The 72,089-nt window shown below is 38.2% G+C and overlaps 3 long non-coding RNA genes across 3 annotated transcripts; all 3 read left to right on the top strand.

The window, feature by feature from the left end:
- Positions 1-7,805: 7,805 nt before the first annotated feature.
- Positions 7,806-20,152, top strand: LOC120877815. Its single transcript, XR_005724403.1, has 3 exons — positions 7,806-7,815; positions 17,307-17,313; positions 20,066-20,152. It is a non-coding gene; the product is annotated as an uncharacterized LOC120877815 (long non-coding RNA).
- Positions 20,153-36,287: 16,135 nt separating this feature from the next.
- Positions 36,288-43,498, top strand: LOC120877817. The gene is made up of 3 exons (XR_005724405.1): positions 36,288-36,297; positions 38,816-38,828; positions 43,413-43,498. It is a non-coding gene; the product is annotated as an uncharacterized LOC120877817 (long non-coding RNA).
- LOC120877816 lies at positions 42,327-42,489 on the top strand. Its single transcript, XR_005724404.1, has 2 exons — positions 42,327-42,356; positions 42,390-42,489. It is a non-coding gene; the product is annotated as an uncharacterized LOC120877816 (long non-coding RNA).
- Positions 43,499-72,089: the final 28,591 nt, after the last annotated feature.

The raw sequence follows: 72,089 nt of genomic DNA on the forward strand, positions 1-72,089 counted from the left end.
CAGTGATCTATAACAAAGAGAAAATTCATTAACTCAAAAGTCTAGTATTGCTAACATCAAAACTACTATATTTCTTTTTCTACATTCCAATTACATCGATTAACATATTCCCAGGTGCCTAAGGATATGGAGGCCTGGCGGCAATCATTAACTCAGCAATGAAACCCTTTGCCAACATGATTTTTATCTTTAGAAAAAACCCTATGCTAAGTAAGACTTTCAAAATACTCCAAACTCTCTGTGCTATTTATGGTTGAGAGGTTGTAAACAATCATGTAGGTAGTACCAAGAGTATGGATAATCCTGTCACACAAGCTAGTCTGCCAGCACACAGGTTTTTGGATTGAAACACCCTTGTCATGTCCAGGAGATTTATTAACTGGAGTCCTAAGTTAACTCCTTTTCAGAGAGAGGTGGTGGGGGATAGCCCCCCGTATAATGTCAGAAGAGTAGGTGAAAAGCACAATGCAGTAAGGCAGGAAGACTCTGGTTTTGGGGCAGATGCACGAGCAGATCCAGTGAGGCTTCCTTAAGGCCCGACTCGCCTTTGCCTGTCCTGCCCCTTAACTTATGACCTTTGCCACTGGCGGGACTCCTTGTGCTGGCTTCCGGTTCCCAGGCAGCACTTGTAAGTCCATATTCTTTGTCACAGGGCTTTAACTCAGCCTGCACAGTGGCAAACTTACTAATGGCAAGATGAAACAATCATTTCACACCCAGAATGGACACTCTATCAAAAGATCCTTCTCCTGTCACTGAAGAGAGTTCTTTCCACCGATCATAGATAAGGTTCCAGGAGGTGTTTTGTGAGTGTTGTATTGGTTGGATGGGTGGGTGGCATAGGCTATATTCAGCTAGATATTAACTTATTGTCTCAAGTCCAGATTCACTCTTCATTTTCCAATCTAAGGGAGATGGGCCTCTTAATAGTTTTCCTTTGCCAGGTGATTTGATGATGTCAGTAGAAGGCCCTGGAGAGACACTGCAGAAAAAGGTGGATCCCTTCCTGTTCTCATGGCTAGGTCCTGGGAGATAAGTGTTGTCTTTACTGCTCAGCAGTGTGATTCCTCCAGGATTAGGTTTCTGCTTTGTGCTGCTCTCTCCAGACTTTTGCTGCTGCTTGCTTTCTGCAACTCTTGATGTGAGCAGCCCTGAGCAGCGAGGAACTGCAGATGGCACAGGATAGGCCCACCCAGGTTTTTGTACCTTGTGATCTCTCCTTTGTCCGAAATATAGGTGCACTGGGCTGGCTTCCTACATGACCTCTGTCCCTTGGAGGTCAGAGGAAACAGGTGTTGCCAACGCCCACGTTGTGCACAGAAGTGTTCTGGAATCTGAGAAAACAGGCCTTTGCAGTGCATCCATGTGGCATTCAACTCTCCCTCCCTACTGTCTGTCAGGTTCAGCTTGCCTGTGTCTTGGGGCTTGGTTTGTTGTGGCCCTCCTGACAGGGACCCTGTGGGCTTTGGGCCTCACACCTGAATGTACATACCCAAACTCTGTCTGCCCCTTCACTGGGCTCAATTTGTCTGTGCCCCCAAGATAAGTTCCCATTCCAGGGGCTATGGACCAACTCTGACCTGGTAAGCCTGGTACAATTCTCCATCACCCCGTTGGTCTTGTCCCACTTTCTTCATTGAGGTCTGAGGCCCTTTCCTCTGTATCTGTCCTTGACTCCTCTCTCACAGCTCCAGGGTGCCCTTGAGAGTTCTTTTTACATCTCAACAATCACTCTTTTGTCTTATTTCTTAAGAATAGCTTAGTGTTTTTTTTTTTTTTACATGAAGTTTTCTTATTTAAATTATATGGTTTGCATATCCTGTTTGGGCCAAGACCAATATATCTGTGCCTGTGTGTGTGTGTGTGTGTGTGTGTGTGTGTATAAGTATACATATATATGTATATGTGTGCATATATATGTATAATACATATATATGTATATATGTATGCACATAAATACATGTGTATGGGCTTCCTAGGTGACATAAGTGGTAAAGAACCTGCCTGACAATGCAGGAGACTTAAGAGCCACAGGTCAGGAAAATCCCCTGGAGAAGGTATGGCAACCCACTCCGGTATTCTTGTCTGGAGAATCCCATAGATAGACGAGCCTGGTGGGCTAGAGTTCATCGGGTCACAAGAGTTGGACACACTGAAGTGACTGAGCATGCATGCACACACACATATAAAACATAACATCTTTTGATATAAATTTCAGATGATTTAGGCAAATGTATGCTTTAATTCAGATTTTTTGATAATTTCAAAAATGCATATGTTTTGATTTTGAGTAAATGATTTGGATGCAGCAGAGATCATTGCATTGTATTTGGCTCAAGGGAGCAGCTGAAGCGTGAAGCATTCACTGGTGCTAAGCATCCGGTGTCCTTAAGAGGTTGTCAGGACCAGGTCTGTCCCCTCTCACAGCCCTGTGCTCCCAGACACAGAGAGCTATGAGGCCTCTTCTCCAACTTTGAAGATACCCCAAACTTTATCCCTGTGTTGCTCACCACACCCCTTTTCTCACCTAACAGCCACTCACCCATTCCCTTGAGCTCTACCACAGGCCCTTGGACTCTGTCTCTGTGGTCAGCATAACCATCATCCTCATAACTCTTGCCTGCATCCCATTCTCATGAGGTGGGTGCTAAACACCTAACATGGATTATCTCAGTAAGTGTCATATGTTTTCTTCATGATAAATTCTATTTTACCTTATTTTATGATATGAGGAAATTGATACTCTGAGAGGGTGACTTGCAAACCAGGTAAACAGTGGAGCCTGGGTGTACTCCAGATAAGCACTGTCCAATTCTGCAGCCTTTAGTCATGTGTTATTTTAACATATTTTAAAGAGTAAGATGGGATATTGAGGCCCTCATTTACAAGAGCCATATCCACAGTGCTCAGTGTTAGCTGTGGGGCTGGTGCAGGAAGACAGCATTTCCATTGTTGCAGAAAGTTTTGCTGGATGACACTGCTCCAAACAAGTACTTTGTCAAACTGTCTGTGGTGAAGAACTTGTTATCATTTTCCCTTTCAATTTTATTTTCATTCCATGTCATATGGACCCTTTTGTAAGATACAATAAAAATAAATCATGGAGGAAGAGATATGAATAGTAGTGGTTAAGGTGACAGAACAAGATGGCAGCCCTGGAGCTGCTGACAGGCTGCACCCCCACAGCAGCCTCCCAATTACAGACTCAGAAGAAACAGCAGATTAAAATCCTGATTCATCAAGAAAGTGACTCAAGAAAATATGTTCTTGCTAGGATGTCCTTAGGATCATCCACAGAACGCAGGTGCTGAGGGGACAAATCTGACCCTTCACTCATTTGTCCTGTGGGTGAGCATCCCATATGGTTAGAAGGTTCAAAGTTTTTTGTCACCACTGAAGCATCATCTGCCATCCCCCTGCCCCATGTCTTTCAGCGTGTTGGGTATTTCATCCTTCCAGGGGCTATGAACAATGTAATGGACCCAGCCTGGTGCCACTGAAGGGAAACCTTTGGCTCCAAAGTTCCTGACACACTGTGGAGCTCTCAACTACATCGATTTTTATGCCTTCCTCATACTGCTCCTGGGAAATGGTGAAATCCCTTCTCTCCATTTTCCAAGATATGCCTTAGAATTTTCTGCTTCTTAGAGGCCCTACTCCAAATCAGGCCAAAGATTCAACTATTGAGGTAATTCTTAATGGTATAGGGTTTACATACATCTTAAGAGAAAAAGAGATTGATAGCATTGTTCAAGGATGTCTAATGTAAACATTAGACAGCCTTAACTGTAATAAGACAATACCTTCCTCAGAGAGGAGCATCTCTCCTTGGATAAATTCCTGAGCAATAAACATAATGACTCTCTCTAGAAAGGAGGGGGACCAGGTGTGCTAGCAGCCCATATCCTTGCAAGACCAGGACCTTATAGCCTTGGAGCTCCTTAAGTGTGACACACATCTGTTGTGGCATTCACCTGGTCTCCATATCCCATTCCTGGGACTTTTTGGGAAAGGAGAATCAAGGCAAATGTGAGGCTCATGCTGCCTTCTGTTTTGAGACAGTAATTTGTAAAACTCCAACTGGGCTCTTGTCTCCTTCTGGACTGAACATTGGAAATGTGTGTCTTTCCCACCTGGCAACTGTAGGAGGCCTCCAGCCCAGGAGCTGCTCGGTTAACTGATGGTCTCTCTGGACTCTCCTGACTTTTTTGCTGTCATCGCATCTTGCTATCTTTCCCTTTCTTTCTCATTTCTAGTCCCTATGAATTTACCCTTGATGGTCATTCAGCCCTGATTCATCCAGCAAATGTTACTGAAGGTCCACCATGGTCAGTCACCATTTCAGATGCTACAGCTACTTTGGTGATCAACACAGTCATTATTCCTACCCTCCCAGAGCTACTTCTTATTGGAATCGTGTGGGGATGGAGCTCTTTGGAGATGACAATTAACCAGGTAGAAGTGTAAAAATATCAGATTGCGTAAGTGCTACATTGTTGTTGTTGTTTACTTGTTAAGTCATGTCCAACTCTGTGACTCCAGGGAATGCAGCACGACAGGGCCCATTGTTCTCCGGTGTCTCCTGAAGTTTACTTAGATATGCCCATTGAGTCAGTGATGCTATCTGACCATCTCATCCTCTGCCACTCTCTTTTCTTTTTGCCCTCAATCTTTCTTAGCATCAGGGTCCTTCCCAATGAGTCAGCTCTTCACATCAGGTGGCCAAAGTATTGGAGTTTCAGCCTCAGGATCAACCTTTCCAATGATTATTCAGGGTTGATTTCTTATAGGATCAACTTGTTTGATCTCCTTGCAGTACAAGAGACTCTCAAGAGTATTCTCTAGCACCACAGTTCAAAAGCATCAATTCTTCAGTGCTCAGCCTTCTTTATGGCCCAACTCTTTATGGTCCATGACTACAGGAAAAACTATAGCTTTGACTATAAAGACCTTTACCAGCAAAGTGACATCTCTACTTTTTAATATATTATCTAGGTTTGTCATAGTTTTCCTTCCAAGGAGAAAGTGTCTTTTAATTTCACGGCTGCAGTCACCATCCACAGTGATTTTGGAGCCCAAGAATAGAAAATCTTTCACTGTTTCCACTTTTTCCCCTTGTATTTGCCATGAAGTGATAGAACTCAATGCCATAATCTTAGCTTTTTGAATGTTGAGTTTTAAGCAAACGTTTTCACTCTCCTCTTTTACCCTCATTAAAAGTGTCTTTATTTTTTATTCACTTTATGCCAATAGAGTGATATGTATATCTAAGGTTATTGATATTTCTCCCAGCAATCTTGATTCCAGCTTGTGATTCATCCAGCCTGGCATTTCACATAATATATTCTGCATATAAGTTAAATAAGTAAGGTGACAATATACAGCCTTTCTCAATTTTGAATCAGTCAGTTATTCCATGAACAGTTCTAACTGTTTCTTATTGACCTGCATATAGGTATTGCAGGAGACAGGTAAGGTACTCTGGTATTCCCTAGTCTTTAAGAATTTCCCACAGTTTTCTGTGATCCACAGAGTCAAAGGCTTTAATATAGTCAATGGAGCAGAAGTAGATGTTTTTTCTGGAATTCCCTTACTCTTTCTATGATCCAATAAATGTTGGCAATTTGATTTCTGGTTCCTCTGCCTTTTCTAAGTGCTATATTGAGCACTGAAGGGTTCTGGCAGGCAAATGGGAACTTTTCTTGGATGGCCATGGAAGGTCACTGGGGAGGTGATGTTGAAATCCGAATAAAACAAGAAAGAATCAGTCTTGATGTTATTGAAAGGAGTGTTTGTTGGGAAGTCTGACTGTTTGCTGCTCAAAAAGCCAATAAGCAGGCCAGGTTTGTGGAAAGGAAAATTTGCTTTACTTCAGATGCTGACAGCAGTGGAGGGAGGGTGGCAGACATCTGTCCAAAGTCTGACTCTCTTCCACTGACAAGCAAGGGTTGAAAGCATTAATAGACAGGGTCGGGGATGGGGGCGCTACATGCAGAAACAGTGTAGTCATCTTGAACGGTCATCTTCAAACTGGTCATCGGTGGTCTGACCAGAATCATCTTGAATGTTTTAGGTACAGTTAATCTTCAGTTTCAGGGTCCATTTGTTTCCATTTCTTTGTGGTCAGTTCTCGGGATTGTGGAAGCTCATGTCCTAGGTACAGTCTGGTCATCTTGTAGTTAACGTGTCCACCTGGGGTTTTAGTATCCATAAAGACAGCTTACAGGATATGACTCAGAATATTACCTACAGCCCCTGAGAAAGAACTAAAGGTCCTTGATGATGTGTAATGACTGCATTATTATTACTTAGTCTCCTTAGACTGTTTTCCTTTGTTTCAGCACTTCTCACTTCTCTGATTAAAATTATTCTTTGATTAAAGTTTTCCACAGGCAAAAAAAAAAAAAAAAAAAAAAAAAGAACATGGTGGGGAGGCAAGGACTATATGGTCCTGCTCCATTTCAATGAGAATACTTGAGGAAAAAGTTCAGGCAGAGGAAATAACTAGAACAAATGCTGTAAAGGAGGGCCAGTTTGACAAATTCCAAAGAGGCTTTCAGGAAGGAGATAATCATTCCTGGTGGTGGAAGGAATCAAAGCCAGGGCAAGGGGTTTAGTCTCCACCCTCTGTGGTCCAGGAAATCACTGTAAAGTTTGAAGCAGGAAGAGATGATCTAATTCATATTTTTGAAAGATTATTCTGAATTTATTCTGGAGTCTCTGGAGTCTTAGGGTGAGACAGGATGTGCTCCTGTAGAGTTGACAGGACTTGCTGATTAGGTTATAGATGTATGTTGGAAGTAAAAGAAGGGAAATGCCAAAATATCTTCCAGATTTGTGCCTTTAACACCTGGGAGACATAGCTAGGATGCTGTTACTAAGAGGGAAAGAAAGGTACATGGAGATTTGTTGAAATGAGAGGCTAAGAATGCCCGTCAGACATCCATTTGGGCCTGTGAAGTGGGTAGTTAGGTGAGTGGGACTGGAAAGCGAAGAATAACTTCTAAAATATATGGAACTGAGAGTCATTGGGAGAGATGATGCTTACAGCCCCGGTGGTGAATGAGCTTCCTTAGAGACTGTGTGTAGAGAGGGGAGGAGACCCATGGCAAATTTCTGTGGTTTTCACCACCTAGAAGTCAAACAGAAGGACTTAAGCCAGCTGAAGACACTGAAAGGGGTTGAGCAGTGTGGTCAAAGGCAGTCCAGACAGTACAAAGTCATAGAGACTGAGACAAAAGATTGTTTCTAAATAAAAATTTCCATGAAATTCTTTTGGTAGTTGGGAAATTCTATAGCTCTTTGCAAGATGGCTCAGTGGGAGAAAAGAAGGGACAGAATCCTGACTGAAGAGAGGTGACCTAGACTAACAGATGAGAAGGATGAGCCTACGGAGCATGGACTAACCTTTACAAAGCTCTGCCATAAGTGGGACTTGAGAAACGATGTGATGGCGAGAAAGTGATGGGATGTGGTCATTGGGATGGTTTTCATTTTAGTAGAAGAAAAAAACGTAATATTAGCCTGCTGACAGAGATGATCAGCAGAAGTAGAATTTATGATATGGGGGAAAGAAAGGCATCAAACATCATTTCTTACTGGGCTCAGACTTTGGGAAACAAAGAGAAAGAGAAACAGATATTTCTGATTTCTCTGAGAAGATGAACCCAGAGAGGATTACACACTTAAAATTGGCAGGATGGTGGGGCGGGGGAGGAGGGGGAGAAATAATAACTGATATTGTAAAAACATTACACAGACACAAATATTAAATCCATCCATTTCCTTCCTTTTCAACATCACCACCCTCTTTCTGTCACCGTCACCTCATGCTGGGACTGCACTGGGCTCCCTCATGTCTGCTCGATCTTGATCCCAGCCCCATACCCCTGCACACACAGTGCAGCTTCCATCCAACTGTCAGAGGGGCTGTTTTAATTCTTAAATTCAATTTTAGCTGTTATCTATCTCATGTACTGCAAGGAGATCCAACCAGTCCATACTAAAGGAGATCAGCCCTGGTGTTCTTTGGAAGGAATGATGCTAAAGCTGAAATTCCATACTTTGGCCACCTCATGCGAAGAGTTGACTCATTGGAAAAGACTCTGATACTGGGAGGGATTGAGGGCAGGAGGAAAAGGGGACAAAAGAGGATGAGATGACTGGATTGCATCACCGACTCAATGGACATGAGTTTGAGTGAACTCCAGGAGTTGGTGATAGACAGGGAGGCCTGGCATGCTGCAATTCATCGAGTCACAAACAGTCGGACATGACTGAGTGACTGAACTGAACTGAACTGAACTGATTGCTTGTTAAATAAACCAATTACAAAGGTTTCCAGGCCCCCTTTGATTATGATGGGCAGCTGACCAGCTCCCCTCACATGTCAGATCTCCTGAGCTGTGACACTCTAGCCCAGCTGGCCTTGTTCCACTTCCTCTAACAAGCCATGATCTCATTCAATGTAATTGCACATCTGAAACCTGCCTGGGGAGATTTCCTCATCTACCTGGTTAGACTAGACAAGATTCTCCCATCTACCATTCCAGCTCTCTATCATGGCTCTCTCTGCATTTTATTCATAAAAAATCTTTTGAAATTATTTGTTAGCTTATTTTCTTGTTTTTAACTCACTCCCTGAATAGAAGGCAAAACGTTGTTTGTATTTGGTTCATCCTAGTATATTCAGCATTTGACTGCTTCTGGCACATCACAATGATTGTTTCTTAGAGTGATGTTAGTTTAATTTTATATTCATAGTATTATCATGAAAAGTATTTTAGACAAAGTCAATATTTTAATGAATTATTATGAAGATGATTGTCATCATGGATATTTACTTTTATATTTTTAGAGTATTTTGGATTTTTTACTCAGGACTTTAGTCAAACTTATCACAATCATTAAACATATGATATTTCCATGACTTATTCTGGCATTTAGTAATTGATAGTGACTGCTAACTGCTGTGTTAATTAGGATTTACATAGACAAATGGTGATTTAAAGTTAGCGTTAGCACTATTAGCTTTTAGTTGTTCTCAAGCTTGATACAGACTTCCTGGACATGGAACAACAGACTGGTTCCAAATAGGAAAAGGAGTACGTCAAAGCTGTATACTGTCACCTTGCTTATTTAACTTCTATGCAGAGTACATCCTGAGAAACTCTGGGCTGGAAGAAGCACAAGCTGGAATCAAGATTGCTGGGAGAAACATCAATAACCTCATATATGCAGATGACACCAAATTTATGGCAGAAAGTGAAGAGGACCTAAAAAGCCTCTTGATGAGAGTGAAAGAGGAGAGTGAAAAAGTTGGCTTAAAACTCAACATTCAGAAAACGAAGATCATGGCATCTGGTCTCATCACTTAATGGGAAATCGATGGGGAAACAGTGGAAACAGTGTCAGACTTTATTTTGGGGGGCTCCAAAATCACTGCAGGTTGTGACTGAAGCCATGAAATTAAAAGATGCTTACTCCTTGGAAGGAAAGTTATGACCAACCTAGATAGCATATTGAAAAGCAGAGACATTACTTTGCCAACAAAGGTCTGTGTAGTCAAGGCTATGGTTTTTCCAGTGGTCATGTATGGATGTGAGAGTTGGAATGTGAAGAAAGCTGAGTGCAAAAGAATTTATGTTTTTCAACTGTGGTGTTGGAGAGGACTCTTGAGAGTCCCTTGAACTGCGAGGAGATCCAACCAGTCTATTCTAAAGGAGATCAGCCCTGGATGTTCTTTGGAAGGAATGATGCTAAAGCTGAAACTCCAGTACTTTGGCCATCTCATGCAAAGTTTGATTCACTGGAAAAGGCTTTGATCCTGTGAGGGATTGAGGGCAGGAGGAGAAGGGGACGACAGAGGATGAGATGGCTGGATGGCATCACCCACTCGACGGACGTGAGTTTGAGTGAACTCCAGGAGATGGTGATGGACAGGGAGGCCTGGTGTGCTGCGATTCATAGGGTCACAAAGAGTCGGACACGACTGAGTGACTGAACTGAACTGAACTGAAGCTTGATACAATTGTATATTTGATGCAGAAACTGAGTGTGTGGTGATAGCATAAATAGTCTCATTGGAAGCTACTACTTCCTATAAAGTTTGTGTAAGTATAAAAGGCTATGATATCATCCTCTATTTCTTATTTCTCATTGTGTAGTACTCATCCTTCAGTGTTGAAAAAGCATGATACTTTCATTAAAAATCAACCCAGCTACCTACATTACCAGGAAGTTCCTGAATGGTTCATGAACTGAGGCTCAGGATGACAACCACAAAAAGAAAAACATAACTCCCAGCAGTTTCATTTAACACGGGGGATCACATCAAGTTTGTGGCTGTAAATAAGTCCCCTTTTAAGAATGAGTTCAATTTTATGAGAAGTTGGTCTTTCCCCAGGCTTGATGGGATGTCGTGTTTAAGATGTCAGAGAGCATCTGCCCTCTGGAAGTAGGTGGCAACAGCAGGCCAGCCTTTTGGGAAGGACTTACCATTTTCCAGCAAAATACCTGACAGACTGGATCTTGCAGGTTAAAACCTCCCTGAAGATAGAAGAAGGCAAATATGATGTTGTTGTGTTCTTATTTACTGTATATTGCTGTAATAATGACGATAAAATCTCAGTTCAGTTTCCTCACTCATGCAGATATTTTATGATATGAAAATGAAAAAAAAAAGTATAGAATGGTGTGTGATAGTGTTGACAGCATGAACAATGAACCTGGAAAGATGGACATATTCCAAAATGTTATAATGAATTGAGGTAGGAGTGGTAGAACAGGCATAGCTAGAGTTTGATCTCTTAACAATGCATTTTAGTAATGTTTTGTCAACTCTACCAGGAACAACAATATGCTGGAAGGTTAAAAATATCTCAATATAATAATAATTTATGCTTCTGAAATAATTATATATATATATATATTTTAAGAAATTTTTAAAAATAAGGTGATAGATATTTGAACATATAAATTTATTTTATTGGTTTTTTCTTTCAGTACTAACTGTCTGATTAATTTTTAAGTTGTTTTCAGGACATTTGTATCCATGTGGTGGTAATGTGATATTTTGGAACAAGGTCACAGATAGATGCTGACAGATAAAACCCAGAAATAAATTATTCCTAATGGCACAATATGAAAAAAGAATAATTTTTTAAAAACATTAACATCTAAGAAAGCTTAGAACAATTTTCTTGTCTCAAAATGCATTTAGAAAAAATTACACTGTGCAGTTGAATATTGACATTTTATTATTTAATAATGTCCCATTTTAGGTGATGTGCAGAGAGGACACATTACCATGTACATTTTCTCAATATTAAAAGCATTAAAGTCATCAAATATAGAATTGAGAGGTACCTTAAGAATCATTTGTCAAATACTCTGATTGTACAGAAGAGGGAATGAAGACACAGAGAGTGCAAAGTCCAAACAGTGCCATGGACCTAGGACAGACAAGTTCTTTCCCACCCCATCTATCCTTCTTTAAAAAAATCAGCCTCATCTTGTTGCTGAACTTACATCTGGATGTTCATTGCTCAAGAATTCAATACTCAGGGATAAGTATTGGGTAAAAGGAAAGATAGCTTTATTGAGGAAGCCAGGGTAAAGGGTGGACTCATGTCCTAAATAACCAAATCCCTACTCCTCATGTTTTGCTGAGAGGTGACATAGAGAACATAAGAAAGCGCTGTGTGCTGAGGAGGGAGTTGCAGAGCATGATCAGCTCATGGACATTTTTCTGATTGGTTAGTTGTGAGGTAACTGGCAGTCAGTACCATCAAGCTTCTGGTTCTAACTAGGCTGGGGTCTACTAACATATGGCTAATTTCTTCCACCTGGTGGGGATTTTAATATTTTCAAAACAACTCAAAGGATGTGGACCAGAATATTATCTATAGCTCTTAAGAGGAACTAAGTGTCCTTGACTTTTTTAATGAGTCAACTCATATTATTACTTTGTCCTATCTGAATGTATATTTTTGTTTCTGTACTTTTTGCTCACTCTCTGATTAAAGTTATTCTTTGGCTAAAGTTTTTCTACAGATAAAAGGCAGGCAGAGGGCATGGGGGAAGAACTACAGGATCCTACTCCCTTACAATACCTTTCCATATAACTAGTTAGTGAAAAGAGTCACACACCTCAGATCACAGAAGACACGTGAATTTCCACACCCTACATTCTCTACCTAAAGCTTCCCTCCACTCTTTCTTACATTGCTTCCAATTGCTCCTGTCCCCTGTACAAGCATAGGATGGGCATAGACCTCTGGCCCTAACTACAGAAATATTAAGGCAGAGAAGACAACAGAGAAAAATCTAGTCTATGGTTGTTTAATTTTTATCAAAGTGACACCAAAATTTATCTGACTCTTTTTTCTGTTAATGGTTATTTTGTTATATGCTAATAATAAATGATATGAAAAATAGGATATGGGCACCTAGGAATAAGATTTCATTTCTTTATCTCTAGAATGTGTTGAAAGTACTTATGAAAATTCTTAGTAAAGAATGACCTGCCTTAACACTGAACTCCAAAAGGTAGTTTTAGGAGGCACTGAACACCCATTTCTGAATTCTAATAGATAAAGAAGGAGCTGGACTATCCAGATAGATCTTTGCATTATAAATATTTAAAATTTTATGTATATTATGATGCTTGGTATCTTGAAAGCCCTTTCTGGCTGCGGAGAAAGTATCTCCTGGGATAGCCAATTTAGAGATGGCAAAGGTCCAGCGGGGAGATTGCCTTTGATTTGCAAAATTTCTGGAGCCAGATCCCCATCATCTGACCTGTTCACCCCTCAGGTCATACTCCTTTCCCTGTCTTTATCTTCTCAGGGCCAGGTACCAGGCAACTAGGGTCCACCCAGACAGCTTTGAGCCCATCAAAATTGTGCAACTAATCACTCCTAGACTGTTGTTCATTCTGCCTTGCCTTTCTTGCAAAAAGCCCAAGGCCATGGCCTAAATTCTCCCCTCACTCTGTTTTCGGCCTACTGGCCACTCAGATGTCTTTCCTGAGTGTTCCTGCAAGGCTGTGCTCCTCTCTTTAGGACCTGTGTGTAACATAAACTTTGTCATTCCTTTAGCATTTCTTATGACCACACCTGACTAACCATCTCATGCTGCTGCAACTGCTAAGTCACTTCAGTCATGTCCAACTCTGTGTGACCCCGTAGATGGCAGCCCACCAGGCTCCGCTGTCCCTGGGATTCTCCAGGCAAGAATGCTGGAGTGGGTTGCCATTTGTTTCTCCAATGCATGAAAGAGAAAAGTGAAAGTGAAGTCGCTTCAGTCATGTCCAACTCTGTGTGACCCCATAGATGGCAGCCTACCAGGCTCCTCCATCCATGGGATTTTCCAGGCAAGAGTACTGGAGTGGGTTGCTATTGCCTTCTTTGAACCATCTCATAAAAGAATGTAAAGCATTTTATGTAGCATTGTATTATATATTATATAGTTGCTCAGTTATGTCTGACTCTTTGTGATCCCATGGACTGTAGCCTGCCAGGCTCCTCTGTCCAAGGAATTCACCAGGAAAGAACTGGAATGGGTAGCCAGTCACTCCTCCAGTACAGTTCAGTTGCTCAGTCATGTGCGACCCTTTTCAACCCCATGAACTACAGCATGCCAGGCCTCACTGTCCATCACCATCTACCGGAGTCTACCCAAACCCATGTCCATTGAGTCGGTGATGCCATCCAACCATTTCATCCTGTTGCCCCTTCTCCTCCTGCCCTGAATCTTTCCCAGCATCAGAGTCTTTTCAAATGAGTCAGCTCTTTGCATCAGGTGGCCAAAGTATTGGAGTTTCAGCTTCAACATCAGTCCTTCCAATGAACACCCAGGACTGATCTCCTTTAGGATGGACTGGTTGGATCTCCTTGCAGTCTAAGGGATTCTCTAGCGCCTTCTCCAACACAACAGTTCAAAAGCATCAATTCTTCAGCAGTCAGCTTTCTTCACAGTCCAACTCTCACATCCATACATGAATACTGGAAAAACCACAGCCTTGACTAGATGGACCTTTGTTGGCAAAGTAGTCACTGCTTTTGAATATGCTGTCTAGATGGGTCATAACTTTCCTTCCAAGGAGTAAGCGTCTTTTATTTCATGGCTGCAATCACCATCCGCAGTGATTTTGGAGCCCAGAAAAATAAAGTTTGACACTTTTCCCACTGTTTCCCCATCTATTTGCCATGAAGTGATGGGACCAGATGCCATGATCTTCGTTTTCTGAATGTTGAGTTTTAAGCCAACTTTTTCACTCTCCTCTTTCACTTTCATCAAGAGGCTCTTTAGTTCTTCACTTTCTGCCATAAGGGTGGTGTCATCTGCATATCTGAGGTTATTGATATTTCTCCTGACAATCTTGATTCCAGCTTGTGCTTCCTTCAGCCCAGCATTTCTCATGATGTACTCTGCAAAGCAGTTAAATAAACACTTCTCCAGGGAACCTTCCTAATCCAGAGATTGAACTCAGGTTTCACATATTTCATGCAAACTATTTATTATCTAAGGCACCAGGGAAGCCCATATTATATAGTTATTATTATATATTGTATATAATTTTGTTATGTATTTTATATTAATATAAAACGATTGTAGTTGTTTACCTTAGCACTCTGTGAAAATGGTAGTTGAAAATATTTTTACTCAGATCCTAGAATATTAACTTTTTTTTTTTACTGTATTTGGTTGAATACAATAAATATAGATAATGAACAGTAACAGTCCATATAATCTCCCAGTTCTTTTGCACTCAACGAATTCCAGCAGGTGTCGTTAGTCCCTGTGATGAACAAACTTGAATTGCTTTCTGTAAATTCCTCCTGTGATCTGTATTCTGGCTCACTAAAATGGTAGCTTTTTGTGTTATATTCCTTATTCTAATCTAGAATGCAGAGAATGTCAGGCTTTATCTAATGCCTCTTGAAGGGACTTTTGAGTATAGCAGCCCTCAGGCTTTCTTTCTGAGGGCTGTCTTCCATCAGGATTCTTCAGCTTTGGATGGTGCCTTCTTTTTGTGTTTTATTTACTATGAGAGGAGTTTTTCAACATCTTTTGTGGAAAACATCATTTTAATATTTGAAATCTTGACTTTAAAAAATGTACACCTGTGGTGGATTCATGTCAATGTATGCCAAAACCAATACAGAATTGTAAAGTAAAAATTAAATAAATAAATACATTTTTTAAAAAAAAAGAAAGAAAAAAAAAAGTGAATGTTTCCCTTCTTTAAAACTGGCACCACTCATGACACTCCTGCAAAACTTTGAAGTGACTCGAAACTTTGAAGTAACCTAGGGTCTTCCCTGTTGGCTCAGACGGCAAAGACTCCACCTGCAATACAGGAGACCTGGGTTCGATCCCTGAGTCAGGAAGAACCCCTGGAGAAGGAAGTGGCAACCTATTCCAGTATTCTTGCCTGAAGAATTCTATGGACAAAGGAGCTTGGTGGGCTACAGTCCATGAATTGGCAAGAGTCAGACACAGCTGAGCGACTGACACTAACACACTTAGGTCAAAGGATTATAAGGTTTCACTGCTTCTAGAGTTGTGCTTGAACCATTAAATCTGGTGTTGCATCACCTGGGAGAATCTTAGAAACACAGAATCTCAGGTCCTGTCCAAATCTTCAGAATCAGAATTATTAACATGATCTCCAGTTGATTTGCTTCCATTCAAAGAGAGAGAGAGAGAGACACCACTCTAGGAGATCACTACCAAGTTTCTTTAAGCCTTTTATAAGTCATGAACTGTGAGGATTAATTATGTGTGGATTAAAATTAATTAAATTACCAAAAAAGTTAATTAGAAACATGCATAATAATGAACAAAAATTATCTCACAGCATAGTAGCTAGACACATGATAAAATAAAGTAAGTATTAATGTATAGTCATAGTATGTGTTTGTCTCCTACAATCCTGAACATTCATTGAAAGGACTGATGCTGTACCTGAAGCTCCAGTGCTTTGGCCACCTGATGGGAAGAGCTGACTCATTAGATAAGACCCTGTTTGTGGTAAAGATTAAAGGCGGGAAGAGACGCGGATGACAGAGGATGAGTTGGTTGGATGGCTTCACCAACTCAATGGATATGAGTTTGAGCGAGCTCCAGGAGATAGTGAAGGACAGGTAAGCACGTCATGCATGAGGTCGCAAAGAGTCAGATTTGACTGAGAGACTGAACAACAATAATATGTATAAAGACAATATGTATTTCTCTCCCTACTTGTCTTTATAACTTTGGAATCCTCATTTGCCTCAAATAGCTATTCTGTATTGGATGTCTTTTAGTCATTGCCAGAAAGCTCTTTACCCACACAAGTGCTAAAAATAAGTCTTTAATAAGTAAATTGCAAGAATGGATTTTTCTCTTGCTCATGACCATTCCTTATGCTTAGTAGATACTCAATAAACAGTTTTTGTTTTCATTGACAAAAAAGTGGACTCCTCACTCGCCAACAGTGGGAATTCTTTATTCAGATTTTCCTTGGCTTTCCCCCAAATTTAGATTTATGTCATATTAGGCTCCTATTGCTTCTTGGCCCAGGCATCCAAGAGTAGATGCCTTTGAAATTATCAGATCTTTATCTTTATCCAATCTTTATCAGTCTGTATCAGATCTGTAGCTTTGATGGACATACTACATGTGATTTAAGTTATGGTAGAATAATAAAGATGTGAAGCAAAAAATGTGAGATGATTCCACCATGATGTAGAGCAGAATTTTGCAACTAGGATTAGTTTTGTTTTCAAGAGAAAAATGGAGATATATGGGGACTTAAAAAAAAATTTTTTTTCGTGTCACATCTCAGCTGGGAGAGAGATTGTAGGTGCAGTGGCATCTAGTGGATGGAGGCTATAGGATGCCTTTAAACATCCTTCAATGCACAGGACAGCCACACAGCAAAGACCCACAGCAAAGGCCATCTGGCTCAAAATGTAAAAGTACTGAAGTTGTGAAATGTTGGTGCAGAAGCAAACCAAACCCCAGTTAGGTTGGTGATATAGCAAAGGGAAAAGGGTTCAGGTAAAGTAACTTTCCAGGTGGCACTAGTGTTAAAAAACCTTCCTGCCAATGGAGGAGATGTAAGAGGTGCAGTTTCCATCCCTGGGTCTAGAAGATCCCCTGGAGAAGGGATAGGCAACCCAGGCCAATATTCTTGCCTGGAGAATCCCATGGACAGAGGAGTATGCCTGGCTATGGTCTATGCTGTCGCAAAGAGTCGGACAGGAATGAATTGGCTTAACATACAAGCAAGCACAAAATAGCTTCTGTGGTCATAGTTTTTGTGTCTGCAGCGGCAGAAAGGGGAGAAAAGAAAGAATGTCCCAGAAGATGATCAAAACAGTCTCCTGATATCTTTTTGCGTCTTCTCACACCAATCCTGGCTCCAGTGGTACCAAAAACGGGGATAGTTCAGGGATATTATATGCAAGGCAGTGGAAGCTTAGTCTCAATCCCACTAAGCATGTTTCTTCTGAAGTTCCAATAATACATAAATTGTCTAATTTCTGTAACTCTATAATCCTGAACACATGACTTCGAGATTCAGACACTTAAAGATGTTAACAGATTTAAGTCTAATGAGTGAGGAAGACTTCAGATTCTTAGATTATTCTTTAGATGTTGCTACAAATGTAGAAAGGGTTTCCCTGGTGGTTCAGACAGAAAAGAATATGCCTGCAATGCAGGAGATCTGGGTCGATACCTGGGTAGGGAAGATCCCCTGGAGTAGGGCATAGTAACCCACTCTAGTATTCTTGCCTGGAGAATCCCCATGGACAGAGGAGCCTGGAGGACTACAGTTGATAGGGTCATGAAGAGTCAGACACAACTGAGAGACTAGGCACACAGATGTAGAAGAAAACATAAGGTGGTCTCAAGAAGAGTTGGGGTGCATCAGAATCTTCCAGTAGATAAAGAGAAGTGATGCATAAAGAAAACAAAACAAATCTTCTTGCATTTCCTTAATGCCATTACACATAAAAGCAATTTAAAGGCTTTCTGTAAATTGATAAAAATCATTGTAATATTCCTTAACAAAATGTCAGCTTTCTCTTACCTGCTGACTACTGAAATCAAGCCAGTCAAGGTTGCAGGCTGTTCCTGCTGATTGATTCAATAGTCTGTCTGCATCCTCAACTAGGGAAGAGGGGATTTAATGACTGTCAAATTATGGGCTTAATTACATTAATCATGGTTGCATAGTGCTTTCAACAACATTCAGGTAGGTGGAGCAATAGCTTGATAGAAATCAAGAAGAAATAGGCCTTAAGCAAATTGCAGAATTTGTCACATAGGTAACGAAATGAAGCCTAAGAAAGATTAGAACATGGAACGCATGTACACCCGTGGTGGTTTCATGTCAATGTATGGCAAAACCAATACAGAATTGTAAAGTAAAACAAAAAATAAATTAAAAAAAAAAAAAGAAAAAAAAAAACTAAATCACATCTAAAAAAATAAAAATAAAAAATAAAGGAAATTGAGGGGATTTATAGGAAGGGAAAGTTTGATTTAATGGGAAATATCATATTTAAAGGGATGCAGAAGAGCATTATTTAAGTGAGATCCAGAAATGTTCTTGGAAATAAAATGGTCATCTCCATGTGCTTTTCTGTATGTTTTTTTCAAACATATTATTCCAAACTTGGTTTCAACTGGGAAAAGGGCAGCATATTTAAATATTAATTATTCTGAACAATCAACTCTTGATCAAAATCCTGGCAACTGTTAATAGAAGAGATAATGAGCCACTCTTTATGAAATCTGTGAGCAGACTGATTAATATGTTTTTTGTGTTTATTGAGACAAATGAAAGGGGAGAAGATAGATTGATGATGAAACTGTACTGCTAAAGAATCAGTGATTACTTCTATTTTATTTCATTGTTGGTTTTTCCCCCTTGTGTCGTTAATACCCAAATAAACAAAATACAAACGTGGGATGTAATTGTGAAAAAATATGCAAATTGCACAAAAGGTTTCCTTTTTATTTTTATACCTTTTTCTGAAGGTTTTTCTGTTTTGTAAAGAACCGGTTCTTGGGTTTATTGACCTATTTTAGTGCTATATCGTCTATAACAGAGTCTATAGTCCATTTCATATTTTGTGCTTAGATATTTACTATCTACTTCTCTCCAAACACCTAAAGCTTTTGTTTGATCTGAAAATTTTTGTGTTGAATAGCTTATTTTATGACTTTTCTAGCTTGACTAATGTTTATTTAAGATTATATATTCACTTTGAGTAACTCAGAGAGTTTAATTGGGTGTGTCCTTAAAACAGAATCATGAATGAAGACCCCATGTATCCCTTGCATTATTGCAATAATTCTCAGTGTTTCCCAGTCTTCTTTCATGTTTTCCAATTATTTTTCCTTGCAAGGTATGATGTAATTTTAATCACAAATACTCCAGTTTTATGATTATTTTAATTGATCCCTTAACACAGTGTTATTTATTAACTTTTCTCTTATTCTAGTAAATTTTAATATGCTTACTAAAGTGTTTAAAATTTTAATGTAGACACTGAACATTTCATTTGATTTGGTCTTATCTATTGTCTCAGTCATTGGTAATGATTTCTAACTGGTGATTGCTAGCTCATAGAAATGTTATTCACCTTTTCTCTTTGCATAATTTATGGTTTTTAAAATATTGCTTATATTTTATGGAGTTTATTGAGAGACTATAAAGAGGCTAAATTTTTTAAATGGCAGACAGTAATAGCTAATACTTCATGATATATTTTCCAGCTATTTTATATAAATAAATAAATAAATATATTTACATAAAATATTTATTTATTTATTTTGAAGTATAATTGAGTTATAATAGTTTTGGGAGTATAGCAAAGTAATTCATTTATACACACATATATAAGTATATATTTTTTCAGATTCTTTTCCCTTACAGGATGTTATAAAACATTGAGTATATTCCCCTGTGCTACAGGGTAGGTCCTTGATGGCTATGTATTATATATATATATTGTGTTTGTGTCAATCCTAAACTTCTAATTTATTCCCCTTTCCCTCACAGTAACTATAAATTTGTCTTCTATATCTGTGGGTCTATCTCTGCTCTGTATTACAAGTTCATATGTATCATTTTTTTTTAGATTCCATATATAAGCAACATCACACGATATTTGTCTCTGTCTGGCTTACTTCACTTAGTATGATAACCACTAGGTCCATTCATGCTGTTTCAAATGGCATCATTTCACTTCACTTTTATGGCTGAGTAGCATTGTATACTATACCACATATTTATCCATTCATCTGTTGATGGACATTATGTTGCTTCGTGTCTTGGCTAAATAGGTAAATAGGCACTGCTGTGAAAAATAGGATGTATATATCTTTTTGAATTATAGTTTTTTTTCTGGATATGTGTTCAGTAGTGGAATTGCTGGATCATTTCATAGCTCTATTTTTTGGTTATTTAAGGAACTTCCATACTGGCTCCTTCATATTTCCATACTGGCCCCATAGTGGCTGTAGCAATTTACATTCCCACCAACATTGTAGGAGGGTTCCATTTTCTCCATATCCTGCCCAGCATTTATTGCCTGTAGAGTGTTTGATTGTCATTCTGACTGGTATGAGGTGGTACCTCATTGTAGTTTTGATTTGCAATTCTCTGATAATTAGCAACTTTGAACATCTTTTCATGTGTTTTTTGGCCATCTGTATGTCTTCTTTAGAGAAATGTCTATTTAGATCTTTTGCCCATTTTTGATTGTGTTTTTTTTATTTATACTGAGCTGCAGGAACTGTTTGTACATTGGGAAGATTAATTATTTGTTGGTTGTATCATTGGCAAATATCCATTTTTTGGGTCTTTTCATTTTTCTTATGGCTTCCTTTGCTGCTCAAGAGCTTTTAAGTTTTATTAGTTCACATTTTTTTAAATTTTTTGGTTTTATTTTCATTACTCTAGGAGTTATGAAAAAAGATACTGCTGATTAAAAAAGATACTGCAGTGATTTATGTCAAAGAATGTTCTGCCTCAAACAATGGTTTCTCTGAGTTTTATAGTATCTGATCTTATATATATATATAAGTCCATTTTGAATTTATTTTGTGTATGATGTTAGAAAATGTTCTAATTTCATTCTTTTACATATAGCTGCACAGTTTTCCCAGCACCGCTTACTGAAGAAACTGTCTTTTCTCCATTATGTATGTTTGCCTCTTTTGTCATAGATTAATTGAACATAGGTGCATGGGTTTATTTCTGGACTTTCTATCTTGTTCCATTGACCTATATCTCTGTTTTTGTGCCTTTAATATACTGTTTTGATGACTGCTTTGTAGTATAGTCTGAAGTCAAGGATTCTTTCAGCTCTGGTATTCTTTCTCAAGATTGCCATGGATATATGGGGTCTTTTCTGTTTTCACACATACTTTAAATTTGCTTGTTCTACTTTTTTGAAAAATCCTGTTGGTAATTTGACAGACATTGCACTGAATCAGTAGATTGCCTTGGTAGTATAGTCATTTTTTTTTCATTTATTTGTTTTTTAATGAAGGATAATTGCTTTACAGAATTTTGCTGCTTTCTGTCAAACCTCAACGTGAATCAGCCGTAGGTATACATATATCCTCTCCCATTTGAATCTCCCTCCCCGTCCCACTCCTCTAGGTTGATACAGAGCCCTTGTTAGAGTTCTCTGAGCCATACAGCAAATTCCCATTGGCTATCTATTTTACATATGGTAATGTAAGTTTCCATGTTACTCTTTCCATACATCTCACCCTCTCCTCCCCTCTCCCCATGTCCATAAGTTTATTTTCTGTGTCTGTTTCTCCATTATTGCCCTGTAAATAAATTCTTCAGTACCATTTTTCTAGATTCCATGTATATGTGTTAGAATATGGTATTTATCTTTCTCTTTCTGACTCACTTCACTCTGTATAAAATGTTTTAGGCTCATCTACTTCATTAGAACTGACTCAAATATGTTGCTTTTTATGGCTGAGTAATATTCCATTGTGTATATGTACCACATATTCTTTATCCATCAATCTGTCAATGGATATGTAGGTTGCTTCTATGTTCTAATCTATTGTAAACAGTGCTTCAGCGAACAATGGGATACATGTGTCTCTTTCAATTTTGTTTTCCTCAGGGTAAAAGCCTAGGAGTGGGAATCCTGGGTCATATGGTGGTATTATTCCTTGTTTTTTAAGGAATCTCCATATCAGCTGTGTCAATTTACGTTTCCACCAACAGTGCAAGAGTGTTCCCTTTTCTCCACTCTCTTCAGCATTTATTGTTTGTAGACTTTTTAATGAGGGCCATTCTGATCAATGTGATCATTGTAGTTTTGATTTGCTTTTTTCTAATAATGAGTGATGTTGAGCATCTTTTAATGTGTTCGTTCGCCATCTGTATAGTCATTTTGACAATACGGATTCCTCCATTCCAGGAATATGGTATAGCTGTGCATCTGTGTGTGTCATCTTTGATTTCTTTCATCACAGTTCTATAGATTTTGGAGTATAGGTTTTTTGACTCCTTAGATAGGTTTATTCTTAGATATCTTATTCTTTGTGTCTTGATGGTAAGTGGGATTATTTCCTTAACTTGTATTTCCTTATTTTGTTGTTCAGAGCGTGGGCAGCTGTGACAATGCACAGAGCACGGGCGAGAGGAGCTACCCCACATCCGAAGTCAGGGGCAGAAGTCGGGAGGACCCCACACCTGAGGGGCAGTGGCCGAGAAGAGCTACCTCACATCCAAGGTCAGGGGCAGCAGCCTAGAGGTGCTATGCCACGTCTAAGGCCAGGGGCAGTGGCCGGGAGGAGCTACCTCAAATCCAAGGAGCGGTGGCTTCACGGGCGCTGGAGGGCCTAGAGGAGCTATTTCATGTTCAAGGTCAGGAGGGGTGGCAGTGAGGAGATACCCCTAGTCCAAGGTAAGGAGCAGCTGCACTTTGCTGGAGCAGCCCTGAAGAGATACTACACATCCAAGGCAAGAGAAACCCAAGTAAGATGGTATGTGTTGCAAGAGGGCAGACACACCAAAACCATAATCACAGAAAACTAGTCAATCTAATCACAGTAAGACCACAGCCTTGTCTAACTCAATGAAACTGAGCCATGCCCTGTGGGGCCATCCAAGACAGGCGGGCATGGTGGAGAGGTCTGACACAATGTGGTCCACTGGAGAAGGGAATAGCAAACCATTTCAGTATTTTTACCTTGAGAACCCCATGAACAGTATGAAAAAGCAAAATGATAGGATACTGAAAGAGGAACTCCCCAGGTCAGTAGGTGCCGAACATGCTACTGGAGATCAGTGGAGAAATAACTCCAGAAAGAATGAAGGGATGCACCCAAAGCAAAAACAATACCCAGTTGTGGATGTGACTGGTGATAGAAGCAAGGTCCGATGCTGTAAAGAACAATCTTGCATAGGAACCTGGAATGTCAGGTCCATGAATCAAGGCAAATTGGAAGTGGTCAAACAGGAGATGGCAAGAGTGAACGTCTACATTCTAGGAATCAGTGAACTAAAATGGACTGGAATGGGTGAGTTTAACTCAGATGACCATTATATCTACAACTGTGGGCAGGAATTCCTTAGAAGAAATCGAGTAGCCATCATGGTCAACAAAAGAGTCTGAAATGCAGTACTTGGATGCAATCTCAAAAACGACAGAATGATCTTTGTTCGTTTCCAAGGCAAACCATTCAATATCATGGCAATCCAAGTCTATGCCCCAACCAGTAACGCTGAAGAAGTTTAAGTTGAATGATTCTATGAAGACTTACAAGACCTTTTAGAAATAACACTCAAAAAACATGTCCTTTTCATTATAGGGGACTGGAATGCAAAAGTAGGAAGTCAAGAAACACTTGGAGTAACAGGCAAATTTGGCCTTGGAATACGGAATGAAGCAGGGCAAAGGCTAATAGAATTTTGCCAAGAAAATGCACTGGTCATAGTAAACACCCTCTTCCAACAACACAAGAGAAGACTCTATACGTGGACATCACCAGATGGTCAACACTGAAATCAGATTGATTATATTCTTTGCAGCCAAAGATGGAGAAGCTCTATACAGTCAACAGAAACAAGACCAGGAGCTGACTGTGGCTCAGATCATGAACTCCTTATTGCCAAATTCAGACTTAAATTGAAAAAAGTAGGGAAAAACACTAGACCATTCAGATATGACCTAAATCAAATCCCTTATAATTATACAATGGAAGTGAGAAATATATTTAAGAGACTAGATCTGATAGAGTGCCTGATGAACTATGGAATCAAGTTCGTGACACTGTACAGGAGACAAGGATCAAAACCATCCCCATGGAAAAGAAATGCCAAAAAAGCAAAATGGCTGTCTGAGAAGGCCTTACAAATAGCTGTGAAAAGAAGAGAAGCGAAAAGCAAAGGAGAAAAGGAAAGATACAAGCATCTAAATGCAGAATTCCAAAGAATAATAAGAAGAGATAAGAAAGCCTTCCTTGGAGATCAATGCAAAGAAATAGAGGAAAACAACAGAATAGGAGAGACTAGAGATCTCTTCAAGAAAATTAGAGATACCAAGGGAACATTTCATGCAAAGATGGGCTTGGTATAAGAAGAGAAATGGAATGGACCTAACAGAAGCAAAAGATATTAAGAGGTGGCAAGAATAAACAGAAGAACTATACAAAAATGTTCTTCATGACCAAGATAATCACGATGGTGTGATCACTCACCTAGAGCCAGACATCATGGAATGTGAATTCCAGTGGGCCTTAGAAAGCATCACTACGAACAAAGCTAGTGGAGGTGATGGAATTCCAGTTGAGCTATTTCAAATCTTGAAAGATGATGCTGTGAAAGTGCTGCACTCAATATGCCAGCAAATTTGGAAGACTCAGCAGTGGCCACAGGACTGGAAAAGGTCAGTTTTCATTCCAATCTCAAAGAAAAATAATGTCAAAGAATGCTCAAACTACGACACAATTGCACTCATCTCACATGCTAGTAAAGTAATGCTCAAAATTCTCCAAGCCAGGCTTCAGCAATACGTGGACCGTGAATTTCCAGTTGTTCAAGCTGGTTGCAGAAAAGGCAGAGGAACCAGAGATCAAATTGCCAACATCTGCTGGATCATGGAGAAAGTAAGAGAGTTCCAGAAAAACACCTATTTCTGCTTTATTGACTATGCCAAAGCCTTTGACTGTGTGGATCACAATAAACCGTGGAAAATTCTGAAAAAGATGGGAATACCAGACAACCTGACCTGCCTCTTGAGAAACCTATATGCAGGTAAGGAAGAAGCAGTTAGAACTGGACATGGAACAACAGACTGGTTCCAAATAGGAAAAGGACTACATCAAGGCTGTATATTGTCACCCTGCTTATTTAACTTCTGTGCAGAGTACATCATGAGAAACACTGGGTTGGAAGAAGCACAAACTGGAATCAAGATTGCTGGGAGAAATATCTGTTATCTCAGATATGCAGATGACACCACCCTTATGGCAGAAAGTGAAGAGGAACTAAAAAACCTGTTGACGAAAGTGAAATTGGAGAGTGAAAAAGTTGGCTTAAAGCTCAACATTCAGAAAACGAAGATTGTGGCATCTGTTCCCATCACTTCATGGCAAATAGACCGGGAAACAGTGAAAACAGTGTCAGACTTTATTTGGGGGGCTCCAAAATCACTGCAGATGGTGACTGAAGCCATGAAATTAAAAGGTGCTTATTCCTTAGAAGGAAAGTTATGACGAACCTAGATAGCATATTGAAAAGCAGAGACATTACTTTGCCAATAAAGGTCCGTCTAGTCAAGGCTATGGTTTTTCCAGTGTCCATGTATGGATGTGAGAGTTGGACTGTGAAGAAAGCTGAGCGCCAAAGAATTGATGCTTTTGAACCATGGTGTTGGAGAAGACTCTTGAGAGTCCCTTGGACTGCAAGGAGATCCAACCAGTCCATTCTGAAGTAGATCAGCCCTGGGATTTTTTTGGAAGGAATGATGCTAAAGCTGAAACTCCAGTACTTTGGCCACCTCATGGGAAGAGTTGACTCATTGGAAAAGACTCTGATGCTGTGAGGGATTGAGGGCAGGAGGAGAAGGGGATGACAGAAGATGAGATGGCTGGATGTCATCACTGACTCGATGGATGTGAGTCTGAGTGAACTCCACGAGTTGGTAATGGACAGGGAGGCCTGGCATGCTGCAGTTCATCGGGTGTCAAAGAGTTGGACACGACTAAGCAACTGAACTGAACTGCACTGACTGATTTTGTTGTTAGTGGATAGAAATGCAGGCAGGGGTTCTGTGTGTGGTAGACCTGGGTATGGCAGAAGCCCTCTTGGAGGAGGTCCCCATTAACCCCACCATAGAGCCCCCAGAACTTCCCAGAGTCTGGGAAACAGAATCTTGGAGGGCACAAACAAAACCTTGTGTGCACCAGGACCCAGGAGAAATTAGCAGCGACTCCACAAGAGACTGACTGGAACTTGTCCATGAGTGTGAAGGAGTCCCTGGTGGAGGCGTGGATTGGCCATGTCCTGCTTCAGGAATGGGGGCATTGTGTGCAGCAATGTAAGCATGTGACCTTATGAAGGAGTTTGACATTATCTTCATTGCCTCCACCACAGATTGGCCTCAGATCAAATAACAGGGAGGGAACACAGCCCCCCACATTAAGAGAAAATTGGATTAAAGATTTATTGATTATGATCTTGCCCATCAGAAAAAGACCCAATTTCCCTCTCAGTCTCTCATATCAAGAAGGTTACATAAACCTCTTATCCTTCTCCATCATAGGGCAGACATAATGAAAACCACAATCACAGAAAACTAACCAATCTGATCACATGCACCACAGCCTTGCCTAACTCAAAGAAACTATGAGCCATGCCATGTAGGGCCACCCAAGACGGCAGGTCAGAGTGGAGAATTCTAACAAAACATGATTCACTGGAGAAGGAGATGGCAAACCAATTCAATATTCTTGCCATGAGAGCCCCATGAATAGGAAAAGGCAAAATGATGAGACACTGAAAGATGAACTTACTAGGTCGGTATGTGCCAAATATGCTACTGGAGATCAGTGGAGAAGTAATGAAGAGATGCACCCAAAGCAGAAACCACACACAGTCATGGATGAGACTGGTGATGGAAGTAAAGTCCAATGCTGTAAAGAGCAATATTTGCATAGGAACCTGGAATGTTAGGTCCATGAATCAAGGGAAATTGGAAGTGGTCAAACAGGAGATGGCAAGAGTGAACATCGACATTTTAGGAATCAGCTAAGTAAAATGGACTGGAATGGGTGAATTTAACTCAGATAACCATTATATCTACTACTGCGGGAATTAATCCCTTAGAAGAAGTGGAGTAGACATCATAGTCAACAAAAGAGTCCAAAATGCAGTACCTGGATGCAGTCTGAAAAACAACAGAATGATCTCTATTCGTTTCCAAGGAAAACCATTTAATATCACAGTAACCCAAGTCAATGCCCCGACCAGAAATGCTGAAGAAACTGAAATTGATTAGTTCTATGAAGACCTACAAGACTTTCTAGAACTAGCACCCAAAAAAGATGTCCTTATCATTACAGGGAACTGGAATGCAAAAGTAGGAAGTCAAGAAATACCTGGAATAACAGGCAAATTTGGCCTTGGAGATGAAGCAGGGCAAAGGCTAATAGAGTTTTGCCAAGAGAACTCACTGGTCATAGCAAACACCCTCTTCCAACAACACAAGAGAAGACTACACATGGCCATCACCAGGTGGTCAATAGTGAAATCAGACTGACTATATTCTTTTCATCCAACGATGGAGGAGCTATATGCAGTCAGCAAAAACAAGACCAGGAGCTGACTGTGGATCAGAAAATGAACTCCTTATTGCCAAATTCAGACTAAAATTGAAGAAATTAGGGAGAACCCCTAGACCATTCAGGTATGACCTAAATCAAATCGCTATGATTATACAGTGGAAATGACAAATAGATTCAAGGGATTGGATCTGACAGACAGAGTGCCTGAAGAATTACAGATGGAGCTTCATGATTTTCTACAGGAGACAAGGATCAAGACCATCCCCAAGAAAAAGAAATGCACAAAGGCAAAATGGTTGTCTGAGGAGGCCTTAAAAATACCTGTGAAAAGAAGAGAAATGAAATGCAAAGGAGAAAAGGAAACATATACCCATTTGAATACAGAGTTCCAAAGAATACTCAGAAAAGATAAGAAAGCCTTCCTCAGTGATCATTGCAAAAAAAAATCAATGAAAACAATAGAATGGGAAAGACTAGAGATCTCTTCAAGAGCATTAGAGATACCAAGGAAACATTTAATGCAAAATGGGCACAATAAAGGACAGAAATGGTATGGACCTAACAGAAGCAGATGATATTAAGAGGTGGCAAGGATACACAGAAGAACTATACAAAAAAAAAAAAAAAAAAGATTTTCACAACCCAGATAACCACGATCACTCACCTAGAGCCAGAAATCCTGGCATGCGAAGTCAAGTGGGCCTTAGGAAGCATCACTACAAACAAAGCTAGTGGAGGTGATGGAATTCCAGTTGAGGTATTTCAGATTCTAAAAGATGATGCTGTGAAAGTGCTACACTCAATATGCCAGCAAATTTGGAAAACTAAGCAGTGACACAGTACTGGAAAATGTGTTTTCATGCCAATCCCAAAGAAAGCCATTGACAAAGAATGTTCAGCCAACCACACAATTGCAGTCAACTCAGTTCAGTTCAGTTCAGTCGCTCACTCGTGTCCAACTCTTTGTGACCCCATGAATCGTAACAAGCCAGGCCTCCCTGTCCATCATCAACTCCTGGAGTTCACTCAGACTCACGTCCATTGAGTCTGTGATGCAATCCAGCCATCTCATCCTCTGTCATCCCTTTCTCCTCCTGCCCCCAATCCCTCCCAGCATCGGAGCCTTTTCCAATGAGTCAACTCTTCACATGAGGTGGCCAAAGTACTGGAGTTTCAGCTTTACTATCATTCCCTCCAAAGAAATCCCAGGGCTGACCTCCTTCAGAATGGACTGGTTTGATCTCCTTGCAGTCCAAGGGACTCTCAAGAGTCTTCTCTGAGGGAGAGGGAGAGGGTGGGATGATTTGGGAGAATGGCATTGAAACATGTATACTATCATGTAATAAACAAATTCCCAGTCTATGTTCGCTGCAGGATACAGGATGCTTGGGGCTGGTGCATGGGGATGATCCAGAGAGATGATATGGGGTGGGAGGCGGGAGGGGGATTCAGGATTGGGAGCTCGTATACACCCATGGTGGATTAATGTCAATGTATGGCAAAACCAATACAGTATTGTAAAGTAAAATAAAGTAAAAATAAAATTAAAAAAAAAAAAAGAGTCTTCTCCAACACCACAGCTCAAAAGCATCAATTTTTTGGCACCCTGCCTTCTTCACAGTCCAACTCTCACATCCATACATGACCACAGGAAAAACCATAGCTTTGACTAGATGGACCTTCATCAGCAAAGTAATATCTCTGCTTTTGAATATACTATCTAGGTTGGTCATAATTTTTCTTCCAAGGAGTAAGTGTCTTTTAATTTCATGGCTGCAATCACCATCTGCAGTGATTTCAGAGGCCAAAAAAATAGTCTGACACTGTTTCCACTGTTTCCCCATCTATTTCCCATGAAGTGATGGAACTGGATGCCATGATCTTCTTTTTCTGAATGTTGAGCTTTAAGCCAACTTTTCCACTCTCCTCTTTCACTCTCATCAAGAGGCTCTTTAGTTCTTCTTCACTTTCTGCCATAAGGGTGGTGTCATTTGCATATCTGAGGTTATTGATATTTTTCCTGTCAATCTTGATTCCAGCTTGTGTTTCTTCCAGCCCAGCATTGCTCATGATGTACTCTGCATATAAGTTAAATAAGCAAGGTGACAATATACAGCCTTGACATACTCCTTTTCCTATTTGGAACCAGTCTGTTGTTCCATGTCCAGTTCTAACTGTTGCTTCCTGACCTGCATACAGATTTCTCAAGAGTCATCTCACATGCTAGCAAAGTAATGCTCAAAATTCTCCAAGCCAGGCTTTAACAGTACATGAACCATGAACTTCCAAATGTTTGATCTGGATATAGAAAAGGGAGGGGAAGCAAAGATCAAATTGCCAGCATCCGTTGGATCATTGAAAAAGTGAGAGAGTTCCAGAAAATCATATTTTCTGCTTTACTGACTATGCCATAGCCGTTGACTGTGTGGATAACAACAAACTGAGGAAAATTCTGAAAGAGACAGGAATACCATACCATCTGACCTGCTTCATGAGAAGTCTATATGCAGGTCAGGAAGAAACAGTTAGAACTGGACATGGAACAACAGACTGCTTCCATCGGGAATGGAGTACATCACAGCTATATATTGTCACCCTGCTTATTTAACTAATATGCAGCATACATCATGGGAAACTCTGGGGTCGATGAAGCACAAGCTGGAATCAAGATTGTTGGGAGTAATATCAATAGCTTCAGATATGTAGATGACATAACACTTATGGCAGAAACTGAAGAACTAAAGAGCCTCTAGATGAAAGTGAAAGACGAGAGTGAAAAAGTTGGCTTAAAACTCAATATTCAAAAAAATAAGAGCATAATATCTGGCCCCATAACTTCATGGTAAATAGATGGAGAAACAGTTGAAACAGTGGCAGACTTTATTTTTTGGGGGTCCAAAATCACTGAACATGGTGACTGCAACCATAAAATTAAAAGATTTTTACTCCTTGGAAGAAAAATTATGACCAACCTAGACAGCTTATTAAAAAGACATTACTTTTCCAAGAAAGGTCCATCTATTCAAGGCTATGGTTTTTCTGGTAGTCATGTATGGATGTGAGAGTTGGACTATAAAGAAAGCTGAACACCAAATAATTGATGCTTTTGAATTGGTGTTGGAGAAGGCAATGGCACCCCACTCCAGTACTCTTGCCTGGAAAATCCCATGGACTGAGGAGCATGGTAGGCTGCAGTACATGGGGTCGTGAAGAGTCGGACACGACTGAGCGACTTCACTTTCACATTTCACTTTCATGCATTCGAGAAGGAAATGGCAACCCACTCCAGTGTTCTTCCCTCGAGAATCCCAGGGATGGCAGAGCCTGGTGGGCTGCCGTCTATGGGGTCGCACAGAGTCGGACACGACTGAAGCGACTTAGCAGCAGCAGCAGCAGTTGGAGAAGACTCTTCAGAGTCCCTTGGACTGCAAGGAGATTCAACCAGTCCTTTCTAAAGGAGATCAGTAGTGAATGTTCATTGGAAAGACTGCTGTTGAAGCTGAAACTCCAATACTTTGGCCACCTGGTGCAAAGAACTGACTCATTTTAAATGACCCTGATGCTGGGAAAGATTGAAGGCAGAAGGAGAAGGAAAGGACAGAGGATGAGATGGCTGGATGGCATCACTGACTCAATGGACATGAGTTTGAGTAAACCTTGGTGATGGACGGGGAAGCCTGGCATGCTGCAGTTCCTGGGGTCGCAGAGTCGACCATGATTGAGTAGTTGAACTGAACTGAACTAATGTATATTATTATGTAAACAGTGATAGGTCTACTTTTTCATTTACAATTTGGGTTTCTTTTATACCTTTTTCTTTTGTGGTTGTTGTAGCTAGGACTTCCAAAATTAAGCTGAATAAATTGTTAAGAGTGGACTTCCTTGTCTTATTCTTGATCTTAAAGGAAACGCCTTCAGCTTGTTAGCATTGAGTGTGATGTTAGCAGTTGGTTTGTCATATACAGTTCTTATTAAGTTGAGGTATATTCCATCTATGTACACCTTGTGGAGAATTTTTATCATAATGGATGTTGAACTTTATCAGAAACTTTTTCAATGTCTACTGAGATGATCACATGGTTTTTATTCTTCAGTTTCTTATTGTTGCATTTTACACTAATTTGTGGATACTGAAGAATTCTTGCATCCATGGGATAAATCCCACTGATCATGGGGTTTGATCCTTTTAATATATGTTGGATTTAGTATGCTAAAATTTTGTTGAGTATTTTTGCCTCTACATTCATTAGTGATATTGACCTGTAATTTATTTTTTTTTCCTTTGGTATCTTTGGTTTTGGCATCAGGATAATGGTGGCCTCATAGAATGAGTTTGAGAGTGTGACTTTGCAATATTTTTAAATAGCTTCAGAAGGGTAAATGTTAAACCTTCTCTAAATGTTTAATAGAATTCACCAGTGAAGCCATTTGGTCCTGGGCTTTTGTTTTTTGGGAGTTTTTAAAATCATCATTACAATCACATTACTTGTGATTAATCTATTCATATTTTGTTTCTTCATGGTTTAGTCTTAGGAAATTGTACCTTTTTAAGAATTGATTTATTTATTTTTTTTAGATTATCTATTTTGTTGGCATAGTACTCTCTTATAGTCTTCTATTTTTCTGTGGTATCATTTGTAACTTCTTTTCATTTCTAATTTTATTGACTTTGGCCTTCTCCCATTTTTTTCTTGATGAGTCTTTGTAAAGATCTATCAATTTTGTTTTTCTTTTGGAAGAACCAACATTTCATTGTCCTTTCTTATTGTTTTCTTCATCTCCATTTCATTTATTTCTACTTTGATCTTGTGATTTCTTTCTTTTTACTAATTTCAGGTTTGTTTATTCTTTTTTTCTCTAGTTGCTTTATGGGGTAGGAAATGGTAACCTACTCCAGTATTCTTGCCTGGAAAATTCCATGGACAGATGATTCCATAGTTCATGGGATTGTGAAGAATTGGACACAACTGAGTGACTGAGCACCTAGTTGTTTTAGGTGTAAGATTTGGTTTATTTGAGATTTTTCTTGTTTTCTGTGGTAAGATTTTATTGCTATCAATTTAAACCTTAGAACTGCTTCTGCTGTGTCTTGTAGGTTTTAGATCATCATGTTTTCATGATATTCATGATGCTTCAGCATGTTTTCGTTTCCCTCTAGGCATTTTTTAATTATCTCCTCGATTTCTTCACTGGTCTATTGGTTGATTAGCAGCATATTATTTAGCCTCCATGTGTTTGTGTTTTTGCAGTTTTCTTTTTTCTTGTGGTTGACTTGTAATTTCAAGTATTGTGACTGGGAAAGTTGCTTGATATTATTTCAGTTTTCTTAAATTTACTCAGGCTTGTTTTGTGGTTCAGCATGTAACCTATCCTGGAGGATGTTCCATATGCATTTGAAATAAATGTGCATTCTACTGTCTTTGGATGGAATGCTCTATAATGTGATAATTAAATCCATCTGGTCTAATGTGTCATTAAGGCCTGTGTTTCTTTATTGAATTTTGTCTTGATGCTCTGTCCATTGTTTTAAGTGGGATATTATGTCCCCCACTATTATTGTAGCACTGCCAATTTCTTTTATGTTTATTAACATTTGCCTTGTGTATTTAAGTGCTCCTATGTTGGCTGCATAAATATTTACAGTTGTTATATCTTATTGGATTGACCCCTTGATCATTATGTAATGTCCTTGCTTGTCCCTTGTAACAGTCTTTAAAGTCTGCTTTGTCTGATATGAGCATTGCTACTCCAGCTGTTTTCTTTTCATTTCTTTTTGTATTAAATACATTTTCTGTCCCTTCACTTTCAGTCTGTATATGTCCCTAGATCTGAAGTGGATCTCTTATAGACAGTTATTTTATGGCTCTTATTTTTGTATCTATTCAGCCAGTGTATGCATTTTGGTTGGAACGTTTAATTTAATTACATTTAATGTAAATATATGTTAACTGGGCTTCCCAAGTGACACTAGTAGTAAAGAACCTGCCTGCCAATACAGGAGATGTAGAGATGAAGGTTCGATTCCCTGGGTCAGGAAGATTCCCTGGAGAAAGGCATGGCAACCCACTCCAGTATTCTTGCCTGGAGGATTCCATGGATAGAGAAACATGGCAGGCTACTGTTCATAGGGTTGCAAAGAGTTGAACATGATTGAAATGACTTAACACAGCACAGCACACATTTGTTAATTGTTTTGGATTTATCTTTGTAGATTTTTCCCCCCTTATTTTGTTTTCTTTTCTTGTGGTTTGATGACTATATCTAAAGTTGCAATTGCATTACTTTTTTTTGTGTGTGTGAGTATATCTATTATAGATTTTTGATTTGCACCTACCATGAGGATTTGTTATAAGAGTCTGTGTGTGTGTGTATATGTATAATGGTTTTAAGTTGCTGATCACTCAATTTTAAATGCATTTCAAATATCTAGCTTCTGTACTCTCATTCTACCACAATAACTAGCTTAGATATCATATTTGCTTGTGGCTCATTCTCTACATCTATTGTATGTCTACCTTTACCAGTGAGCTTTCCCATTTTATAAATTTGTTTCTAGTTTTGGCCAAGATAATTTCCTTTAGTATCTGTTGTAAAGCTAGTTTTATGGCCCTAGATTCTTTTAGCTTGCTTATCTATGAAGTTTTTGATTTCTCCCTCAAATCTTAATCAGAACCTTGATGGGTAGAGTATTCTTGGTTGTAGGTTTTTCTCTTTCATCACATTACATAGGTTGTGCCCCTTCCTTCTGGCCTGGAGTTTCTGATGACAAATCAGCTAATAATCTTATGATAATTTCCCTGTAAATTATTGTATTTTATTTGTGAACAACAGCAATCACCCTTGTTGCTTTTAATGTTTTCTTTTTGTTTTTTAATTTTTGTTACTTTTATTACTGTTTTCTCAGTGTGTTCTTCCTTTGATTAATCCTATATGGAACTCTCTGTACTTCCTGGACTTGGGTGCATGCTTTCTTTCCCATGTTGGGGAATTTTTCACCTATTACCTCTTCAAATATTTTCTCAGGTCTTTTTTATTTCTCTTTTCCTTCTGGGACCCCTATAGGTATGTATGGTAATGGGTATGTTGGTGTGTATGACTTTGTCCCAGATGTCTCTTAAACTGCTCTAGTTTATTTTCATTCCTTTTTCTTTATTCTATTCTGTGGCAGTGATTTCCTCCACTCTATTTTCCAGCTAACTTACCACCACTCTGTCTTCCAGCTCACTTCTGCCTTGTTTATTCTGGTATTTATTTCTTCTAGTGTGTTTCTCATTTTAGCTATTGGATTCTTCAACTCTGGTTATTCTTTATATTTTCTAGCTCTTTGTTAAAGACATCTTCCAATTTCTTCCTCTATGTGTCCATTCTTTTTCCAAGGTTTAGGCTATCTTTATAATCATTACTCTGAACTCTTTCTCAGTGTCTATTTACACATCATTTGGCTCTTTTCTGGGTTTAATCTTATTCCTTCATCTGAAACATACTCCTCTGCCATCTCATTTGATCTAGATTGATATTTGTATTTTTATATATGTGGAGGGTTATTTATTTTTCTCAACCTTGGACAAATGGCCCACTCTAGGAGATGTCCTATGTGTCCCATCAATACATTCCCCTCTCATCATGGAAGGGCCAAGGGCCAGGAGATCCCACAAGGTGCCAGATCATTGATTTCTTGCTTCTGCTGTCTTCCCTCTATTGGATGAGGCTGTTTAAGATATTTGTGCAGGCTTCCTAGTGGGAAGGACTATTTCCTGTCCACTAGTGAGTGGAGTTGTGTCTTGTCCCTCTAATGGGCCATGCCAAGGTGTTTGTTTAGTGGGTAGGTATGTGCTCAAGAAGACTTTAGGTCTCCTGATGGGTTGGACTGTGTTCCTGCCCTATTGGTTGTTTGATTTGAGGCATCTCAGCACTGGGAGTGGGCTGAATCAGGTCTTCCTCCCCAAAATGGTGGCTGCCATGATAGCTGATGCCAATGAATATTTTCCAGTACCTCTGCCACCAGTGTCCTTGTTCTCAAAATGAGCCACGGCTGTCCCACACCAGACAAGAAGCTAGGTCTGATCTAGGTTTCTATGAGGTCACTACTTTTGCCCTGGGTCCTGGTAAGCACAAGACCTTGTGTGCATATTCCAAGAGTGGAATCTCTGTTTCCTCCAGTCCTGTGGAGCACCTGTGCTCAAGCCCCCTCAGAGTGTTCCTCTGGATGTCAGACTGTCAACCTGAGGAGCCTGTTGTAGGGCTCAGAGCTCTCCCTCCTATAGAAGAACTTCTGTGATATCACCAGTTTGCAGGTCACTCACCCTTGGGGATATGGGACTTGATTATATTATGAATTCACACCTCCTACCATCTGATTGGGCTTAATCTTCATGTTTTTGGTGGTAAATTATCTTTATTTAGGTTCCAGTGTTTTTCAATAATTGTAAGCAGTTAGTTCTGGTTTTGGGGTGCTCATGAGAAGAGGTGAGCTCAAGTTATTTTTACTCTGCCATCTTATGAGAACTCTGCCCATACATTTTTTTCTGGCTGCTTGGAATCACAGTCTGTCTGCACCATTGCATTCAGGTTGAATTTTAACTTACAGTACATGGCAATCATAACATCTCATTGAAATTCTACACACTAAGGTCATCAGTGATGTCTCTATTCTGAATTTTTTTTTTTTGTATTTTCAGGCTCCTTTTATTCAGATTCTTTGATGCATGTGTTTTCATCAATTGCTCAAGTTTGGGTCTCTCTGGCTTCCATGCATGTAGATAGCTTAGGGGACTTACGGGACCTCAAGTGGACAGACATTTGCATTACAGAGCTCTGAGAGGAATACAAGAGAGAAAAGGGCAAAAAATTATTTAAAGAACTTATGGCTGAAAAATTCCTTAAACTGGAGAAGGAAACAGATGTCCGTCTCCAGGAAGCAGAGAGAGTTTCAAATGAGATGGCTCACACCATTACTCTTTATAATTACATTGTCAAAAGTTAAAGACAAGAAGAGAAATTTTTAAAATGACAGTTGTTATATCTTGGAGAACCTTCATAAGACTGCCTGAAATTTTTTCAACAGAAAATTTGTAGGCCAAAAGGAAGTGGCATGATATATTTAAGGTGCTGAAAAAAAAAAAAAAAGCCAGTTAAGAACATCCTACTCATAAAAAGTACACTTCAGAAATGAAAGAAAGATACTGAGGTTTTCAGACAAGCAAAACCTGAAGAGTTCATCACCATAAATTAGCCTTAAAGGCCTGTTAAATATACTTCTTCATGCCAAAATAAAATGACTAATTTGTAACAAGAAAACATGTGAAAGTATAAATCTCACTGGCAAAGGTAAGTTTATAGTTAAACTTAGAGTACTCTAATGTAATGGTAGTAGTAAATCACTTATAAATCTGGTATTAAAGTTAAAAGCAAAGGTAGTAAAAATAACTATAGCTATAATAGTTTGCTAATTAATACACAAGGTAAGAAGATGTAATTTATATCATAAAACATTGCAGGAGAGTAAAATATAGAGCTTTCCTATGTGTTTGAACTGAAAGTTGTTATCAGTTTAAATAGACTCTTTCAAGGCTTATGTTATGAGGCTTATGTTACTCACAAAGCAAAAACCTATAATAGATACACAAAAGATACAGAAGAAGGAATCTAATCATACCACTACAGAAAATTGTCAAATCACAAAGAAAGAGGCAAAACAAAGAAGAAAGGAACAAGGGGATTACAAACCAGCCAGAAAATAATTTTAAAATTGCTGGTAATAAGTTCATACCTCTCAATAATTACTTTAAATGCAAGTGGAATAAGTTCTCTGAGCAAAAGACTCAAAATGTTTGGATGTATTAAAAACAAACAAATAAACACAAGACCAATGATATGCTGCTCACAAGAGACTTACTTCAGATTAAAAGGCACACATACAGACAAAGTGAAGGGACAGGAAAAAAGTGGAATCCAAAAGAAACCAAGGATATCTATACCTAATTCAGGCATAAGTTTTTTTTAGCCAACATCTGTAAAATAGACAAAGAAAGACGTTATATAATTTTGAAAGGGTGAGTTTATCAAGAGTATATAATATTCATAAGTATGTTCTCAATATAAGAGCACTGAAATATACAAAGCAATTATTAATACCCAAGTAGAAAAATAGATACAATACAACAGTATTACAGGACTTCAATATCCCATTTTCAAAATGGATAGATCATCCACACATAAAATCAACATGGGAACAGTGAACTTAAATTACATGATTATCTGGATGAACTTAACAGACATTTACAGAACATTCCATCCAGCAGCACCAGATATTGTGTTGAGAAGCTGCAGCTGGTGTGCTGAATTAATAATATGCATTTTATGACCTGCATAATGAGGGAGAATAAGCCAGTTACACAGATTCAGCAGGCATATCCCTCAGTATCTGAGCTTCTATATTTGCAAAGTGAAACCCACAGGGTCATTTTTATTGAAGGCACAACTTCAATACATTTACATAAAAGAAATAGAGTCACAAGATTTGTTTCTTCCAGACCTCAGAAGTAGGGGAAGATGGCATACAAGGAGCTGAAAAAATAGCAATCCTCAAACCCATGTCACCAGTGAGAGCAGGAGATACAGAGCAGGGTAGCAAACATCTATTATTTAAAAGGTGCTTGGAGGCAGAGTTACTATCTTTTCATGGAACTCTCTCTAAGTAGTTATGTTAAAAGGTTCTCTGGGAAAAACAAAGTGGGAACCTACAGTGGAAATACTAACTCCTTATCTAAATGCCCAGCTTTTGGTTTGAGCAGGGTTATGCCTAGACAGCAACTTAGGAAAACAAAAGGCATTTTTCTCATCACAAATACAAATTCTTCTTTAGAGCACATGAAATATTCTCCAGAATAAATCATATGTTAGGTCACAAAACAAGTCTTAAAACAGTTAAGAAAATTGAAATAATATCAAACATCTTTTCTGACCACAATGGTAAGAAAGCTAGAAATCAATTACAAGTAAAAAAAAAAAACTGAAAAATTTACAAATACATTGAGATTAGAAAAAAAAAAATATGATCTTGAGAGAACAAGCTGGCAGAGGAGTAAGTGGATGTGGAGTACATCTCTCTACACAGATTCATCAGAAATACAACTTCAGACACAGAAGTGCATGTAGAACACCAGGTGAGAATGAACAGGAGTACCTGACCAACAGAAAATAATGTATAGAATCATGCAAAACTCCATAGGATGAAGAAACTGGGGTGGGGGAAACAGGAGTGTTAGTAGGACTGGACCTGCCCTCAGCAGGTGAGAGAACCGAAGCAGGGGTCCAATCCCCATATCACAGCAACTGTCTGAGTCAGAAGAAACATTTAAGGCTGAGAGTGAAACAGATGATCTTTGGCAGCCTAAATGGAATGAGAATCAGACAGTTCTTGCTGCAGCCATACATACCCCAAACAGGGACACAGGTCCCCTGGAAGATGCAGCAGGTGGGAGCTGGAGTTCAGGCATTGTGGAAAAACCCAGGGTGAGGGCTGCTGTTGACTGTGGTGAGATACATTGGGAGGATGTGAGGGAGAAGATTGTGGTGGGAAATGCAATGGAGGAAAGCCAGGCAGCCCTGGAAGCAAAGTGATACTGCTGAGTCACACGTAGCAGGTGAAGCCATTACGATAGCCTCTCTCTCCCCATCTGCCAGCATCGGCAGCTGAACAATAGAGAGGCCTGCCCATAAAACACCTGAGACGCTGAACTACAGAGTAGAACCCCACCCAGGGTGCTACTTTAAGTAACTGATGTGCCAATCTACAGAGTAGGACCCCACCAGGGTGCCTCTTTGAGTGCCTGATGTGCCAATCTACAGAGTAGGACCCCAACGGTGGTGGGGTGGGGGGTGGGGGGGGGCGTGCCTGATGCACTGAACAACAGAGAGGGATCATAGGCAAGGGAACCCTCTAAGTGCCTGAACGGGCATAGCTACAGAGAAAGACTGGCCAAAGAAGCCTTCTGATTGCCAACTAGATGAGGCTCCAAAAGAAGACACTGATAGGGTGCTAACTCCTAAAGTGGAGGCAATCGGTGTCCCTGCATGTTTTGTGTCACCAGGGTCCCTGTAAGCCAAGCAGCTATGCCACCTTCATGCTCAGCTCTCAAAGTCGTGCATCTATGCACCCAGGGTTCCTTCAGTTGTGTCCAACTCTTTGCAACCCTGAAGACCATGGCCTGCCAGGCTTTTCTGGCAGGGGGTTTCTCCAGGCAAGAATACTGGAGTGTATTGGCCAACACTGGTTGCCATACCCTTCTGGAGCACTATATTTCCTGCTGCCCTAGCCACCAACTCCTCTGAGTACCAGGTACTGCCAGAACCCCTGTGACTCAAGCAGCTGCACCACCTCCACACCTGGCCCTCATAGGGCAAACCCAAGTACTCCAGAAGCAAACCCCAGTGAACAACCCACATGCAGAGGTGGAAATAAAACCACAGTTGAAACCCAGGGGCAGTGTGGTTAAGGAAAAAGACCCAAAACCTTCCCACAAGCTGTACAATCTGCAGATTAAATCTACACGATCAACTAGGCAGATTCAGTGTCTATGGAATATATAAAAGGACACTGAGAGCTCCCTCAAAAGAAAACACACTAGTTCTGATAGCTGTGGACATTGGAGGCAAGAGCACACAGGAGTAGGACCAGATTAGAATCTGAGCTGCCTCCACAGCAGGTCCAGAGATCAGCACAGCATTGGAGGGCATCCTAGAGAGGTGAGGTGTACTGAGACTCCCAGCGAGGGAAAGGACTCTGACAGCAGTGACTCAAGAAAACCATTTATTTATTTATTTTTTACTTGTTCTGCAGATTCTTTTGGATTTTTTTCTCATTTTTCCCCTCTTCTCCATCTGTTGTAGTAGTTGATTTTATTGGCACTATTAAATCTAATTAAGCTTTCGAGTATTTTTTTTTAAGTCACATTTTCTATTGTTGTTATGAAACTGCCTCTACATTGGGCTTTTACAGTTCTGTGGAGTTTCCTTTTTTTTTTTTTTTCTTCTTCTTCCTTTATTTGCCTTTTCTCTTTTTTATAATTAAAAAAATTTTAAGCCTATTATGTTATTGTACATTTATTCTTTTGTTTCCTTTTCCTACTATTCTTTTCCCCTTGCAGCTAATCTTTAATGTATATAAATCTTCTTCTACTTCTATTTAATTTTGCATATCTATTATTTCCTTATTTTCTTTCTTTCCTTTCTTCTAAACATTTGTTAGTTTTGTTTTCATTGCTTTATTCCAACTTGGCACCTTGCTTTAGATTTGTTTTCCAGTTTGTGCTTTAGTTAGTTTTGTTCTTAGCTGGTAAATATATATTTTTTAAATTTCCTTTGTTCACTGGGTCAATCTATTGTACTTTATTTTTGTTAGACTGTTTTTTCAATTTTCATACGGGTATATATATCTGTCTTGGATTCCTTTTTTTTAAATCTCACTTAATGCCATAACAAACCACTTGTGGAATCTTTGTTCCTGACCAGAGATCAAGCCCCAAGCCTTTGGAGTGGTAGCACTGACTCCAAGAACCTAGACTACCAGAGAACTAACCCTAGGGAGTATCAAATAGTGAGAACTCACATAAAGGAAGCCACTTGAATGCAGGACCCAGCATCACCAAACCATCAGTAGAACCTTGTTCAGGACGCCTCATCTAAACAACAAACAAAACAAACATACAAACCCAGCCATCAACAGATGGGATTATCACCTCACTCAGCCTTGCCCATCAGAGGAAAATCAAACAAAAAACTCAGCACAAATGTTAACCTATACAAAGTTTATGTAAACCACTGGACCAACCTTAGGAGGGAGGAAACCAAAAGGAAAGACAAATTCAACCTTGAAGGCTGGGGAAAGGAGACTTCAAACAGAATACATTAAAAAGAATAATGAAAAGGCAGAGAAATACTACACAAATGATGGAACAAACCAGAAACACAGAAGTCCAAATAAATGAAGAATAGGCAAACTATCTGAAAAAGAATTCAGAGTAATGATAGTAAAGATGACCAAAAACCTTGAAAACAAAGGGGAGAAAATGCAAGAATCAATTAACAAAGACCTAGAACAATTAAAGAATAAACATACAGAGACAAACAACACAATTACTGAAATTAAAAATACCCTAGAAGGAATCCATAATAGAATATCTGAAGCAGAATGAATCAGTGAACTGGAAATAACATGGTGGAAATAACTTCCAAATAGCAAGATGAAGTAAAAAGAATAAAAAGAGCTTAGGATAGTCTCAGAGACCTCTGGTACAATATCAAATGCACCAACATTCGAATTACAGGGGTCCCAGAAGAAGAAGAGAGAAAGAAAGCGTATGAGAAAATTTTTGAAGAGATTATATTTGAAAATTTCCTCAACATGGAAAAGGAAATAGTCAATCAAGTCCAAGAGGCACAAAGAGTCCCATACAGGATAAACTCACAGAGAAACACATCAAGACACACACTAATCAAACTAACAAAGACTAAACACAAAGAAAGTATATTAAAAGCAGTAAGGGAAAAGCAACAAGTACATACAAGGGGAAACCCCATACGCATAACAGCTGATGTTTCAGCAGCAACTCTGCAGGCCAGAAGGAAATGGCAGGATATGTTTAAAGTACTGAAAGGGGAAAATCTACAACCAGATTACTGTACCCAGCAAGAATCTTATTCAAAACTAATGGAGAACTAAAAAGCTTTACAGACAAGAAAATTTAAGAGAATTCAATACCACCAAACCAGCTTTACAAAAATGTTAAAGAGACTTATATAGTCAAGAGATACAAGAGAAGAAAAAAAAAAAAAGATCTACAAAATCAACCCAAAACAATTAAGAAAATGGCAATAGGAACATATATATCAATAATTAGTTTAAATGTAAATGGATTAAATGTTCCAACCAAAAGACAGACTGACTGAATGGATAGAAAAACAAGACTCATATATATGCTGCCTATAAGAAACCTACTTCAGACCTAAGATACATAAAGACTGAAAGTGAGAGGCTGTATATTCCATGTATATATTCCGTATTCCACACCAATATATTCCATGCAAATGCGAAGCAAAAGAAAGCTGGAGTAGCAATCTTCATATCAGACAAAATAGACCTTAAAATAAAGAATATTACAAAAGATAAGTAAGGACACTACATAATGATCAAAGAATCAATCCAAGAGGAAGACATAACAATTGTAAATATATATGCACCCAACATAGGGGCACTTCAATACAGACAAACACTAACAAACATAAAAGGAGAAACTAACAGGAACACAATAACAGGAAGAGACTTTAACACCCCACTCACACCAATGGGCAGATAATTAAAACAGAAAATTAATAAGGAAACAAAGTCTTAAATGATACATTAGATGAGATGGATCTCATTGATATTTGCAGGATACTCCATCCAAATGCAGAAGAATATACCTTCTTCTTAAGTGCACATGGAACATTCTTCAGGATAGACCACATCCTGGGTCACAAATCAAACCTCAGTAAATTTAAGAAAATTGAAATCATATCAAGTATCTTCTCTCACTGCAAAGCTAAAACTGTAAGAAACATAGACACATAGAGATTAAACAACGTTTCTAAATATCTAACGGGTTACTGAAGAAATCAAAAGGGAAATCAAAAAATTTCCAGAAAGAAATTACAATGAAAACATGACAACTCAAAATCTATTGGATGCAACAAAAGCAGTTCTAAGAGGCAAGTTTATAGAAATACAATCCTACCTGAAGAACCAAGAAAAATTTCCAATAGACAACCTAACTTTACACCTAAAACAACTGGAAAAAGAACAAAAAGCCCTCAAAATTAATAGAGGAGAGAAATCACAAAGATCTGAGCAGCAGTCAATAAAAAAGAATGAAAGAAACAATAGCAAAGATTAATAAAAGTAAAAGATGTTTCCTTGAGAAGATAAACAAATTAGACAAACTTTTAGCCAGACTCATCAAGAAAAATATAGAGAAGAATTAAATAAACAAAATTAGAATTGAAAAAGGAAACATTACAACAAACAATGCAGAAATACAAAGGATTATAAAAGACTATCATGAACAATGATATGACAATAAAATGGATAACTTGGGAGAAATGGACAGATTCTTGAAAAGTTCAATCTTTCAAGACTGAACCAGTAAGAAATAGAAATTATGAACAACCCAATTATAAGCACTGAAATTGAAGCTATGATCAAAAATCTCCCATAAAACAAAAGCCTAGGACCAGGTGGCTTCACAGAAGAATTTTATCAAAAATTTAGAGAGGAGCTAATGTCTATCCTTTGAAAACTCTTTCAGAAAAAATTGCAGAGGCAGAAACACTTCCAAACTCATACTATGAGCCCACCATCACCCTGATACCAAAACCAGACAAAGACAATACAGAAAGAGAAAACTACAGGCCAATATCACTAGTGAACATAGATGCAAAAATCCTGAACACAATTTTAGCAATCAGAATTCAGCAACACATCAAAAACTCATACACCATGATCAGTTTGGATTTGTTCCAGGGATTCAAGGATTCTTCAATAGACAAATCGATGTGTTACACCATATTAACAAATGGGAAGATAAACACCAAATGATCATCTCAATAGTTGCAGGAAAAGCTTTTTACAAAATTCAGCACATATTTATGATTAAAACTCTTCAAAAAATGGGCATAGAAGGAACCTACCTGAACATAATAAAGGCTATATATAAAATATGATAACCCTACAGCAAATGTTATTCTCAATGGTGGAAAACTGAAAGAATTCCCTGTAAGGTCAGGAACAAGACAAGGGTATCCACTTGCATTATTATTATTCAGCATAGTTTTGGAAGTCCTAGCTAAAGCAGTCAGAGAAGAAAAAGAAATAAAATGAATCCAGATCAGGAAAGAAGTAAAATTCTCACTGTTTGCAGATGATGTGATACTGTACCTAGAAAACCCTAAAGATAGTATCAGAAAATTACTAGAGCTAATCAGTGAATTTAGCAAAGTTGCAGGATACAAAAGCAATATACAGAAATCACTTGCATTTCTATATACTAACAATGAAAAATAAGAAAGAGAATTTAAAGAATCAATCCCATTCACCATTGCAACAGAAATAATTAAATGTCTAAGAGTAAACTTACCTACAAAGACAAAAGAACTTGTACACAGAAAATTATAAGACACTAATAAATTAGATCAAAGAGGACATAAACAGAAGGGGAGATATACTGTGTTCCTGGGTAGGAAGAATCAATATTGTGAAAATGACTATCAAATGCAATCTACAGATTCAATGCAATCCCTATCAAATTCCCAATGACATTTTTCACAGAACTAGGACAAAAATTTTTACAATAAATATGGAAACTCAAAAGACCCCGAATAGCCAGAGCAGTCTTAAGAAAGAAGAATAGAGCTGAAGCAATCCACGTTCCTGACTTCACATTACACTACAAAGCTATTCTCATCAAGACAATGTGTTACTGGTACAAAAACAGAAATGTAGACCAGTGGAACAAGTTATAAAGCCCAGAAATAAACCCATGCTCCTATGGGTACCTTATTTTTGACAAAGGAGGCAAGAATATACAGTGGGGCAAAGATAGCTTCTTCAATAAAAAGTGCTGGGAAAACTGGACAGCTACATGTAAAACAATGAAATTAGAATGCTTCCTAACACCATGCAGAAAGATGAACTTAAAATGGACTAAAGACCTAAATGCAAGACCAGAAACTTTAGAAGTCTTAGAGGAAAACAGGCAGAACACTTGATGACATAAATCAAAGCAAGAGCCTCTGTGGCCCAACCCCTAGAGTAACGGATATAAAAGCAAAAGTAGACAAGTGGGACCAGATTAAACTTAAAAGCTTTTTCACAGTAAAGGAAACTCTAAGCAAGGTGAAAAGACAACCCTCAGAATGGCAGAAAATAATAGCAACTGAATCAACAGAAAAAGGATTAATTTCCAAAATATACAAGCAGCTCATACAACTTAATTCCAGAAAAACAAACAACCATTCAAAAAGTGGGAAAAAGAAAAACCTAAACAGACATTTCTCCAAAGAAGACATGACTAACAAACATATGAAAAGATGCTCAACATTGGTCATTATTCAGTTCATTTCAGATCAGTCGCTCAGTTGTGTCCAACTCTTTGCAACCCCATGAATCTCAGAACTCCAGGCCTCCCTGTCCATCACTAACTCCTGGAGTTCACTCAGATTCACGTCCATCGAGTCAGTGATGCCATCCAGCCATCTCATCCTCTGTCGTCCCCTTCCCCTGCCCCCAGTCCATCCCAACATCAAAGTTTTTTCCAATGAGTCAACTCTTCATATGAGGTGGCCAAAGTACAGGAGTTTCAGCTTTAGCATCATTAATTCCAAAGAAATCCCAGGGCTGATCTCCTTCAGAATGGACTGGTTGGATCTCCTCTCAGTCCAAAGAACTCTCAAGAGTCTTCTCCAACACCACAGTTCAAAAGCATCAATTCTTCAGCACTCAGCCTTCTTCACAGTCCAACCCTCACATTCATACATTACTACTGGAAAAAGAGAAATGCAAATCAAAACTGCAATGAGATATTACCTCACACTGGTCAGAATGGCCCTCATCAAAATGCTGGGGAGGGTGTGGAGAAAAGGGAAGACTCTTGCACTGTTGGTGGGAATGTAAATTGACACAGCCACTATGGAAGGTGGTATGGAGATTACTTAATAAAAAAAAAAAAAACCTAAGAATAAAACCACTGTATGACTTGGCAATCCCACTCCTAGGCATATACCCTGTGGAAACCAAAATTGAAAGAGACACATGTATCCCATTTTTCATTGAAGCACTGTTTACAATAGATAGAACATGGAAGCAACATAGATGCCTACAAAAGATGAATGGATAAAAATTTGTGGTATATATACACAATGGAATATTACTCAGCCATAAAAAGGAACACATTTGAGTCAGTTCTATTGAGGTGGATGAGTCTAGAACTTTTAATACAGAATGAAGTGAGTCAGCAAGAGAAAGCAAATACCATACTCTAATGCATATACACGGAATCTAGAAAAACGGTACTGAAGATTTTATTTATAGAGTAGCAAGGGAGAAACAGACATGGAGAACAGACTTATGGACATGGGGAGACATGAGGAGAGGGTGAGAGCATGGAAAGAGTAACATGGAAACTTACATTATCATATGTAAAATAGATAGCCAATGGAAATTTGCTGTATGGCTCAAGAAATTCAAACAGGTGCTCTGTATCACCTAGAGGGGTGGAATGGGGAGAGAAATGGGAGGGAGGTTCAAAAGGGAATGGATATGGCTGATTCATATTGAGGTTTGACAGAAAGCATTAAAATTATGTAAAGAAATTATCCTTCAATAAAAAAATTAAAATATGCTTTTGAACAACAAATAGGTAAAGAAAAATTAAAAGGGAGTAAAAAATGTCTTGGGACAAATAAAAATAAAAACACTCCATTCTAAAACTTTTGGGATGCAGCAAAAGTAGCTATGAGTAATGTTCTTAGTGATAAACACCTATATTAAGAAAAAAAGGAGCTCAAATAAACAATCTAACTTCACACTCAAAGAACTATAAATAGAAGAACAAACTATCCCAAAACTAGGAGAAAAAGGACATAACAAGGATAAAAAATAGACATAAACCTGATAGACATTAAAAAGATAATAGAAAAGATCATTAAAACTAAAAGCTGATTTTTTAAAGAAAAGATAAGCGTAATATGCAAATAGAGCAGTAATGGCATGAAAACAAACAAAAGATCAGTGAAACAAAATCAAGATCCAATAATTAACCCTCCCATATATAGTAAATTAGTTTGACAAAAGAACCAAGAACATACAATGGGGAAATAATAGTCTCTTCAGTAAATGGTGTTGGGAAAACTGGATAAACACATGTAAAAGAACGAAGGTAGATTATTAATAAATTCAACTCAAAATAGATTAAAGAGTTAGTATAAAACCTGATGCTATAAAAACCCTGGAAGAAAACAAGGTAAGCTTCCTTGAGGTTAATGCTGGTAATAAATTATTGGATTTGGCAAGAAAAACAGTCAGTAAAAGCAAAAAATAAATAATTGGGACCATATCAAACTGAAAAACTTTTGTTCAGCAAAGGAAATATCAACATAATAAAAAGGCAACCTAAAGAATGTAAGAAAATATTTGCAAGTCATTTATCTGATGTGAAGTTAACATCCAAAATACATCAAAAACTTACAGAAGTCATGGGCAAAGAACCAAACAATCTGATCAGAAAATGTGTAAAAACATTGAGTAGTTATTTTTTAGAAGAAGATATACAAATGGCCAGTAGGTTCATGTAAAGATCATAAACATCACTAATTATCAGGAAAATGGAACTAAAAACCAGGTTGATATCTCACCTCTTAGAATGACTATTATCAAAAGTATGTGAGATGCATCGGCAATCATGTGGAGGAAAGGAAAATTTTGTGCACTATTAGTGAGAATGTGGATTTCCCTGGTGGCTCAGATGGTAAAGCATCTGTCTACAAAGTGGGAGACCTGGGTTTGATCCCTGAGTCAGGAAGGTTCCATGGAGAAGGAAATGGCAACCCACTCCAGTACTCTTGCCTAAAAATTCCATGGATGGAGGAGCCTGGTGTCCATGGGGTCACAGAGCCGGACACAATTTAGCGACTTCACTTCACTAGTGAGAATGTAAATTGGTACATGGAACAACAGACTGGTTCCAAATAGGAAAGGGAGTACATCAAGGCTGTATATTGTCACCCTGTTTATTTAACTTATATGCAGAGTACATCATGAGAAATGTTGGACTGGATGAAACACAAGGTGGAATCAAGATTGCCGGGAGAAATATCAATAACTTCAGATATGCAGATGACACCACCTTATGGAAGAAAGGGAAGAAGAACTTAAGAGCCTCTTGATGAAAGTGAAAGAGGAGAGTGAAAAATTTGGATTCAAACTCAACATTCAGAAAACTAAGATCATGGCATCTGGTCCGATCACTTCATGGCAAATAGATGGGGAAACAGTGTAAATAATGAAAGACTTTATCTTTTGGGGATACAAAATCACTGCAAATGGTGACTGCAGCCGTGCAATTAAAAGATGCTTGCTCCTTGGAAGAAAATTTATGACCAAGCTAGACAGCATATTAAAAAGCAGACATTACTTTTCCAACAAAAGTCCATCTAGTCAAGGCTATGGTTCTTCCAGTAGTCATGTATGGATGTGAGAGTTGGACTATAAAGAAAGCTGAGCACTGATGCTTTTGAACTGTGGTGTTGGAGAAGACTCTTGAGAGTCCCTTGGACTGCAAGGGTATCTAACCAGTCCATTCTAAAGGAAATTAGTCCTGAATATTCACTGGAAGGACTTATGTTGTAGCTGAAACTCCAATACTTTGGCCACCTGATATGAAGAACTGACTCATTTGAAAAGACTGTGATACTGGGAAAGATTGAAGGCAGGAGGAGAAGGTGATGACAGAGGATGAGATGGTTGGATGACATCACCAACTCAATGGACATGAATTTGAATAAGTCCCGGGAGTTGGTGATAGACAGGGAGGCCTGGCATGCTGCAGTCCGTGGTGTCACAAAGAGTCAGACATGACTGAGCGAATGAAATGAACTGAACTGAATGAAATTGGTACAGTCAAAATGGAAAACAGTATGGCAGTCCCTAAAAAACTGAAAATAAACTGCCATAAAATTTCACTTTTGGGTATATCCATAGAGAAAGACAACAGGACATTAAAAGGATATGTGCACTCTGATTCTCATTGCAGCATCATTCACATTAGCTAAGATACAGAAACAAAATGCTGTCCAATTAAAGAATGGATAAAGAGAATGTGAATGGAATATTATATAGCTGTGAGAAAGAAATACTGCCAGTTGAGACTGCATGGATAGATCTTAAGGATGTTATGCTAAGTGAAATAATTCAGAGAGAAAAATGTAAATAATGCATGGTATTTTTATATGTGGAATGTTGCAAAAGTGAAACTCATAGAAACTGAGAAGAGAAAGTTGGTTGCTAGGGACTGGGAACAAGAAGAGATTCATAAAAGGGTACAAACTGTTCATTGCAGCACTGTTTATAATAGCCAGGACATGGAAGCAACCTAGATGTCCATCAGCAGATGAATGGATAAGAAAGCTGTGGTACATATACACAATGGAGTGTTACTCAGCCATTAAAAAGAATACATTTGAATCAGTTCTAATGAGGTGGATGAAACTGGAGCCTATTATACAGAGTGAAGTAAGCCAGAAAGTAAAACACCAGTACAGTATACTAACACATATATATGGAATTTAGAAAGATGGTAACGATAACCCTGTATGCTAGACAGCAAAAGAAACACAGATGTATAGAACAGTCTTTTGGACTCTGTGGGAGAGGGTGAGGGTGGGATGATGTGGGAGAATGTCACCGAAACATGTATAATATCATATATGAAATGAATCGCCAGTCCAGGTTCGATGCATGATACTGGATGCTTGGGGCTGGTGCACTGGTACCACTGATGCTTGGGGATGGTACAGGGAGGGAGGAAGGAGGGGGGTTCAGGATGGGGAACATGTGTATACCTGTGGCAGATTCATACTGATGTATGGCAAAACCAATACAATATTGTAAAGTAATTAACCTCCAATTAAAATAAATAAATTTATATTAAAAACAAGAAAAAATACTAGGCCAAACATTATACAGGGACAAAGTATACAAAATATTCACATTTATTAAGCTTCTAGAATTAGATTTAAATTTGTGCCATTCTAGTTATAGCTTACACTTGAATGAGTAAATTCACTTTTTCCCATGGAGTACTTTAGTACTATTGTACTAATTTGAAATGTAAGGAGATAAAAATAATTAAAACAAAAATTACAAGTTAAATAGAAGCCTGATACTTTAAAATCTTATTTTAAATATTTTTTCTCTATAAAAAACAATATAGCTTTATGTTTAGAGATTTCTTATAGACAATAAATAAAATAATTCAATTTTAAAAGGGGGGTACAAACTTTTAGATATAGAGTGAACAATGTCTGAGGATCTAATAGAAAACATGGTAACTATAGCTAATAATAATATATTATATCACTGAAATTTGCTGACAGTGTAAAACTTAAATATTCACATACATATGCAAAGATAAAAGTGTTGGATATTTTAACTAGATGGTGGAAATCTTTTCACAATGTATATGTATATCAAATTACTGTGATATGCACTTAGGTATTTTATTTGTCAACAGTTTTATTTGTCAACTATACATCAATGATACTGGGGAAACTTTATGTATTCAGTGTAAAAAATAGTATTTTAAACAACCTTTACAAATATTCCACTTAGATATCTGTGAAAGCAAGAAAATAGATGCAAACTCAGTACTACATCAGACTAATGGGGAGTCTGATGTCAGAATGTGGGGGAAAAAATCTCCCTGATGCACAAAAATCTTAAACAAACCTGCTCATAGTTCACTCCTCTTCGCACATTCAGGCTTCCTCAAGATAAAGGCAACACTAGAATCAATATCAAGAGGTTTGATGATTTGTCCTCTACTTACTTCCTGATTTAGAGACTCAGAGTCTTGAATAGCTCATAAAATTGCTTCCTCCTCCCTATATGACCAGAGGGAACACTAGTCACCTATGACCTGCCCAGAGACTGTCCCTTTGTGATTCTTTAGCACTTTTCTACAGCTCTTAATGCAGTGACTCTTTGGTCATTTTATTTTATTTGTTTTTCTCCCTCTATGCAACATACTCTTTGGAGACAAGGATTATTTCTTAATTATCTCTGCATTTCTACTGCCCTAGCATATTTTTTATGACACAGAAGCTCATAATAGATGTTTGCTGAGTTGAAATAATGCAGTTAAAATTGAATTAGTGTTTTTTGTTTTATGAAGTATTATGTATTTGCACAGGAAAAAGTTATAAAAGCATTTACTGTGATTCATAAATAGATGCTTTCAATATAAATTATTTTTCTTAAAGTATGTTTCCAGAAAATAAACACATTCATTCATATTTATAAATAAAACAAAGCAGCATGCATCTGTACCTGGCTGTGTTACAGACTGTGTAATGTAATTTCCAAATTAATGAAATTACATTTCCATTTCTCTGAATAACAAGAGTTTCTTTCTACAGTGCTGGTTCCTGTGAATGATAAGACTTTTAACAATTTCTTAAGTCAAACTTCTAGAAATCTTACTTTCTTGTGCTTATAATGCTTTCTCATTGCTGAATTATATTTTGTCATTTAATCACATAGTTAATATCTTACTACAGAATCTTCTTTTCATATTTAGAATATTGCAATGCCTGACAGCCTACATCAAATTGACTTAGCAGGCATGCACACAAAATGCCCTAATAACCAGTTCTTCTGCCTTCTGTTTCACTCCCTTGACATTTAATTTAATCTCCATGCTACAATAAAATACATATATGGCCAGATCAATACTTTGCTTAAAGTCCATTGATGGCTCCTATCACTTAGACTCCTTCTGACATAATTCTCATGTTTATAACTCATGTTTAACTCATGACTTAAGATGATATAATTCTTGCCTATCTCCCTTTAAATATTATCTCTCATTACAACCCTTTCCCATCAAAATAATACTCAAAGAACTCTGTACTTCTCAAAATCTTTGAAATGTTGTCTTCCAGTCAAATCAGATGATTACTTCAACTGATTTGTCTTCTTCTGCCTTACCATCCCTTACATGTATTTTCTCTAGGAGAATCAACAAGCTAGCTATTCATTTTTGTGTGGTATCAGTATAGAATTTCCAAATTTGCTGGCATATTGAGTGCAGCACTTTCACAGCATCATCTTTCAGGATTTAAAATAGCTCAACTGGAATTCCATCACCATCACTAGCTTTGTTAGTAGTGATGTTTTCTAAGGCCCACTTGACTTCACATTCCAGGATGTCTGGCTCTAGGTGAGTGATCACACCATAGTGATTATCTTGGTCTTCATTATCTTGGTCTTATTTAACTTACATGCAGAGCAGATCATGAGAAACACTGGGCTGGAAGAAGCACAAGCTGGAATCAAGATTGCCTGGAGAAATATCAATAACCTCAGATATGCAGATGACACCACCCTTATGTCAGAAAGTGAAGAGGAACTAAAAAGCCTCTTGATGAAAGTGGAAGTGGAGAGTGAAAAAGGTGTCTTAAAACTCAACATTCAGAAAACGAAGATCATGGCATCCGGTCCCATCACTACATGGCAAGTAGACGGGGAAAAAGTGTCAGACTTTATTTTGGGCTCCAAAATCACTGCAGATGGTGATTGCAGCCATGAAATTAAAAGACACTTACTCCTTGGAAGGAAAGTTATGACCAACCTAGATAGCATATTCAAAAGAAGAGACATTACTTTGCCAATGAAGGTCCATCTAGTCAAGGCTATGGTTTTTCCAGTCGTCATGTATGGATGTGAGAGTTGGACTGTGAAGAAGGCTGAGCACTGAAGAATTGATGCTTTTGAACTGTGGTATTGGAGAAGATTCTTGAGAATCCCTTGGACTGCAAAGAGATCCAACCAGTCCATTCTGAAGGAGATCAGCCCTGGGATTTCTTTGGAAGGACTGATGCTAAAGCTGAAACTCCAGTAATTTGGCCACCTCATGCGAAGAGTTGACTCACTGGAAAAGACTCATGCTGGGAGGGATTGGGGGCAGGCAGAGAAGGGGAAAACAGAGGATGAGATGGCTGGATGGCATCACTGACTCAATGGACGTGAGTCTGAGTGCACTCCAGGAGTTGATGATGGACAGGGAGGCCTGGCGTGCTGTGATTCATGGGGTCACAGAGTCAGACACGACTGAGCGACTGAACTGAACTGAGTATAGAATTTGCGTAGTTCTATTATTTTACTTATTGTATTCTATTATAATTATTTATCCACATGTCTGTCTCTTCTTCTCTTTATTTCCCTGCATCCAAGCCAAGAACCTTGTGTGGGTGTACTCAATTGTTCAGTCATATCTGGCTCTTTGCAGTCCCATGGACTATAGTGCGCCAGGCTCCTCTGCCCATGGAATTTTTTAAGCAAGAATACTGGAGCAGGGTGCCATTTCTTACTCCAGGTAATCTTCCTGACACAAGGATCAAACCCATGTTTCTTATGTCTCTTGCATTAGCAGGTAGATTCTTTATCACCAGTGTCATTTAGCCCCATCAAGAATCTTGTTGTTTAGTCACCAAGTCAATCCTGAACCAGTCAGTTGTCCCATATGGGGTTCTAACTGTTGCTTCTTAACCTGCATACAGGTTTCTCAGGAGACAGGTAAGATGGTATGGTATTCCCATCTCCTCAAGAGCTTTCTACTGTTTGCTATGACCCACATAGCTGAGAATCTTATTGGTATTAAATCTACAGAGTATAGAAGAGCAACTGACATGTAATTAACTCAGAATAAGGATTTGTTGGGTCAATAATTTTTAGTTTTTTAAGACACTAAGACCTTATTTAATCAAATATTTAGATTTTTGCCTCCTCTGACCCTTCTATGATTTTAGACAATAATTGTGAGTGATATTACTCAATATCTGTTTGTCCAATATACATTTATGTTCATATTTTGCATAAGACAATAATATAAAGATATATTATAAAATAATGTGTAAAACAAATGTGAGGATAAGAAAATCTTTTCTATTTTTTTCCACATCCTGAATGAATCCTCACAAATAATTTTGTTGTACTATACTAGAATATACTACCTATTCTAATTCAGGGCTATTGCTATTGTTGAACTGACAAAAGAATCAATTTCTACTGTATAGGGTTTTCTGTTTTTATTTTTTGGAGAGCATAAACTTGAACTGTTATTTCTTCACAGCATGAGAGGAAAGAAAAGAACACTTTCTTTCTTTTTTTTTTTTTTTAATGACCACAGTAAAACCTGAAAATCTTGAAAGTACATGTTTTATATACTATTAGGGAATGACTTCATGAATCATTAAAATGGACAGGTTTAGCAATTACTATTAAGAAAGGTAATCACTATGGAAAAAGAACTTTTTGTTCATTTGTTTTTAAATGATTTACCTGTCACTATGTGTTAGCTAGAGCTATTTTGTTGCTCGAATCATGACACAGATAAAGATAAAGCCTTCAACCTGTACCAAAGATAACATAAAAGACAATCAAGATTCCATTGCTTGAACAGACTCGAATCAGATAGCTACTATTCTTGAACAAAGGTGAGGAAAACTAGCTTTACGATGTCTTTTTGCTTAGAGGTCAAGTTCTAGGGAAGAAATATGAACCAAAATAAGAGTTGTCTAATAGTACTTCACAGTGGAGTACTTTCTTTCTCTCCCTTGTAGGTGGAATCCTATTGAATAAATTCAATTTCTATTCTTTGTCTTCCATGGTTTGATAACAATGGGAAGGAAACCAGTTTAAAGATGGAATGTGTGGTGAGGTCCTGACTACTCTGTCTCCTCCCTAGTGCTCATCACAATGACTGACAAGATTTGTTAATATGAGGAAAAGCTTCATCATCTTTGTAAATTAGAACTAGGTGTCATCTTATTTCAGGAAGGTGAAAGAATTTCTGCTCTCTTATGGCCAACGGAGTCAAACTGAAGTCATCCAGAACTGAAAAACAAACTCCTTCTAAGAGTAAATATTTAATAGGTGTGAGGATGAGATGGAGAGAAAAGGAAAGTGCGGAAGAAGCCTACAGGCCCTGCTCAGGAGCTGAGGGCTGACAGAGGGGCCTTTGGGTGGCCCCTAGAGTGGTTGACAGTATTTCAATTATGAAAAAACATCTTGTATAAATAGTACAGTGAAGTACAGGAGTGTAGTACCTTTATGTATACCACACCCAAGTTGCCACACAAGGACGATCTGTGGAAAAATGCCCCCCAGCCCCTTCAGGCATCCGAAAGGAGATAGTGACTTATACTTCTCCTACCAGATGAAGAAGAAACAATAAGAACACTATGAGAATCTGGATAGATCCCATTAACATGATATTCTCAGAACACTTTAAATTCCATTTCTATAAGAGAAACTAGATAAGTATAAAACTATTTTTTTTGAGAATAGATTAAAGGGGAAAAATATGGAGTATAACAAAATCAAAATAAGACACCACCATTTCTCTGGAATATCTTCATCTTTGGTAACCTCAAGTTACTAAAATGAAAAGGTAAAATGTAGAAAACACATGTTTCATGTCCTTAATAAAATTTTAAAAGACAAAATTTATCACCATGTTCCTCAGCTTTCTTTGAATGAGAGAATCCTTTTAGAATCTTGTGAATATGATGGATTCCACCCAGAAAAAATACATATGCCAACACTCTCACAGAAAAAAAATGTTTGCAGAAAATTTTAGGAGTTTTATAAGCTCCCTCAAATACATCTGTTGATCCCAGATTACCCTTTATTATTCTGAGATCTCCAGAGAAACAGAGTTAGTAGAAACAGACTGATTCCTATATGTATGAATTAGTTTACATAATCATGGAGCCTGAGATCCATACTGCAAGGTCTGCAGTTGGCAAGCTGGAGACCCAGGGGATCTTGTGGTGTGAATCCCAGTCCAATTCCATTTCCTACCTCAGTTTGAAGACAGGAAGACAGAAAAAAAATGCTAATTTATTCAGCATTTTTGTCCTAATCAGGCCTTCATCTGATTTGTTGAATCCTGCCCACTTTGGGGAGGGCTGCCTGTGTTCCTCAGTCTACAGATTCAGACATTAACCTCATCTAGAAACATCCTCTTGGACATCCCAGAATAATGTTTAACCAAATATCTGAGCACTCTGTGGCCCAGTCAATTTAGCACATAAAACGAACCATCATAATCTTTCATCAAAAGAAAGATGTCAAGCGAAAGATGAATATATGATATCCTGTATATGTGGAATCTTAAAACCGTTATAAAAGAACTTATTTAAAAAAACAGAAATAGACTTACAGACATAGAAAACAGTCATGATTTTGTTGTTGTTCAGTTGCTAAGTTGTATTCAATTCTGTGACCCCATGGACACCAGCCTTCTTGTCCTTCATTGTTTCCCAGAGTTTGCTCAAATTCATCTCTATTGAGTCAGCAATGCTATCTAACCATCTCATCCTCTGCTGCCTTTTTCTCATTTTGCCTTCCATCTTTCCCAGCATCAGGATCTTTTCCAGTGAGTTGCCTCTTCGCATCAGGTGGCCAAAATATTGGAGTTTCAGCTTCAGCATCAGTCCTTCCAATAAATTTTCAGGGTTGATCTCTTTTAGGATTGACTGGTTGGCTCTCCTTGCTGTTCAAAGGACTCTCGAGATTCTTCTCTAGCACTACAATCTAAAAGCGTTAATTATTTGGTGTTCAGCCTTGTTTATGGTTCAACTCTCACATCCATACATGACTAATGGAAAAATCATAGCTTTGGCAGACTTATGATTACCAAAGGGGAAAGGAGGGGAGAGATAAATTAGGAGTTTGAGGTTGACATATGCAAACTATTATACACAAAATGGATAAGCAGTAAAGTCCTACTGCATAGCAGAGGGTACTACAATATCTTATAATAAACTATAGTGAAAAAGACTATAAACAAGAATGCATACATATAATAAAACTGCATTGCTTTGCTGTATATCAGAAACTAGCAGAGCATTTAAACCAACATATTTTGACAAAAAAATTTTTAATTAAAAAAAGAGGAAAGTGTCATAAATAAAGCACAATCTGAGATGTTAACATTTATACCAATATCCAAATTCATAGAGCACAATTTTTTTTAGCTGAACAGACATTTCAAAATCCTAGTTCATTTTCACCATTGGTTGTTTGATCTTGGGTACATATTACTCAGCTTGTCTAAATTTGGTGAGAAACATAGGAGAATGAATGAGTATGGCAGTTATGGTCACAAGGTTAAAGAATATGATTCATGAATTTAAAATTACAATGGAAGCAATGAGTATCAAACTGTACATTGGAAAAATTAGAGAAAAACTTAGGAAAATAAATAAATTTACTTTTAGGTCTAAAAAAAGAAAAAAAAAATCAGATTGTATATAAACAGGAAATAGGTTGTACTCATAACTCCCTCAAAGAAAGCCACACAGTTTAGAAGGAGAAGGTGTTAGCCAGTAGCAGCCAGGAAACATTTGTAGGTGGAGAAAATCACAAAGATATTTTCAAATACTAGACAAGTAGCAAATACATAGTGCCCTTCATGAACAAAGATCTGAAGAATTTTCTCCAGAACAATAAAAATTAATCAATATGCCAATAAAAGACTGAGAAAGTTATGACTAGAAAAGAAAAGCCAAGAGCACTGAAATCAGTAAAAATGTAGAAATATCAGAGTCATCCTAAATATACAGAGTTTATCACAAAATGTTTGTGTTTGGAATAAAAATCTATATAATTTAAGAAATGGGACATATACACTGAGCTTAAATGTTTAAAAAGTAGGACACTGGAGGAGAAAGTGCCTCATCTCATTTAAGAAAATAACATTTAAAAATTGAATCACTGGATAGTGACTTCTGGTAGATTTAGAAATTTGGTATTCACATTATTCCACAAACTGATCCCTAACACAAGAGCCTATACAGGTCCACAAAAGTGGAAAAAAGTGCAAATAGTTAAAATTCTTTTAAAATTAACATTTGTATACTTTTCTCTTTTGGGTAACTGATCAAATTTTTCAGGAAGAACCTTAGTCTGATAATTATTTTTTATTCTTTCATACCTCAAAATATTTTTCTGTTACTTTGGAATAATAATACCACTTGGTAGTAAGTTTCAGGTTTATGCTATTTTCAGGTTTGCATCATTTTCACCTCACAACTATGAGTAATATTACCTATTGTCTTTTAGTGTTTAGGCTTATGAAGGAAAATTCTTAAGGAAGTCTGATTTTTGCACATTTTTCATTAGTCTGTTTCCTCCTTCTCAATATTCCAGATGAGGTAGGAAAGGGATATAAAATGAATCACAAAGACATAAATTGAAATGACACAGTGGAGTATACTCTTAGACTCCTGGATAGTGGCCTCCTCTGCTCCCCCCTTATGTTGGCCTCTAGACTTGATGAAACTGCACTGATAGACATGGGAGCCGCTTTCCTAATAAATCCTCTCTCTCTCTCTTCAGTCTTGCATGGACTGCAAGGTACATTTTCTTCTTGCAATGGAAAATATATATGTTTGTAACAAAACCATTGGCTGAATACTTTGCCCTGTCCTCCTTGTCTCCTGCTCACAGGACAGTCAGTGCAGAGCCTTTGCCTCTCATCCCTCAGCTCTCACTCCCACAGCCCTGAGATTTCATCTTCCTCATCAATTGTAAGCACCTCATCCTTGTCTCAGGCTAAGCTAACTAGTAAATTACTTTATGGAAATGTTTGTGATTTTGAAACAGGTTATCATTCAAGTTATAAACAAATTATGATAATCCATCAAACTGAAAAGTATTTTTTTTCCCCTTAAATGATGAAGCCATCATAAGGGATGATTTAACAACAACAAAAAAAGCATTCATAAACACATAAACATGCTAGGTAAAAGTGCAATTTAATTCAATTTGCTTGAAAAAGCTTTGGTAAGAGATTTAGAAATGCTTCTAAACTTTTATTTCTTAATTCCACATCTTACAAAGTATTTTAAGAAAGTAAATGAAATAACATAAAGCTTGATGAACAAAGAGATCCAACCAGTCCATCCTAAAGGAGATCAGTCCTGGCTGTTCATTGGAAGGACTGATGTTGAAGCTGAAACTGAAACACTGTGAAGAGCTAACTCCAGGAGATGATGATGGACAGGGAGGAGTCAGTTCAGTTCAGTTCAGTTCAGTTCAGTTCAGTTCAGTCGCTCAGTCATGTCCGACTCTGCAATCTCATGAATCGCAGCACGCCAGGCCTCCCTGTCCATCAGAAACTCCTGGAGTTCACTCAAAATCACGTCGATTGGGTCAGTGATACCATCCAGCCATCTCATCCTCTGTCGTCCCCTTCTCCTCCTGCCCCTAATCCCTCGCAGCATCAGAGTCTTTTCCAATGAGTCAACTCTTCACATGAGGTGGCCAAAGTACTGGAGTTTCAGCTTCAGCACCATTCCCTCCAAAGAACACTCAGGACTGATCTCTTCTAAAATGGACTGGTTGGATCTCCTTGCATTCCAAGGGACTCTCAAGAGTCTTCTCCAACACTACAGTTCAAAAACATTCATTCTTCGGCACTCAGCTCTCTTCACAGTTCAACTCTCGCATCCCTACATGACCACTGGAAAAACCATAATCTTGACTAGATGGACCTTTGTTGGCAAAATAATGTCTCTGTTTTTCAATATGCTATCTAGGTTGATCATAACTTTCCTTCCAAGGAGTAAGCGTCTTTTAATTTCACGGCTGCAAGCACCATCTGCAGTGATTTTGGATTCCCCCAAAATAAAGTCTGACACTGTTTCCACTGTTTCCCCATCTATTTCCCATGAAGTGATGATCTTCGTTTTCTGAATAATGAGCTTTAATCCAACTTTTTCACTCTCCACTTTCACTTTCATCAAGAGGCTTTTGAGTTCCTCTTCACTTTCTGCCATAAGGGTGGTGTCATCTGCATATCTCAGGTTATTGATATTTCTCCAGGCAATCTTGATTCCAGCTTGTGCTTCTTCCAGCCCAGCATTTCTCATTATGTACTCTGCATATAAGTTAAATAAGCAGGGTGACATATACAACCTTGATATACTCCTTTTCCTATTTGGAACCAGTCTGTTGTTCCATGTCCAGTTCGAACTGTTGCTTCCTGACCTGCGTATAGGTTTCTCAAGAGGCAGGTCAGTTGGTCTGGTATTCCCATCTCTTTCAGAATTTTCCACAGTTTATTGTGATCCACACAGTCAAAGGCTTTGGCATAGTCAATAAAGCAGAAATAGATGTTTTTCTGGAACTCTCTTGCTTTTTCCATGATCGAGCAGATGTTGGCAATTTGATCTCTGGTTCCTCTGCCTTTTCTAAAACCAACTTGAACATCTGGAAGTTCATGGTTCATGCATTGCTGAAGCCTGGCTTGGAGGCTTGGCGTGCTGAAATTCATGGGGTCATAAAGATTTGGACACGAGTGAGCGACTGAACTGAACTGAACTGATACTGGAAATGATTGAGGGCAGGAAGTGAAGGGGATGACAGAGGATGAGATGTTTGGATGGCATCACCGACTCAATGGACGTGAGTTGGGTGAGAGCTTGTAATGGACAGCAAGACCTTGCATTCTGTGGTTCATGGGGTCACAAAGAGTCAGACACGACTGAGAGACTGAACTTAACTGAACTGAGCTGATGGACAAAAATGTTTATTTTACAAAGCTATTAGCAGATATAAATTGGGAAGGGGACAAATGTCAGAAGTTTGACAAATGAAAACTAAATTTTAGTTCATAAGAATATTATTGCACTAATATATTTACAAAGAATGTGTAACAGCATGGAAAATTCTGCTTTATAAGATTAACTAAAAGCAATAAACATTGTAAATTCATAATATATTAATATACAATCTAATTATTTAAACAGTGTAGAAACATATTTTAAAGAAAAATAGCAAAATGTTAAACATGTTTTGCCTTTTATGTGCATACTTCAAATGTGAAATTAAAGAAAATATATTTGTTTGTAATGAGAAACTTTAAACCAAACCAGATAATTTAAGTGTGCAAAGTTGGACAAGACAGATGCAATTAAAAAAAAAAATCTAACTGAGACTTCTGGTTTTCCTGAAACTTTGGCTTTCTATTTGACTGAGTGCCTTTTTCCTTTTATGACATTTTCTTCAGAAGTGTAGTATTTGGCAATGTGGAGGAAAGACTAACACAACCCCAAATCTATGTCTTTAAATTTATTTATTTTTAACCTACAGTACTAATAAAGAAAAATTGGTGTTACATGTCCCTGAGAAGTCAAGAGTAAAATTCCTAATACGTAAGACTAAAATGTTCTTTAGGTTCTGAATGCCAGGGTGGGTAAAATACCTACAGACTATTAATGCAGAGAAATTGCATGGTGGAATTTAATCTGACACTTTTTTTTCTGCCAACTGAGAACAAGAGAAATAGTTAATAATGATAAACTGTGTATACTGTTAAGATTTGTAGAAAGCAATTGGTAAAGCTGCAGGAGAGGAAATCATCTTTCCTGGAATTGATTGGCATCCTCCTGTATACATTACTGACCTGGTCTGCCCCTTCTTGTTCTCAGAAAAGTCTTTAGATATTTAAATTAGCCCTTTCATGATTTGACCGTGGAAAATGGTAGATTGAGACCAAAATCCTTAAGTTAATAGCTTGTCATAGATCAATGCAACCTGGTAAGGTTACTGATGTTCACTGAAAATCCAGAAATGCTATGTAGGACCCAAGCTTCATCACTGAGCTTGAGTCAAGGAAGTATGAACTCTGATAGGATCAAACTGTATGATTTGACTGCTGTGTCCACCTGACACAGTACCTAAAACTCCTTTGGCTTTGCTTCCCGCCCCCTCAGTATCACCCAGAAGCATCAGAATGTCACCCAGTGATTTCTTATTAGTTCCAGGGTGTTCCTCAGCTGCTTGGTCAAGCAAGAGACTTTGTAACTCTTTTTCCTGAACCAATGTCCCTCTGTTGTCAGTCAAGGACATTGTATCCCAGTGTATGGAAATCTTCTGAGACCATATCTTGTCGGTGTCCATGCCTAATCTTGGTGCTACTACCTGTGTACCTCTCCCACTGCAAGGCACCTCTGCCCAGGACTTATCCCCATCACACACCTCTGTCCTGCCAACTACAGGCTCTATTGCTTCTGTCCAGGTGCTGAATACAACTGCCAAAATTTGCCAAAATGTCAATTGTTACTATATTTCTGGAACTTTCAATTAAGTTGAATGAACTTGCAAATGAAATCATGAAGTGCTCTGTGCTGACAGGGAAGAATTCACTCTTAACTTGAGGGGCAACACGTCATACTGGCTTGCACACTAAGGTCTTGCATAGAACAGAATAAAAATAGCAATTTACATTTTAAATTACATCTCCCTTCTAAGTGGGATCAGATAGAAGCTAGACTAGCTAGGTTGGGTGAATTACTGTGATGGATTCTATACAATACTCAAAATTGCCTTTCTTCACCACCTGCTAAGATTTTATTTGTAAGCTTTTCTAAAATTTTCTAGAATTAACTCTGTCCTAGGAGGGTTCCTCTCATGAACAGGTCCCCTCAATAGTAGTAATTATGTGGGAGTTCAGCTTTGATTCACACTGATAATTGTAAAACAGCATTCAGTACAAAATCTAACTTTTCATGCTGTCCAATTCTTAATCATATGTGGATATAGTTTTAGATTAATATCTTTTTATAAATCAGAAATGCAAATTAAAATTCATACAAAATATAAAGAGGATTACTTTAGGGTGTCTCTATACATAAGGGGGTTTTGCATTACTTTCCAATGCTGCTGTAAAAACATTACCACAAACTTAGTGTTTAAAACAACATAAATTTATTCTGTCACTATTCTGTTGGTTAGAAGTCCAAAACACTTCCCATCAGGTTAAAAATCAATCTATGCTCTGTTTCTTTCTGGGGTTCTGGGTGAGATTTGGTTTCCTTGCCTTTTTGAATTTCTCTAACCTACCCTTGGTTAATGGTCCCTTCCAGCAGTAGCTTGTTGACTCCTTACATTGGATCTTATTTATTTATTTATTTATTTATTTATTTATCTTGACCTCACTGCCTGGTTTGTGGAGACTAAGTTCCTGGACCCAGGATTGAACCTGGGACCACAGCAGTGAAAGTACTGAATCCTAATCACTGGACCACCAGGGAATTCCTTTGGATCTTCTGGGGTCATATCTCCTTCTGAATCTCTTCTGCCTCCCTCTTACACTATTGAGGATCTTGTGATTAGAGTGGGCTCAACCAGATAATCCAGGATAATCTACCCAATTTGAAGTCAGCTGATTAGCAATTTTAATTCCATCTGCAACTATGACTTCCCTTTGCCAAATAAGCTAACATATTGACAAATTCTAGATATAAAAACAAAGGTATTTCAGGTGTGGGAAATAGAGGAGCATTATTCTACCTGCCACAGAGGTGATTTTTTTTTTTTTTTTTTTTGGATTTGATCTTGCACTTTTCATTTGTATCCTTCTCTGACTCCCCATGGCTTTCTGTCATGTACACAAGATTAGTGCCCACCAGGGACCTGGGCAGCCCTCCTCTCCTTGGGTAGCAGTTATTTCTTGAGGCTGCTATCCCGACCTACTGACTTCTCTCTCCTCTAACATCTTCTTCATTATATCGCTTCTTACAAAAATCCCCCAAACAGTAAAGAAAAGGAAGTCTGAGACGGCCTGCTTCACCTCTTATGAGCCATGTCTTCTAAACAATGCGTGGCAGACTGCCTACACCAAATCACCACTTAGATTCCACAAGACTGCTGACCAAGACAGACCACATGCCTCTTTCTACATTTGACCCATTTCTGGACTGAGGGTCCATGTCCTGTCTTCTCCATTTCACCTGCTTGCAGACTACTGCTGCTGACAGGGCTGAACAGTGTACAAAGTTCACATGCATTGGTTTAATTCTGCAAGAAAGAAACAAAATAAGAAAAAAATATATGTATATATTATATTTGCAAAAAGAAACACTGAACAGAATTTTAAAATTAATAAAAGTAAGGTCAATGGTATCCCCAATATTGACATGATTCTTAGCTGCCAAGAAAAAACATGATTCTCAACTGGGTGCCCTGGAGCAGGGATGGAGGCAAGTGCAGAATCACCAGACAAGGATGAGTGAGCACAAAGAAAAAGGAAAAAACACCCACAAAAGAAGAACTTTACAAACGCAAAGTCTAAAACTTGAAAAAAAATCACCAAAAGAACCTACTAAAGACAAGAAAAACACATGCCAAACCAAATGCAAAAGATCAGCCTTTGTAGATTCAGATTTAAATAAACCAAATTACAATTGGATGTGTTTGATAAAATCAGGGAAGTCAAAACAGACTGGATAGTAGATTATATGGAGGATTGTTCTTACTTTTCTGGCCTGCTTTTTCATTTATTTTTTTTTTTCCATACTAAAGTGTGTGTAGATGAAAAAAAAATAATAATAAAAGTAAATATTTTGGAGCAAGAAATAAAGAATGAAAACTGAAAAAGTTGTGAATGATACTTCTCAATGTATAACTTTTTATAAATGTGTACCTTGTTTTGAACTATTTGAATATACTACTAGGAAAGTTAAATTTAAAAATTTAAAATGAAGTAGACAAACTCCTAGAAAACATAATTAACAAAGTTGATTCAAAAATACATAAAATTGGAATGGTCAATAACCACCAAAAATATTGGATGAGTATTTGAAAAATCTTCCTTAAAATAATCTAAAAACTCCATATGACTAACATTAGAGATTTTACCAAATGGTCCAGGAACAGATAAATTCAATGCCTTACAAATTTATACAGAATGAAAAACCATAAAGAATATACCATAATTCATTCTAAGATTTAAGCTTAACTTTTATATCAAATCCAGAAAACCCATAAAATGTATATGAGACCAACTTTATTTTATGCTTATAAACAAAATTGTGTTCCAAATCTTAACAATATCACACACAAAATATCCAAAAAAGACAAAATGAAATATATTATGAACAAGAGTATAGGTTTTAAGAAGCAAAGATTATCTAATATCAGAAAACTAATCATGTAATTAATCAAATTAACAATATAATAGAGAAAAATAACTTATTTTATAAATATATGTGCAAAAGTGTTTGGTCAAACTAAAAATGTGATTATAATAAAATTCTTTGCAAACTAGAAGAGGAAGGAAATTTTTTAACTTGCAAAGAATATATAAAATCTTACAAAAACATTATTCTGTGAAATTTTAGATGCATTCCCTTTAACAAGACAATCAGTATATTATCACTGGAAATATTACAAATTTTATCAAGGTAATAGTCAGATGCATCAAAACTAAAAGAGTAAATAAAAAGTATGTATCTTGAAAACGACAACATAAAATTAGAATGTTTGGCTAAAAATAATCTACAGACAAATTATTAACATTAATAAAAAGTTTTATGATGTGGTTTAATATAAGATTAACTTTCATAAATCAATTATATTTCTGTTTGCCAGAGATATACAGTTAGAAATTTACTTTTAAAAGCTGACATAGAAGGTGGCAGAGGAATAGGACGGGGAGACCACTTTCTCCCTCAAAAATTCATCAAAAGAACATTTCAACGCTGAGTAAATTCCACAGAACAACTTCTGAATGCTGGCAGAGGACATCAGGCACCCAGCAAAGCAGATCATTGGCTTCAAAAACAGGTAGGAAAAAATATAATAAGACGAAAAAAAGAGACAAACGAGGTAGGGAGGGAGCTCCATCCCGGGAAGGGAATCCCGTCCCAGGAAGAGACACTTAAAAAGAGAGGTTTCCAAACACCAGGAAACATTCTCACAGCCGAGTCTGTGGCGAGCTTTGGAAGCACAGAGAGCAACATAACAGGAAGGAAAAATAAATATATAATTAAAACCAACAGATTACGAGCCCACCAGTAACTCCTCCAGCGGAAAAGCAGCACAGACGCCTGCATCGCCACTAGCAAACGGGGGCTGGGCAGGGAGGTGCAGGAGGCACAGCCAGCAGTGCTTTTTGAGTCGGGTCACGGGAGGCTTGGGCTGCAGTGCTTTTTTGAGAATCGGGCCGGAACACCCCACGCGTGGACAGAGCAAACTAACTTGGGCTAGCAAACCAGACTGTGGGATAGCTACCACGCGAAACGCTCGAACATAAGACACCGCCAGGACCGCGCACAGAACAAAGGACCGATCAGAAATAGCCGGCTGCAGACCATCCCCCTCCGGTGACAGGCAACCAGAGCCTTAAGGGCTGGAAGGGGGCAATCTCAGCCCAAGAGAGGCATTACCTACAAAAATGCAAGCAGGCTTCTTTGTTAACTAAGACTTCTGGGGGTTCTGGACAGTCATCATCCGCCTGAGAAGGAACGCCAGCAGTACACCAAAACTGAGCAACAGGGAAAGGCCATAGTCGCAGCAATTGTGCTCGCCAAACTCCTGAACTACTCGGACCTGGGAAGGGCACAAAACACGGGCCCAACCAAATCTGTGCCTCTGAGGGCTTCCTGAGCACCGAGCCTGAGGAGCTTAGACCGGGGAGGTACATGAAGCCTAGGGCTGGCCTCAGACGGTTCCCCGGTGGAGCTATGTAGAGCCTGAGTGGTGTGCGCCACGAGCAGGGGCAAGCCCAGAGTGGATGAGACACTGCAAGCACACGCCAGCAATATTTCTTTGCAGCATCCCTCCCTCCCCACAGCGCGACTGAATAGTGAGCCTAGTGTGTCCACCACCGCCCTCCCTGTGTCAAGACAGAAATCAGACACTGAAGAGACCAGCAAACAGAGGAAGTTAAACAGAGGGAACTGCCTTGGAAGTGACCCCACACAACCCACAACACCAGAGAAAGGGCCAGATATACCTTTACTACTTTTACAATCTTTTTTTTTTTTTTGAGTTGATGGGTTTCGTGATTGTTTTTTTCTTTTTTTGTTTTTTAACTTTCTTAAATTTTTAAGTACTCTATTTCTCTAATTATTATTTTTAATAATAATTCTTGTGGCTTTGTTTTTTTTGTTTGTTTTGTTTTGTTTGTTTGTTTGTTTTTTCTTTCTTTTTTTCCTCTTCTTCTTCTTTTCTTTATTGTATTTCTGAAAATCCAGTCTCTACTTCAGATTTTTAATCTTTACATTTTTTTGGTATTTGTTGTCAATTTTGTACTTGTAAAAACCCAATCTTCAGTACCCAATTTTACCTGAGAGCAAGATTACTGGCTTGACCGTTCTCTTCTCCTTTGGACTCTCCTTTTTCTCCACCAGGTGGCCTCTGTCTCCTCCCTCCCCCTTCTCTTCTTTACCCAACCCTGTGAATCTCTGTGTGTTCCAGACGGTGGAGAACACTCAGGGAACTGGTTACTGGCTGGATCTCTCTCTCTCCCTTTCATTTCCCTCTTTTATCCTCCTGGCCACCTCTGTCTACTTCCTCCCTCTCCTCTTCCCTGTATAACTCCGTGAACACCTCTGAGTGGTCCAGACTGTGGAGCATACATAAGGAAGTGATTACTGGCTAGCTTGCTCTCTCCGCTTTTGATCCCACCTCATCTCATTCCAGTCACCTCTAACTACCCCCTCCCTCTTCTCTTCTCCATGTAACTCAGTGAACCTCTATGGGTGACCCTCAATGTGGAGAAACTTTTCATCTTTAACCTAGATGCTTTATCATCAGTGCTGTATAAATGGAGAAGTCCTGAGGCTAGGGTAAAAATAAAACTGAAAACCAGAAACAGGAGGCTTAAGTCCAAATCCTAAGAACATCAGAGAAATCTTGAATTCAGGGAACATTAATCAATAGGAGCTCATCAAATGCCTCCATACCTACACTGAAACCAAGCACCACCCAAGGGCCAACAAGTTCCAGAGCAAGACATACCACACAAATTCTCCAGCAACACAGGAACACACCCCTCAGCTTCAAAATACAGGCAGCTCAAAACTACTCCAAAACCATTGACGTCTCACAACCCATTACTGAACAATTCATAGCACTCCAGAGAGAAGAAATCCAGCGCCACCAACCAGAACTCCAACACATGCCTCCCTAACCAAGACACCTTGACAAGTCACTGATAGAACACCACCCACAGTGAGGAAACTCCATAATAAAGAGAACACCACAAATTCCCAGAATATTGAAAAGCCACCCCAAACGCAGCAATATAAGATGAAGAGACAGAGGAATATCCAGCAGGTAAAGGAACAGAAGAAATGCCTACCCAACCAAACCAAAGAGGAGGAGATAGGGAATCTATCTGAGAAAGAATTCCGAATATAGATAGTGAAAATGATCCAAAATCTTGAAATCAAAATGGCATCACAGATAAATAGCCTGGAGACAAGGATTGAAAAGATGCAAGAAAGGTTTAACAAGGACCTAGAAGAAATAAAAAAGAGTCAATATATAATGAATAATGCAATAAATGAGATCAGAAACACTCTGGAGGCAACAAATAGTAGAATAACGGAGGCAGAAGATAGGATTAGTGAAGTAGAAGCTAGAATGGTAGAAATAAATGAATCAATGAGGGAAAAAGAAAAACGAATTAAAATAAATGAGGACAACCTCAGAGACCTCCAGGACAATATCAAATGCTCCAACATTCGAATTATAGGAGTCCCAGAAGAAGAAGACAAAAACAAAGACCATGAGAAAGTACTTGAGGAGATAATAGTTGAAAACTTCCCTAAAATGGGGAAGGAAATAATCACCCAAGTTCAAGAAATGCAGAGAGTCCCAAACAGGATAAACCCAAGGCGAAACACCCCAAGACATATATTAATCAAATTAACAAAGACCAAACATAAAGAACAAATATTAAAAGCAGCAAGGGGAAAACAACAAATAACACACAAGGGGATTCCCATAAGAATAACTGCAGATCTTTCAATAGAAACTCTTCAGGCCAGGAGGGAATGGCAAGACATACTTAAAGTGATGAAAGAAAATAACCTACAGCCCAGATTACTGTACCCAGCAAGGATCTCATTCAAATACGAAGGAGAAATAAAAAGCTTTACAGACAAACAAAAGTTGAGAGAATTCAGCACCACCAAACCAGCTCTCCAACAAATACTAAAGGATAATCTCTAGACAGGAAACACAAAAAGGGCATATAAACCCGAACCCAAAACAATAAAGTAAATGGCAACGGGATCACACTTATCAATAATTACCTTAAACATAAATGGGTTGAATGCCCCAACCAAAAGGCAAAGACTGGCTGAATGGATACAAAAACAAGATCCCTATATATGCTGCCTACAAGAGACCCACCTCAAAACAAGGGACACATACAGACTGAAAGTGAAGGGCTGGAAAAATATATTCCACACAAATAGAGACCAAAAGAAAGCAGGAGTAGCAATACTCATCTCTGATAAAATAGACTTTAAAACAAAGGCTGTGAAAAGAGACAAAGAAGGCCACTACATAATGATCAAAGGATCAATCCAAGAAGAAGATATAACAGTTATAAATATATATGCACCCAACATAGGAGCACCGCAATATGTGAGACAAATGCTAACAAGCATGAAAGGGGAAATTAACAATAACACAGTAATAGTGGGAGATTTTAATACTCCACTCACACCTATGGACAGATCAACTAAACAGAAAATTAATAAAGAAACAAAAACTTTAAATGATACAATAGACCAGTTAGATCTAATTGATATCTATAGGACATTTCACCCCAAAACAATGAATTTCACCTTTTTCTCAAGTGCTCACGGAACCTTTTCCAGGATAGATCACATCCTGGGCCATAAATCTAACCTTGATAAATTTAAAAAAAAAAAATTGAAATCATTCCAAGCATCTTTTCTGACCATAATGCACTAAGATTAGATCTCAATTACAGGAGAAAAACTGTTAAAAATCCCAACATATGGAGGCTGAACAACAAACTTCTGAATAACCAACAAATCACAGAAGAAATCAAAAAAGAAATCAAATTATGCATAGAAACAAATGAAAATGAAAACACAACAACCCAAAACCTGTGGGACACTATAAAAGCAATGCTAAGAGGAAAGTTCATAGAGATACAGGCATACCTCAAGAAACAAGAAAAAAGTCAAATAAATAACCTAACTCTACAAGTAAAGCAACTAGAAAAGGAAGAAATGGAGAACCCCAGAGTTAGTAGAAGGAAAGAAATCTTAAAAATTAGGGCAGAAATAAATGCAAAAGAAACAAAAGAGACCATAGCAAAAATCAACAAAGCCAAAAGCTGGTTCTTTGAAAGGATAAAATAAATTGACAAACCATTAGCCAGACTCATCAAGAAACAAAGGGAAAAGAATAAAATCAATAAAATTAGAAATGAAAATGGAGAGATCACAACAGACAACACAGAAATACAAAGGATCATAAGAGACTACTATCAGCAATTATATGCCAATAAAATGGACAACGTGGAAGAAATGGACACATTCTTTGAAAAGTACAACTTTCCAAAACTGAACCAGGAAGAAATAGAAAATCTTAACAGACCCATCACAAGCATGGAAATTGAAACTGTAATCAGAAATCTTTCAGCAAAAAAAAGCCCAGGTCCAGACGGCTTCACAGCTGAATTCTACCAAAATTTTCGAGAAGAGCTAACACCTATCCTACTCAAACTCTTCCAGAAAATTGCAGAAGAAGGGAAACTTCCAAACTCATTCTATGAGGCCACCATCACCCTAATACCAAAACCTGACAAAGACGCCACAAAAAAAGAAAACTACAGGCCAATATCACTGATGAACATAGATGCAAAAATCCTCAACAAAATTCTAGCAATCAAAATCCAACAACACATTAAAAAGATCATACACCATGACCAAGTGGGCTTTATCCCAGGGATGCAAAGATTCTTCAATATCCGCAAATCAATCAATGTAATTCACCACATTAAAAAATTGGAAAATAAAACCATATGATTATCTCAATAGATGCAGAGAAGGACTTTGACAAAATTCAACATCCATTTATGATAAAAACTCTTCATAAAGCAGGAATAGAAGGAACATACCTCAACATAATAAAACCTATATATGACAAACCCACAGCAAATATTATCCTCAGTGGTGAAAAACTGAAAGCATTTTCCCTAAAGTCAGGAACAAGACAAGGGTGCCCACTTTCACTGCTACTATTCAACATAGTTCTGGAAGTTTTGGCCACAGCAATCAGAGCAGAAAAAGAAATAAAAGGAATCCAAATTGGAAAAGCAGGAGTAAAACTCTCACTGTTTGCAGATGACATGATCCTCTACATAGAAAATCCTAAAGACTCTACCAGAAAATTACTAGAGCTAATCAAGGAATATAGTAAAGTTGCAGGATATAAAAGCAACACACAGAAATCCCTTGCATTCCTATACACTAATAATGAGAAAGTAGAAAAAGAAATTAAGGAAACAATTCCATTCACCATTGCAACAAAAAGAATAAAATACTTAGGAATATACCTACCTAAAGAAACTAAAGACCTATATATTGAAAACTATAAAACACTG

This window comes from Oryx dammah, unplaced genomic scaffold (genome assembly GCF_014754425.2).
Source record: "Oryx dammah isolate SB20612 unplaced genomic scaffold, SCBI_Odam_1.1 HiC_scaffold_18, whole genome shotgun sequence".
Taxonomy (NCBI): Eukaryota; Metazoa; Chordata; class Mammalia; order Artiodactyla; family Bovidae; genus Oryx; species Oryx dammah.